General features: G+C 42.5%; 1 protein-coding gene and 1 long non-coding RNA gene across 4 annotated transcripts; both read right to left on the bottom strand.

Annotated features, from left to right (window-relative positions):
- Positions 1-9,367: 9,367 nt before the first annotated feature.
- Positions 9,368-47,221, bottom strand: ABHD10 (abhydrolase domain containing 10, depalmitoylase). 3 transcript variants are annotated; one of them, XM_075853473.1, is made up of 7 exons: positions 46,986-47,191; positions 45,873-46,017; positions 42,803-42,919; positions 12,021-12,204; positions 11,448-11,559; positions 10,588-10,725; positions 9,368-10,001 (listed from the first exon to the last, which is right to left on the bottom strand). In XM_075853473.1, the coding sequence occupies exons 1-7, from the start codon at positions 47,073-47,075 to the stop codon at positions 9,660-9,662; spliced, it is 1,128 nt and encodes a 375-aa protein (XP_075709588.1). In that variant the 5' UTR covers positions 47,076-47,191; the 3' UTR covers positions 9,368-9,659. The 3 variants fall into 3 exon arrangements, with proteins under 3 accessions (XP_075709588.1, XP_075709587.1, XP_075709586.1); XM_075853472.1 differs by lacking the exons at positions 42,803-42,919; positions 45,873-46,017; positions 46,986-47,191 and adding an exon at positions 21,184-21,386; XM_075853471.1 differs by lacking the exons at positions 9,368-10,001; positions 10,588-10,725; positions 11,448-11,559; positions 12,021-12,204 and adding an exon at positions 38,661-40,188 and having other exon boundaries at positions 46,986-47,221.
- Positions 47,222-57,203: 9,982 nt separating this feature from the next.
- On the bottom strand, positions 57,204-64,369 carry LOC142741200 (uncharacterized). The gene is made up of 3 exons (XR_012881030.1): positions 64,198-64,369; positions 59,414-59,458; positions 57,204-57,384 (listed from the first exon to the last, which is right to left on the bottom strand). It is a non-coding gene; the product is annotated as an uncharacterized LOC142741200 (long non-coding RNA).
- Between the last annotated feature and the right edge of the window lie 5,252 nt (positions 64,370-69,621).

The following is a 69,621-nucleotide window of genomic DNA, read 5'->3' as shown; positions in this document are numbered from 1 at the left end:
CGCGATCCCGCTTGTTTAACCCGTTAAAAGCCGCTTTCAATAGAGATCGCGGCATTTAAATGACTAAAAACAGGGGGGCGACCCCCTGTAATGTCCCAACGGCCCCCCCACGGCGAGATTGGGGGGAGCCGTTGGTTGGCACGGCTGCCTGGGGGCCTGACTAAGTCCCCCAGGTCCGCCATCTTTGTACTCCTATGAAGTTCTGGCTCCAGCAGGGCTTCATAGGAGACTGTCAGAATCACGATATACTGCAATACATTAGTATTGCAGTATATCATGCAAGCTATCTAACGATCGCTGGTTGAAGTCCCCTAGGGGCACTAATAAAAAAAAGTTAAAATGAGTTAAAGTTTTTTTTTTGTAAAAAAAATAAATTTTAAATTAAAAGTTCAAAAAAACACCCTTTTCCCATTTTCCCCCTAGAGCATAGTAAAAAATTAAATAAATAAACATAATTGGTATCGCCGCATCCGTAAAAGACTGAACTATCACAATATATCATTATTTAACCCGTACGGTGAACGCAGTTAAAAAAATAAATAATTGTAAACGCCAGAATCTCTATTTTTTGTTCACCTAATCTCCCACAAAAAATGAAATAAAAAGTGATCAAACCGTCGCGTGTACACCAATATGGTATTATTAAAAACTACAGCTTATCCCGCAAAAAATAAGCTCTTATACCACTTAATTGATGGAAAAATAAAAAACGTATGGCTCTCGGAATTTGGCGAAACAAAATAAATTTTCTTTTTTACACTTAGGTTTTTACTTGTAAAAGTAGTAAAATATAGAAAAAACTACATATATTTGGTATTGGCGTAATCGTATTGACCCATAGAATAAAATTAACATGTTTTAATTGCACAGGGAATTCCGTAAAAATGGCGAGCAAAAAACCATGGAGGAATCAGTGTTTTTTTTCATTTTCTACCCCACAAATAATTTTTTTCCCGTTTCCTAGTACATTATATGGCAAAGTAAATGGTGCTACGAAAAACTACAACTCGTCCCGCAAAAATGAAGCCCTCATAGCACTATATCGACGGAAAAATAAAGGCGTTATGGCTTTTGGAAGGTGGAGAGGAAAAAACGAAAATGAAAATCTGAAAAAGGGCTGCCGCGTGAAAGGGCTAATATTTTTGGTCTTTCCTATTTAGCCATACTTATATATGTGGTATGTTTATTAATATTGTATTATATCAGTGTTTTGACCTGTCCCCCTCCTTTTCCTGTTCCCTTCTCCTCCCCGCCCATTCCTTTCCCTGCCTCTCCTCGCTTTTCTTCCCTGTCCCCGTTTCTCTTCACTATGTATGAAATTTATGTTCACATCTTTTATATACAGAGCACATACGTGCTTTTTTGCCACGTTAATTTAATACTATATATATATATATATATATATATATATATATATATATATATAAAAAATGTTATACTGAATAGATATACACACTATCCATCATTATTTTCTCCTATGCGGTTCTACATATGTGCACATCTTATACACATTGATTACTACTCCATCTACGGAGCTTCCTTCAGTATATCTGTTGTTCATTTATATGTATCCGGCAAAAAAAAAACAAAACCCTTTTTTTCGCCAGATGTTTTCCTCACAATTTTCACCCCTCCTCTCTTGATTTTGTTTCCCTATTTTGCCACATATCGGTCCCTTAACCCCTTAATGACCAGGTCATTTTGCACGTTAATGACGAAGGATTATTTTTTCACGGTCGCATTCCAAGAGTCGTAACTTTTTTTTTATTCCGTGGACATAGCCGTATAAGGGCTTGTTTTTTGCGGGACGAGTTGTATTTTGTAATTGTACCATTTTTAGATGCTTATAATATATTGATTAACTTTTATTAACTTTATTTTAGGAGAGAATTGAAAATAAGCAGCTATTCCAGCACTAATTTTCACATTATTAATTTACGCCATTTATTATGCAGCGTAAATAACATGTTAACTTTATTCTATGGGTTGGCACGATTACGGGGATACCAAATATGTAAAGGTTTTATATGTTTTTTCTAAGTTTGCACAATAAAAACCCTTTTAGAAAAAAATTACTTGTTTTTGCATTGCCGCATTCCAAGAGACGTAATTTTTTTATTTTTCCATCGATGTGGCCGTACGTGGGCTTGATTTTTGCGGGCCAATGTGTAGTTTTCATTAGTACTATTTTGGGGTACATAGGACTTATAGATTAACTTTTATTTCATTTTTTCTGGGGGGGAATGGGAGAAAAGAGAGAATTTTGCCGTTGTTTTTTGCGGTTTTTTTGGACGCCGTTCATCCGGCGGTTTAATTAATGTGTTCATTTTATTGGTCAAGTTGTTACGATCGCGGGGATACCATATATGTGCATGTGTTATTTGTTTTGACACTTTTATTAAATAAAACCACTTTTTGGGCAAAAAAAGTAGTTTTATTTGATTTTGACTGTAATTTATTTTTATTTTTTTTTCACAAACTTTATTTAACTGATTTACATTTTTTTTTTTAGTCCCACCAGGGGACTTCACTATGCGATCTGCCGATCGCATATATAATGCTTTGGTATACTTAGTATACCAGAGCATTATTGCCTGTCAGTGTGAAACTGACAGGCAATCTAATAGGTCATGCCTCCGGCATCACCTAACAGGCAGATGCTGAAGGCAGACCTGGGGGTCTTTGTTAGACACCAGGCTGCCATGGCAACCCGTTGGCAGCCTGAGATCGCATTCGCGGGCCGCCGATGAGTGACAGAGGGAGCTCCCTCCCTCTGTCAATAGATTTAAATGCCGCGGTCGCTATTGACTGCGGCATTTAACGGGTTAAACGGCTGAGATTGAAGATTTCTTCAGTCTTGGCAGTTGCAGCGGGAGCCCAGCTGTCAGTCACAGCCGGGCTCCCGCGGCGATCGCGCGGCCACAGCTTCTGTGCCCGCGCGATCTCCATCACGTACATGCACGTGGGAATGCGCGAACAGGCTGCATTCCCCGACGTGCATGTACGTGAAAATGCGGGAAGGGGTTAATCACTGATTTAACCTTGGACCGTCGTCTTATTCTTTTACATGTTTTTTTCACTTTGATACACATCTTACATTATGCACACTTTCACCATTTTCTGTCTCATTACACACTGTACCATTATTATTTATTTTCATTTCTTTATTTTCTTATATTTTCCACCTTTTTTCCAATCCATTATATGCATACACATATAAATGTTTCTAATACAATTAGACAGCATAATACGTATGGTTCACTCAGGTCTTGTTCCCTGGTTACGCATTACATCCTTTTTATGATTCCATTTGATGTGCTTTAACTATTCTATATGCGGCTTCCATTGTCCCAGGTCTGACTCGCCGGATCACAGCGGTGGGCGGGTGCGCTGATATGGGGGGGGGGGGGGGGAGTGGCCTACGCACCTTTCGTCCACTGTCTCTGTTCAGGGTTGTATGTTGGAGGCGCTGTCAGACATCGCTGTCCCACATCCTCCCTGATGACGCGGTATTCCGGAAGTGGCCATCTTTGTACCCCCTGTCTGACGCCGTCTTTCTCCTTCCGCTTGTGTCCGGTGATTCCTGAGCTGGAACATATGGGCCAGGCAGTATATAGGAGGGGCTCCCGCTAGGATGATGCCACCCACAGACCAGACGAAGGCATTTGCCGAAACGCGCGTCGGGTGTTTGCGTCCTTCCTATACGAGACCATGACCTCGGGTATGTTGCCTACTTCTGATACTGGTCTGCATTTCATGCTGGTGGTCTGATGCCATTTTGTTCTCTAGATCCAGCAGTATATAACTCCCAGCCTTACCATTGATGTGTATACAGAATATTAGCATGTGGCCATAGCAGTGGCGGACACAGACTGCAAAAGGCCCCTGTGCAGATAATGTGCCAGGGCCCCCCCGCCCCCCCCCCCCAATACCGACAAAGTTACCTAAACATATATATGCATATAAAAATAAACCTTACTAATAAAAATTATGAAGGAAGATTTATATTGTACATTTTATTACCAGTTTAGAACACAAGTAACACATTTTTTTCCGGGTTAAATTCTTATCTAAACTAAGTCCCTAAATGTGGGCAAAGAAAATGAAAAACCTATACTCACCTCCTCCGGCGCCTCCGTTCCCCCTCCGCAGCCCCTATCCCTTTCTGTGTTTACAAAGCTGCTGTGGTGACGCGCGGTCGATGGCACATGACCGCTGCAGCCAATCAATGCCCTCAACAGCGATTTGCTGTGGAACTACTATCCTCAGCAGCACACCAATGAGGAGTTATTGGCAGCAGCGGTCACGTGCCATCGGCAGCGCGTCACCAGTGCAGCCTTGTACACTTGTAACACAGACCGAGACAGGAGGATGGGGGCTGCGGCGGGTGAACGGAGGCGAGGGAGGAGGTGAGTATAGTTTTTTTATTTTCTTTGCCCACATTTAGAGACTTAGGTTAAATTGAATCATTGAATATAACACAAAGCACTCATGCAACTGAGATGCAATAATTTAGATGATCTTATCATGCTTAGCTTACTGCACTGTTACCTATCAAGCAGGACTGAATCTCAAGATATCTACAGAGGGGGCTGTATGGCGTTATCTACAGGGGGGACTGTATGGCGCTATCAACAGAGGGGGCTGTATGGCGTTATCTACAGGGGGGACTGTATGGCGCTATCTACAGAGGGGTCTGTATGGCGCTATCTACAGGGGGGTCTGTATGGCGCTATCTACAGGGGGGACTGTATGGCGCTATCTACAGGGGGGACTGTATGGCGCTATCTACAGGGGGGACTGTATGGCGCTATCTACAGGGGGGACTGTATGGCGCTATCTACAGGGGGGACTGTATGGCGCTATCTACAGAGGGGGCTGTATGGCGTTATCTACAGGGGGGCTGTATGGCGTTATCTACAGGGGGCTGTATGGTGTTATCTACAGGGGGGACTTTATGGCGTTATCTACAGTGGGGTCTGTATGGCGTTATCTACAGGGGTTCTGTATGGCGTTCCCTACAGGGGGGGTCTGTAGGGAAAGTCATACAGCCCCCCCCTGTAGGGAACGCCATACAGACCCCCCTTTAGGGAACGCCATACAGACCCCCCTTTAGGGAACGCCATACAGACCCCCCTGTAGGGAACGCTCTACAGCCCCCCCTGTAGGGAACGCCTTACAGCCCCCCCCTGTAGGGAACGCTATACAGCCCCCCCCCTGTAGGGAACGCCATACACCCCCAATCACTCAAAAAAATGCGACCTACAGTGTGAAAAGACAAAAGACATGTATCCCCTATCCACAGGATAGGGGATACATGTGTGATCGCTGGCATTGATAGGGAGAGCGGGGGACCGAAAGTCCCCCGAAGTTCTCCATCACTCACCTCTGACTTCCGGTGTCTGCGCAGCTCAAGTGTGACCGGCGCTCCATTCATTTCTACGGAGCTGCCGACACAGACCCCGGAAGTCCGAGGTTTGTGATGGAGAACTTCAGGGGACTTTCGGTCCCCCGTTCTCCCTATCAATGCCAGCGATCACACACGTATCCCCTATCCTGTGGATAGGGGATACATGTCTTATGTTTAATGGCAGAGCGGGGAGATACTCCCTGCTCTGCCGTAGTGTTCCGTGGCATCGCACTGTAGCAGCCATAGCGGCAGCTAGCGGAGATTCCGGCCAAGGTGGGGGCCCGTGCCGGCAGGTGACGCGGGCCCCCTCATGCCGCGGCCCCGTAGCAGCCGCTACGGCTGCTATAGCAGTAGTTACGCCCCTGTGTTAGGGGGAGTTCACACTGAGGTTTTTTTTCGCGAAAAACGTCAGAAAGTGCCTCCCATTGAAATCCATGAAATTTTTCCTGCGAGCAGTAAAAACCGCATGCGGGAAAAAGAAGCGCAATGCCCTTTCTTCGGGCGTTTCTGTCTCTGACTTCCCATTGACAACAATGGCAGGCAGAAAATGCGTTTTTTGCTGCGTTTCCCTGCCCACGGCCCGATGGCCGAAAAACGCCACAAAAAAACGCAATGAAAAACGCGGGAAGTGTTCTACCGGCAGGTCAAAATATGCCTCAAAATTCCGGAAGGAATTATGAGGCAGATTTTTCTACATAAAAACTTCTCCCTTCTGACATGAACTTTTTAACTTCATCTACCTGTCCTCTGCAGTCTGCACGTCCTCCACTCGTCCTGTGTCTGTCCTCCGCTCATCCTATGAGTTCTCCGGCAGTCCTGACTGTACTGTCCAGCCGCCCGAAGTCTTACGTCGCACCGCCCCCTGTCCTCTCCCCTGCCTGAGCGCTCCTCCTACCACCAGCATCGCCGTCCTGTCCTATTCATCTGTGCCAGATTGGCAGTGCAGTGTAGCGGCTATCACCGGGCCCGGGCACCCGCCCCCTCCCTTCCGATTGGTAGTGCAGTGTGGCGGCTATCACCGGGCCCCCGCCCCCTCCCTCCCCTCATGCCTAGTGTTGTGATGCTACTAGGCATGAGGGGGCCCGTGCCGCCAGGCCTGGTACATAAAATGTAATGTGCCTGTCAGGGCGACACGGGCCCCCCCATGCCGCGGGCCCCGTAGCAGCTGCTACGGCTGCTACTGTGGTAGTTACGCCACTGAACGGGCCCCCTTCCCACGCGGGGCCCTTGTGCAGCTGCACCGGCTGCACATGCGGTATGTCCGCCCCTGGGCCATAGGCTTCATTACCTGCACTTTCTAGCACTTTATATTTGACCACCATTTTATATATAGCAACTACCTGATACATTTCTCATGCGGTTTGGTTGTCCCTTCTGGACTCCAATACACGTGTTTGTATCTTGTTAATATGCATAAACATGCCCATTGTATTCACTCTTTTTTTGGTCTTGCATAGGCTGACGCCTTATCATTGTGTGACTCATCTTTTTATTCCCATCACTGTCGCTTTCCGCTGAGGGGTTCCATCTGAGGTTCCCGTTGGGTTAACCCCTCAGTGGAAAGGCAAACGGAAACCTCAGCTTCCGTTTCCCTCACCATTGAACTCAATGGTGACGGAAACCTAGCTAATTGTTGCCATTTGTCACCGTTGTGACAGGGTTGTTTTGGACGGAATCAATAGCGCAGTCCACTGCGCTATTGACTCAGTCAAAATGACAGAACCCCTAAGCGGAAAGCGAAGGTGATGTGAACACAGCCTTAGGCCTCGTTTACACGAGTGTGATATACGTGCGTGCTTTTCACACGTGTCATACGCACCTATATTAGTCTATGGGAGCATGCAGACAGTCCGTGAGTTTTGCTCAGCGTGAGTGCGCTGAAAAAAAACTCACGACATGTCCTATCTTTATGCGCTGTTCGCGCATCATGCACCCATTGAAGCCAATGGGTGCGTGAAAACCACGCATGCCGCACGGAAGCACTTCCGTGCGAACTGCGTGATTCGCGCAACAGCTGTCAAACTCTGAATGTAAACAGAAAAGCACCACGTGCTTTTCTGTTTACAAACATCCAAAAGGAGTGTCATAATGATGGCGGCTGCGTGAAAAGCACGCAGCCGCGCATCATATGCTGATGACACACGCAGCTGTTAGGTGCCTTTTGCGCACTCAGGCCTTAGGCATCTTTATTCCAAGCTTAACAAGCCCAATTTCTCTAATCTTTCATTGTGAGCGAATCCTCCCATCCCATTTAACCCCTTCCCAACATTTGACGTATCCATACACCAAAGTCGGGTAGGGAAAGTATGGAATGGGCTCACGGAGTGAACCCGCTCCATACGATGCGGGTGTCGGCTGTATGTTACAGCCGACACTTCAGAGTAACGTGCTCGAGCGAGATATCCCTCTCATTTAACTCTTTAAATGCCGTGGTCAATTAGCAACCGCAGCGTTTAAAGAGTTAGGAAGAGGGAGCGACCCCCCTCTAACAGCTCATCGCGGGGTGGCGATGGTTGCTATGGCTAATGAAGGCCCCCAGGTCCGCCATCTTTGTGCTCCTATTAAGTACTGCTTAATGGAAGCCTGTCAGAATTACGATATACTGCAATACATTAGTATTGCAGTATATAGTGCAAGCGATCTAACAATCGCTGGTTGAAGTCCCCTAGGGGAACAAATAAAAAAATAAAGTAAAAATTTGTAAAATAGTTTGTTTTTTTATGTAAAAAAAATATTTAAAAAATATTAAAAGTTCAAAAAACCCCCCTATTCCCATTTTCCCCCTAGAGCATAGTAAAAAAAAAAAATAATTAAAACATAATTGGCGCATAAGTAAAAGTCTGAACTATTACAATATTTCATTATTTAACCCGCACGGTCTACGCCGTAAAAAAAAAAATATATATATTGTAAAGCGCTCTGTTTGGTCACCTCATCTCCCACAAAAAAATGAAATAAAAAGGGATCAAAACGTTGCATGTACCCCAAAATAGTATCATTAAAAACTACAGCTTATCCCGCAAAAAATAAGCCCTCATACCACTTAAAATCGACGGAAAAAGAATAAAAAGTTATGGCTCTCGGAATTTGGCGACACAAAATTAATTTTAATTTTTTACACTTAGGTTTTTACTTGTAAAATATAGAAAAAAAACATATATATATTTGGTATCGCCGTAATCGTATTGACCCACAGAATAAAGTTAACATGTTGTTTTAATTGCACAGTGAATTCCGTAAAAACGAAGGGCAAAACACAATGGAGGAACCGCTGTTTTTTTTTTATTTTCTACCCCACAAATAATTTTTTTCCCGTTTCCTAGTACATTATATGGCACAATAAATGGTGCTACGAAAAACTACAACTCGTGCCGCTAAAATTAAGCCCTTATATGGCTATATCGACGGAAAAATAAAAAAGATATGGCTTTTCATTCACTACTTTGGAGTGCTGTCTGGATAGATGGCTATGAGATGGATAGATGGCTATGAGATGGATAGATGGCTATGAGATGGATAGATGGCTATGAGATGGATAGATGGCTATGAGATGGATAGATGGCTATGAGATGGATAGATGGCTATGAGATGGATAGATGGCTATGAGATGGATAGATGGCTATGAGATGGATAGATGGCTATGAGATGGATAGATGGCTATGAGATGGATAGATGGCTATGAGATGGATAGATGGCTATGAGATGGATAGATGGCTATGAGATGGATAGATGGCTATGAGATGGATAGATGGCTATGAGATGGATAGATGGCTATGAGATGGATAGATGGCTATGAGATGGATAGATGGCTATGAGATGGATAGATGGCTATGAGATGGATAGATGGCCATGAGATGGATAGATGGCTATGAGATGGATGGATGGATGGATAGTTATATCACTATTCCACACGGAAGACAAGATGGCATGAATACACATAATTTAAGAGGCGGAAGGTAAGGTTTATACATATAGTTTATTTCTCTGTAAACATTACATGCCATAGTGTTTTCATTCAATTCTGTACAGTTTTAGAAAGCTATTCACATTTACTGTGGGAAGTAGAAAAAGGAATATTTTGGCAGTATAAAAACATAGGAAATACTGAAGTGAAATAGTAAAAAAGGAGGTTTCTCTTTTACATAAACATAACTATTTGCCGTTATTTGTGCAAACATCTAGTGTGCAATGTTCAAAAGAAGCATCACATGTAAGTAAAGCTGTTTGTTACTGTGCAGATTCTTGTCAGTTACCCTAAAGTGGTCAGTTTATCAATTAAATCATCAATTGTGTACACAAGAAGTTTGATGTCCTCTTTTTCACTCATGCGATGTCGGCCATGTTTGCGGAGAATGACATCTACATCAGTACTCAGTACCCGGTCAGCAATCTGCAAGGACACATGCCATGGCACATCCTCATCTTTCATGCCATGAATGAGTCGTACAGGATAAGTTATGGGTATAGGGCTATTTAACAAACAGTGGTTTTCGGCTTCTTTAATAAAAGAATAAGGTACAGTATAAAAGCCCTCCTCGCTGTATTTCGAGGCAATTTTCCATTCACCTTCCTCCTCTGCTGCTTTCTTTTCCTGGAAATAGAAAGAATAATTGATTATTTGTCTTTCTTTGAGTACACAATGCAAAGCGATATTCAGACTTTGCTCTTTGCTGGTAACCGGTTGTCTGATTTTGGGTTCAAAGTTCCTGATATTGAAGTATGCTTTCTATTATGCAAATTATTTACTTTAAGGAGATACAGCTGCTTTGTATCCTGTATAGACAGCAGCTGTATCTAGTGCTAAAACCTGTATCGGTCAGGTCAGAGATCGAGCTGTTACCGAACACATCTAAGTTCATAACTTAGATGTGATCGATAACAGGTGGATCCTGCGTGGACCCGCTGACACTGAATCAGTCATTGCCGCTGACCTGACCGATACAGGTTTCAGCGCTTGTTAGAGCTGCTCTGTATACAGAATACAAAGCAGCTGCATCTCAAAAAGTTAAAATAATTTTTAATAAAAAGTATTTAGAAAGTTGCACCAAACACACTGATAGACATTTTTATTTAAAAAACCAAAAATTATTTCAAAGCCTTAAAAGGTCCCAACATTTTTTTTTCTTTTTAGAAACATGTACCAATTGTCAAAACTATATGGAAATCTGTTCATGTACCTCTAATGGAAGTTGATTAAATACTGTAACAAAATGGTCAGCAGCAGGGGCCACACCAACGAGAGCTGCAATCTTCTCCGGCCGGGCAAGCGCAGCAAGTAGCATAAGCCATCCTCCCATGCTTGATCCAACTAATATCTGATAAAATACAGAAGCAAGTTAAAAAGAGGGCCACCGAAAAACAAAGTGCAAATAGAATAAGGCCTTATTCACAGTGCAGAATTGGTCCAGAAGGGCAGACCTATAAGACCTTCCTTTATATATTTCTCCAGTTTAGGTTCTGTTCCTGGTTTTGGCTTAAAAAAAATACATGCAAAATCTGCAGCGAATCAGCAGTTTGTGAACAAGGCCTTACTGAACAGACATACATAGAGGTGATTCATGTCCCAACCACATCGGATTTTATTCATTTACTTTTAATGGTCTATGTTCCTATGCAGGAGAGATATGTTCTTTGTCTACCCTGCCTTTAACGTTTGAAAAATTGTTTGTGGTGTCTAGGAATACAGTCAAAATAATGGCAGGATATTGCAATATCAAATTCCACGCTGATTAAAAAAATAGATGAAATGTTATATTGGTTAATATTTCTTGCTTATCTAAAATATTTTATTCTCCATAAGACCACCTCTATAAGAAGACCACCTCAGATCTAGACCTGATTGTACTGGGACTTCTATCCTATGTATATTGGTGTTGTTCTTTGAGAGGACCCCCCCCCCCTTCTAGAAGATAATTTTCACTGCAATTTTTGGGACACCTCAAGAAGGTTTTACCATATACACGCATAAAATGTATTATAAAAATTGTAATCGTAAAATAACGTCTTAACAGGAAAGCCTAAGCCATGGCAAACTAACTTGTGGTCCTTCAGACAAGTCATCCAGAATTGAAAGTACATCTTTCTTCCATTTTCCAACAGTGCACTCTTTCATATTCCCCTCAGAGTTTCCACATCCAGTGTAGTCAAACCTGAAAAGAGGAACTCTTGTCACGACCATTTCCTATAAAGTGCTATTCCTGTTCCAGTATTTTCTTCCCAAATAAACTTTGTGCATCAATTCCTCCGTTTTTTTATTTTTGCATTGAATGGGAATCTTCATTGTTTCCAATGGCAGGAGATCTGTCCTGGTCATGTGATTGTCACAGAGGTGCATGGCTCGTTACAGTACAGTTCTTAAAACGGTCTTGTAATAAGCCTTATATCGGTGTGATAGCTTCAGTCAGGCATCTTCTGTTATGAACCACCAAGTATAGATAAATTAGATCTAACAGGATTATTTGGAAAGTGAAATAATTTCTTATTCTTAAAGTATACACAACTTAGAAGATATAAATGTCCTAGTTATACCAGTAAAACCGCTCTCCTACCCTTGTATGAGGTTTTTATTGGGATGTAATTTCCTGCAAATACTTGCAGACCTGGTATTTACCGTATAAATGAGTGTCCAAGAGATTTGCAGAAGTCTTCAAGGGCCACAGCTTTCTGACCATTCATATCGGATGCAAAACCTGGCAAGAAAATGACTCCTGGACTTTTGCCTTTTAGTCTCTGGTAAGCCAACTTCGGTAAATCTTTACGTGCTAGGTACTGTAGAGACGACTTGAGCCTGCATACTTGGAAGAAACAAAAAAGAAATGCATAAGTAGATCTAGTTAAAAAGACAAACAGTCTTTTCCTCCACCGCAGTGCTCCTGTCCACCAGTTGTTCAGGGACTGAGACATAGCCTCATTCTCTTGAATGGAGCAAATGGACCTCAGTCCCTTAATTCTCTGGAGTCCATAATCAGACCCTTACCGATCAGAACATTCTAAGATGGGACTACAAATATAACTTAAATTATGTTGGCATTCTGTGTTCCTTCAAAGGGTCAGATACCAGATGGGATAAGTCCTTTAAAGGTTTTCATGGATTGTACATTGAACTGCAGTGAAATGCACTGCTGCCCCTTCATTTTGCTGATTGGTGGGGATCCTAGGGGCCGTACCACCACCGATCATACATCGATCGTCTATCCTAAGAATAGACCATTATGTAAAATCTCAGAAATTCCCTTTTAAGTTTGTAGCAGATATTTTGATCATACAGCAAGGCAGGAATGAGAAAATTCTTGGCCATTTACCTGCAACCACTGACCGCAGAATAATGGCATTGTTTAGGGCAGCTTGTATTCTGTGAATGCCTTCTCTCAGGCAAAGGATCAACAACATTGCGATTTCCGCCAAGTACATGGTTATCAGCAGGGATGTAATTTCCCTTTATATATTGTAATACTATGATAACGCTCTATATATTGGATCTTTGGTTTTCTTTTACCATGCAGTGGATTTGTTGATAAAATGTTTTACTATGTTAACATACCCAAACAATATATTTCCTGTACGATCATGATACCAATGAGTCTCAGCGTCCCTGCTGTATTCCTTTAGCCTGGGAATGTTTAAATTATTCATTATATAACGCTATGTTTTCTTTGCTGTTTGACAGAGGAATATAGCAGCTAAACGTATCAACTGCACAAATCTGGGACACAGCGTTGCCAGGGGCACAGTAGCGGCATTGTCACAAATTGGTAGCTGATAATACTGCTGCTTTGTTAGGTAATCACAATATTCAGCTTTGCATTAAACATTTGATAAACTTTCATGATGATGACAGGGCTGACAGTGACCTGTGAGGTTTGCAATGACAAATTATTGTAATACTCCAGCCTAAGGAAGAACGTGAGTCATTGAATCATCACATCTCTATCCTAAAGCGGTCACAAGTAAGCAGGCATAACACTTTATCATCATAAGACGTGCCAGCAGCAAGGAGGGGTGTCTGAACATAGGAAGGTGTTGTTGTTGAGACACATCATTTAATGCCAGGGCTTCAATGTGACTTCAGTTGATTGAAGTATAACCACCAAGGCGCATTGCGGGTGCACTGAAGCGGCATAAAATGTGGTCATGTGGCCTTTAAATGCCATGACTGATTGACATCACCATCTAGTCTGGGCTTTACAGTGCCAGTCATGAAACACTTGGGTCCACCTTTGGACACCATTTTACATATAGAATTATTTCGACAAATAGGTGGTAAGGTTTGTAGATACTTTACATTACCTATTACACTGATCCAGAGTTACAACCTGTATTAGCCTCCTGTTGAATTAAACACAATGATAACTGAACCAAAAATAAGCCACATACATCACGCAGAATGCTGCAGTTTGTTACAATTAACGTCTACGGTGGAAACTTCCTTAAAAAACCCAACCCTCAGAGAATTTTGTTTCCATTCCTTTTGTGACCGGTTTGGCATAATTTTTCATTTGTCAATTTTTTTTGGTCCTAACCCACTAAAAACCCCCACATGAAGGTCAAATGATCGGCCAGTCGCCATATTCTCTTGCTTTCATAGTATAGAGAACTTTGTCTGCTCCCTCAGCTTCTTTGCATTAGGCCTCGTGCACACTTACGTCACCGTTTTCACGGCCGCTTTTGACGGGTCCGTGAACCCGTTTTAGTGGCCGTGTGGTGTCCATGTGCACTCCCGTGTGCACTCCGTGTTTCCGTTTCCGTGCGCCGAGCATGGTACTGTCCAGGGTGACAGTACCATGCTCGGCGCACGGAAAATAAAATTTGAATGCAATAAAAAAAATAAGTTCATACTTACATTCCTCCTGTCCGGCCTCCAGCGATGACGTTCAATCCATGTCGCCGCTGCAGCCAATCACAGGCTGCCGCGGCCGCCAATCACAAACTGCCGCGGCCTCGGCAGCCAATCACAGGCTGCCGCGTCAAAAAAGAAGGTCGGACTGGAGGAAGAAAAGGGACTTGTCACCAAGACAATGACCGGGTACGTATGAAATGCTTTTTATTTTATTTTTAATCAGCAGCCTCTTTTCTCTATCAGTGATTGATAGAGACAAGTGGCTGCCGATTAGTGTAATGTTTTTCTAATGTTTCTCTGCCCGCCCGGCGGTTGCTAGGCAACGGCTCCGTCACACACGGATGGCACACGGATGCCTTCCGTGTGCCTTCAGTTTTTTGACGGCCCTATTGACTTGCATGGGCCTCACGGTCACGGATTCTCGGACCAAAGTAGGACATGCTCTACTTTGGAACGGAACGGAGTAACGGACCGTCAAAAAAACTGAAGTGTGCATGGCCCCATTGAAATTAATGGGTTCAGGGTGCTATCAGTGACAAAAACGGATAGCACCCTGAAGGAAAAAACTGAAGTGTGCATGAGGCCTTCGTTTCTGGCTTTTTCTCTGCTATTTTGACTTGCTATCATGTGGGTTCTTTGTGGGGTCAGAATGTGCCCGGTGCCCTATGAGGGTGTTGGAACAGAGAATACAAAAGATGGCAGGGTGGGGCACAGAAAGTGGTAGGGATACTATGGGGAACAGAAAGTGGCAGGGGGGGGGGTCTCATGGGGTGCAGGGGACACTGAAGAGAATTTTGAATTTTATTTGTGGTGGGGGCCCGGATGGTGGCAGAGGCTCTGTGGGAGGAGGGGGAGAAGGGCATAGGAGGCAGGGGTTAATTGGGGTTCAGGGAGGAGAGTGTAGGTGAAAGCTGGGCCATATTTAGAGTTGATGCTGCCCCAGGCACTTTAAGTGGCAACGCCCCCTATAACTCCGGAAGTTACGGAAACAGCATAGCTCGCTGACATTGCGGCTCCAGTGCTGAACTCAGGAAAGGCAATTGCTTTGCTTTCTTTGTGTTACTAATTGTGTTATTTTTTGGTGTTTTTTTTTACAGATTAGGTTGTTGGCCAACTTCGGATTCAAGGACTACTTTGATGACGGCAGTTTTTTAATTTTCAATAAAATGGTTAATGAGGGTTGTGTAAGTTTTTTTATTTCAATAAAAAAAAAAATTTAATGTCTCTGTTTTTTTAAGTATGTTACTACAGCCTTAGTAATGGCGGCTGTCTGATTGACAGCATCCATTACTAAGGAGGGCTTAGTGTTAGCTGGTGAAAAGGCTAAGACTATCCCCCCATTATTACCCCGGTACCCTCCGGCACCAGGGGTACCGGGAAGAGCCGGGTACGATCCAGTATCCGACAATCTGCAGTGATGGTCGGGCACTGGGGCGGCCACAGGCTATTATTAGGCTGGGAAACCCCCCCAAAAAAACGTGGCCCTTTCCATCCTGGTAATGCTAGTCTGCTGCTGCTATGTTGTATACGGCTAGTTATGAAAAAAAACAAACAACGACGTGGGGTCCCTCCTATTTTTCATAACTACACAGCTCTTCCCGGTAACCAGAGATATAAAAAAAAAAAATTTAATTGAAGTAGAAAAAACAAAAAACACAACCCTCGTTGACTAGTTTATTGAAAGTAAAAAAAAAATGACGTCATCGAAGTAGTCCTCGAATCCATATATGGACAGTGACTTCAGGGTAGAGCGCTAGCTGATGCTCTGCTCGGGGACTCCAGGACTAGGAAACTCCTGACGTCACTGTTCATATATGGACAGCATCATCAGGAGCAGTGCTGGAGTCCCAGGCAGAACGCTAGTGGATGCTCTGCTCTGGGATTCCAGTGATAGGAAACTCCTGAAGTCACTGCCCGGGGACTCTAGTACTTCTCCTGACGTCACTGTCCATATATGGATAGAGCTCTAGCTGATGCTCTGCTCGGGGATATTTTAACGGCCGTCACTCGAATGGCATCCAAGTGACAGACGCTTTTTACACGGCTACATTGAATTGTATGGGAGCCGTGTGGCCATGAGAATGGCCTGAAATATGGCACGTTCTATCTTTTGACGGCCCAGCAAAACAGGCCATCAAAAAAAAAAAAAAAAAAATCGGTCATGTGAACAGCCCCATTGGGGTTAACAAATTTTAATGCAGCCGTGTGATGGCCATTGAAAAAAACGGGTGTCACATGGCCGTTAAAAATGGTCGTGTAAATAGGGCTGATTTCCTTTTCCCCCACCTGCTGCAAGAAGTATACAATATCTACGGGCCTGCTCCAAGATTGACTGGAATGGAAGTCAAGCTAAATGTTCAGTCTAATTCTGTATAGAAACCCCTTATTTAGCTGACCAGGAGCGCGCCATTTACGCTACATGCTAATGATATAATACATGTCACTGAACTGTAACCATTTGCTTGAGCAATAAATAAAGAACAATACATAAGGCCCCATTCACATGACGTTTTTGCTCTAAGTTTAGCGTGTAAGTCGGGAAAGCTCTCGACATACACGCTAACCACGTACGTAGGGCTCTGTTAGCTAACAGAGGTCTAAAGAGTGTCCTTTTGGCCTCTTTCAGGCTGGTATATGTCCGTATAACTCTTTTTAAATTATGTATGAAATAGCTTTGTAGACTGCGCTATACCATACACCAGGATCCCGTGAAAAAACATACACCACGAAGGATATGTTTTTTTGACATAGGTGCAGGGGCCTAGCGAAAGGCTCATGGGCCTCAGAGCAAAGGTTCTTCTTGGGCTGCCCCCAACTTCTTTACACGGTTAGGGTATGTTCACACGGCTTATATACGGACATAATTCTGGCGTTTTCCGCCTCGATTTACATCCGAAAATGCGGCTCGATAGCGTCGGCAAACATCTGCCCATTCATTTAAACGGTTAAATGGAACCGTTTTCCATTGACTCCATGGAAAAACAGCTCCATTTACGTCCGTAATTGACGCAGCGAAAAAGCGCCTCGACATGCCATGACGGCTGAAATTACGGAGCTGTTTTCTCCTAAAAACAGCTCCGTAATTTCAGCTGTAACGGACGCTGCCGTGTGAACATACCCTTAATTTATCACACATGATGGGATTAGATACAGGGCCTAAGCAGACCGTATCACACATAATAGGATTAGGCCTCCTTCACATCATGTTTTTGCCTTCCATCGGTGGTATACGTCGGGAAAACTCCAGACGTATAAGGGTATGTTCACAGGGCAGCGTCCGTAACGGCTGAAATTACGGGGCTGTTTTCAGGAGAAAACAGCTCCGTAATTTCAGCCTTAATGGCATGTTGAGGCGCTTTTTGCTGCGTCCATTACGGACGTTAAATGGAGCTGGTTTTCCATGGAGTCCATGGAAAACGGCTCCATTTACGTCTTAAGAATTTACAGGCACTTCTTTGACGTGGGCGTCTTTTATACGCCCCGCCTTTTGACAGCGGGGCGTAAAAAAAATGACCGTGTGCACAGAACATCGTAAGACCCATTCTAATGAATGGGCAGATGTTTGCCAACGCTATCGAGGCGCATTTTCGGACGTAAATCGAGGCGTAAAACGCCCGAATTACGTCCGTAAATAAGCCGTGTGGACATACCCTAACTCCGATGGAAGGCTGCAACGTATCTCACAAACAGTGGCATCTGTCAACCAAACCCCCGGGGAAGCCCCTGACGTCACTGTCCATATATGGATAGTGAAGTTAGGAGATACAATGTCTGCATCCCCGGCCAGATTGTTGAAAAGTATATCTGATAGATGCCATACAATGGCATCCATCACTGATCGGCTGCCATGTTAAAGACAAAAGTCTACCTCGTAGTGTCCCTAAGGATGGAATAGTATAGTCTACTACGCTATTCCATTCTTTACAAAAAAATGTATATGGACATATACCAGCCTGACACAGCGGCTCAACAGACAGTATTACCCATGACAGGCATAGATACATGGCCACAGCAGACAGTATCCAAATACTTACCCTCCTCACTTCTGAGTCAGGTCCTCTTTTTGTGAAGAGCTAGATTCTGACGGCGTTCAGCGTCACAACGTCGCGTGCGCCGTGCTTACAAAGTCCTAATGCTGAATGGTGTCTGTACTCAGCGCTGTGCCCGAAGAGGACCCAACTCAGGAGAGAGGAGGGTAAGTACGCTGTTACTGTAGTAACAGGGGACCGTGTAGTTTACTACATAGGCCCCAGTTATTACAGTAACTGTTGACAGACACTCTACGGGGTGGCCATGTGCCCCACTGGCGTCAGGTCCGAGTCGAAACTGCGACCCCTACAGCTACACCACAGCACGAGTGACGTGTGCCACACTTCACAGGCATCCGTTTAATGCGTATGTCATGGACTTTTAAAAAAGCCTTTTATGACGTATACATTGAATGGATACTGTAATAGTATATGGGTGACAGATGGCTAATAGTGGCATCCGTCACCCATAGACCATTATGAGATCCATTTAATGTATATGTCATGTTATAACATTCCTCGATAGCTATATGACTTCTAAGTCGTCAGGATGATTTGCATTCTTGGGTGTGTAGTCTTTAGACCAGGTAGTGGAAAGTAATCTCATGAAGAGAACTAAAGGGGGTTTTACACTGGGTGATTATCGGGCAGAAAAACATTCATAGAACGCTCGTTCCTGATAATTCCCCTGTGTAAACAGGACAGTGATCAGCAGATGAATGAGCAATCGGAGTAACGACTGCTCGTCCCCATACATAGCTCCGTGTGACCGGAGCAAACGAGCGCCGATCAACGAGCTGTCTCGTTTTATCGGCGCTCGCTGCACCGGCCAAAATCGACCGATGTAATAGGGGCTTAACTGTCCCAATGCATTATAGGAGCTTAGCAACTATTGTGAATGTAGATCTGGGCTCTAAAATACAGACTGTAACAACCAATCATGTAATGTATTTACAGAGTTAGGCCTTATTCACACGAACGTTGTATGCGTCCGTGTGCGGTCTGTTAAAAAAAAAATTGGCAGCACTCGGACCTATGCAATTCAACGGGACTATTTAGTCATCAGTGATTTTTCACAAAGCGGGTTTCCGTCGCGTGAAATGACTGCAGGTCCTATCCTGGTCAGTTTTTGCGGACAAAGTCACCCATTGAAGTCTACAGGTGCGTGAAAACCACGAACAGCATACGAACGTCAACCGTGTTTCACTCAATAGTTGCTAAAGAAATGTTGAGAAAAAAAAATTGACACCAACACTGGCATTAAGAACTGATGCCACACAAGAAAACAAAACACTGATGGCACACGGAACTCAAATGCTGAACTTTTTTTCAAATTATATTAAAATTGTGTTCAAAGGTGGATAAACCCTTTACAATCTATATGTGCCCACTGAAAAGGATATGCTGGCAGAGCTTAAAGAGGCTCTGTCACCAGATTATAAGTGCCCTATCTTCCACATAATCTGATCGGCGCCATAACGTAGATAACAGCAGTGGTTATTATTTCGAAAAACGATCATTTTTGACGGAGTTATGACCTATATAAGCTTTATGCTAATGAGTTTCTTAATGCCCAAATGGGTGTGTTTTACTTTTTGGCCAAGTGGGCGTTGTGGTGAGAAGTGTATGACACTGACCAATCAGCGACATTCACTTCTCTCCATTCATTTACACAGCACATAGCGATATAGCTATATCACTAAATGCTGTCACATAAACACACTATAATGTTACTCAAGTGTCCTGACAGTGAATAGACATCACTACCAGCCAGGACGTGATGTGTATTCAGAATCCTGACACTTCGCTAAGGTTTTTGGTTGATTTACAGCACAGCACAGCGAGATCTCTCTGTAAATGACAGTTTACAGCGTAATCTCGCGAGACTACGCCTGTTATGCTGTAAATCAATTCAGGATTCTGAATACATATCCCATCCTGGCTGGACACTGCAGTAATGTTAGTGTTTGTGGCTGCATATAGTGATCTAGCTATATCGCTATGTGCTGTGTAAATGAATGGGGAGAAGAGCATGACGCTGATTGGTCACTGATTGGTCAGCGACATACACTTCTCTCCACAACGCCCACTTGGCCAAAAAGTAAAACATGCCCAGTTGGGCATTAAGAAACTCATTAGGATAAATCTAATATAGGTCATAACGCCATCAAAAATGATAGCTTTCAAAATAATAACCACTGCTGTAATCTACATTACAACGCAGATCACATTCTGTAGAAGATAGGGCACTTATAATGTGGTGTCAGAGCCTCTTTAAGAGGAGAGGCACCAGACAGCACCTCTTTTTCAATCAGCCTTGCCAGAATAGGATTTTTAACCCTACATAGACATCCACCCATACTCAAAACACCAGTGTGTATATATATATATATATATATATATATATATATATATATAAAATCAACTGATGCAAGTGAAAAGATAGGGCGGCAGTAAACGCTATTCAGAAATATGTAGAATTGTGAATGCAGCTCTGGAGTATAATTACTGGATCATTTTTAAATAGAGTATTTATATATAGAAACTTTTAATTGCTGTTACAAAGTTACAGAGCTGTCAGACAAACAATCTTCTATTTTTCAGCGATCAGTCCTAAGGCTCTGGGATAAGGAAAACCCCTCCTGTGCGACCACCGGTGAATAAAGTAAAGCCACATACATGGAGATATATACGGTATGTAGAGCGTTGGCTTACTATAACCCTAAAGTCAATAAGAATCACAGGACTCCTGGCTGTTTATAAAGATTCCAGCGTTTCCTGCATAGAACAACTTCTCCCGTATTCTCTGCATGTACGTACACCCGGCACCATACTAATACATGGCATGTCAGTGACAGATTACCGCAAGCTGCGCTCCTCCTAGCGGCCAGTGGCGGGCGCACTCTCACCTGGAGGGTGTACAGTGACATTGGGCCGCAGCATGGCCGCTCCGTGCCTGCACAGTCGCAGCACCCAGGTGTGATGTCTGCCGAGCGCTCTAGACGCCATATTTTCTCTTTCCAATTACACCGCCAGGCCAGTTAGCTCCGCCCACATTGACGGACCCGGAAGCTCGACCCCAGACTTCTCTGGCGGGTCAGGGAGACTGGAGCAGCACGTGACATGACGTGGTGGGACACACGACCTCCGGATCAGTCGCCGGTATCACGTGACTGACCGATAAAACGACGGCGGCAAGTGTGCTGTATTGTGTAAATTAACGTCTATGAATGCATTTCACTATATCCTATGGTTTCTGAGTCTACAGATCTGATCCTCATTCAATGTGATCACTTTTACGGAAAGCTGGAGCAGTTGCCCATTGCAACCAATTACATTTGTCAATCACACATTTATTTTGCAACTGTTTAATAAAAATATACAGATTCTCGTTATTTACTATATGGGCAACTGTTCCATAGTTCGTTTTATTACTTTTTTTAATCACTTCAGGAACACATTTTTCTTTTTTTCATGAAAAAACTGCCTCTCAAATTCAGCCTATAGGTGGCAGTAAAGAGCCCGCTGTCCTCTTTCTGAAGAGCTACGTTGTATAGTATTTCCCACAACTGATTTCTGCAGGACGAGTGGCACTTTATTGTCTACATATTTGTTAACATTTCAGATTTACAAATGTCATTTGCCCATTGTTCACTGAAGTACTCCAAGTATATGCACATCGAGGCACATTATTATGACCACCTCCTACTTTCGACATCGCGTAGCTCATGAAGGAAGTGATGCGTCGTGGGATGTCTTGGTGGGTGTATATAAGGTGTGCGATAGGCCGTCTGAACATATATCACTCGTTGTTGCCATGGGTAAATGGGGCGATTTATCAGAATTGCAAAAATGGATGATTATTGGCTTTCGGGCCAAGGGTAGCAATATTTCTCAAACAGCGCAGTTTGTGAACTGTTTGCATGCTGCTGTGGTGAACGCGTTTACACAGAGGACTTTCAAAAAGAATGGAATGAAATTTTGTCCATATGTTCAATAAACCTAATGAAGCTTATTACTAAACATGAGGAACTCAAATTAAAAGAATTAGACACCAATATTTTGGAGATAAAGAAATCACTAGAGGTTTTTTCGGACTCACCTTCGTATACTCTTCTCCATACTAGGACGTCATCTGCCATTGACAAACTGGATCATGTTATTGCAGACACAAAGAAAAATAAATTTCAAAGAGATACCAAAGATTATTCTTGTAATGAAGTCTACAACTGGAGCCAAAAAACTAGAAATTACAACAGACCAAGACCTATCCTGAAAAGAAGAAACCAGACCTACAAACAGTTTAGGGACCTACCGAATAGGGTTAGCTTTAGTTCTACCGAACCAGATTCCGCTGATGGCATTTCAGAGGATGATAATGCCCGAACACGACCCAACATCAACTTTAGATCGGACAACACTTGCTTCCAGTCAAAAAACGGGGAAGGAGGGGCGGCAGAAAGCATAAGTCGACTAAATACAGAACAAAACCGCCGCCTCCGGTCAAGGAAATTCCAACAACATTAACGACAAATGTCACCAACCTTTCATCCATACCCCTTACTACTGAACAAAACGAAGTCTTGTCCCTAGGCCTTAATTATGCCCCCAAAAAAAATTTTAATATCTTTAATACCATTCTTGATATTAACAAATTTATTAGAAACCTGACAGTCAAAAAGCACTTCTTTCTCCAACAAGAGGAGACAACAGCTAAAAATTCCAGGATGGTCTCATCATCACTAACTACAGATATTGAAAAACAGACAGAACAGCCACGTGACATGATGTCTCAACTGTCCAAGTTGTCATTTGAAGAACTCACCACGATAGTAAGCCTAGATCATTTGCGAAATGAAACACCAAATCAAACAGTTACCACAGCTCTCAACTTCAAAACATCGAACCCTAAATTCTACCCTACCGGTTCACGCACAGATTCTATGGATCGGTTTCAAATGGTCATTGAAAAAGAACTTCATCACCTTGCTGACAACCTCAAAGGCCAGCGCCCTACAAATAACTTGTCAACCAAACTCAAAGAAGCAGCGAAATCTCTGCAGGAAAACAAACAATTAATCATAAAAATGTCAGATAAAGGGGGCAATGTTACAGTACTAAATAAAGAAGATTATCAACATTCCATCTTAAATATGCTAGCAGATGTAACCACCTACAAAAAATTAGACAAAAATCCAACAGAAATAATCAAAATGTCAATGAAAAAACTACTTAATGATGGCCTCCAAGGTGGTTTCATTAACCAAAAACAATTAGATTTCATGTACATAGATCAACCCATTACCCCAATTATTCACGCACTTCCAAAAATTCACAAACAGATTTTTCCTCCACCGATGAGACCGATTGTCTCAGGCATTGGCTCGATTCTAGAGAGACTCTCAGAATGGTTAGACACGCTGTTACAACCACTGGCACAAATAACACCCGGCTTTCTAAGAGATACCAAACATGTCCTGAATTTACTGGATAAGAAATGTTGGAATAAAAATTACAGCTGGCTGACATGTGACGTCGTGTCACTTTACACATCAATTCCACATCGAATTGCCCATATTGCCCTTGCGTACCACCTCACAAAACACAGTACATATGATACAAATTTTCAACTGTATATATTGGAGGTACTCAATTTTCTGTTAACTCATAACTATTTTCAATTTGATTCAAAATACTATTTACAATTGAAAGGAGTATCCATGGGGGCAAAATTCTCCCCATCGGTAGCAAACTTGGTCATGGCATGGTGGGAACAATTCCACATTTTTTCGACGGAAAATATTTACAGACACTGCATAGAATGGTATGGCAGATATATTGATGATATATTGATTATCTGGAAAGAAGACACTAACATCATCCCCGAGTTCGCACAATTCATCAACAACAATGATTACAACCTCAAATTTACATACCATTATGATATCACCAATATCATCTTTCTGGATCTGGAGCTTAAAGGAGTCATTGGCCAAAAAATTTCAAGTAAAACACACCGTAAACCCACGGCCACCAATAACTTACTACATGCAAACAGCAGTCACACCAAGCATACCATCAAAGCCATACCGGTGGGTGAGATGCACCGTGCTAAGAGGAACTGTACATCTCAAAGTCAATTTGAATCAGAACAAGTTGCCATCAAAACAAGACTCAAAGAAAGAGGCTATCCAGAATGGTCACTCAATCGGGCTAGCAACATTATGACTAAAAAAACTAGATCTCAACTCTTAAGTCATCATAACGAAACAACCAACCCTACATATAATACTCAACTCATAGACAATCAACCAACACTGATTCTACAACAGAGTAATCAGTTCATACAAATTAAAAAAATAGTTACTGATAACTTACCTATTCTTATGGAGGATGACACGCTGCGCACGGTGTTGTCTGGAGGATGCAGGATTGTAGCAAGAAAAGCCTCCACACTAGGTAGTGCTTTGTCACCATCTTTATTTACTGCCAATGAAAAAACGAAAACAACATGGTTAGAAACCACGGGCTTCTACAAATGTGGACAACATCCATGCAAAGTGTGCTCCCATGTCCAGGTAACCAAAACTTTCAGCGATTCCTCACAAACCGACAAATTTAACATCCTAAACTATATCAACTGTAACTCTGAGTCGGTCATTTACATCATAGAATGTACGGAATGTAAATTGAAGTACGTGGGTTGTACGAATAGAAAATTTAAAATAAGAATTCTAGAACATCTTAGTTATATCAGAAACGAGAATATTGTAAATACATCCAATGCTTCCAAACATTTTATCTCTCAACACCACAGATCCACCAAATTTTTTCGTTGTTATGCCTTTGAAAAAATTCACCCCTGCAAACGGGGAGGAGATATCAAACATAAAACCCATCTCAGGGAAGCATATTGGATATACAGACTCAACACAAGGTATCCAAATGGCTTAAACCTAAAAAAAGAATTAATGTATTTATACTAGACTACTCAACAGTCACTACACACATAAGCATTATTAGTCATTCAAAATTCTACAATACGCATGAGTAACATTAGTCGTTTAAGAATACAATTTACAACCAAGTAAAAGCCCACAGAACGTAAATTTTAATCACATAATTGTTACCCAAGGTATCAGATATACCCTAGTGATGCATGCATAACATGTGCTTTTTGTCATGCACACTTTTTACTGACGCACTACCTAGTTTTGTTGTTCCAATTTATGTATTTGAATCCCCACCAATTCCAGTTGTGTCCTTCCTGCACTTCCCCACACGTTCCTCATCTTATACAGAGCGCGCTGTAGTACAGTAACAAAATAGCAGTACTCAAACATTATATTCACTATTCAGCAGACAACATCAGTCATAAATTATTGTTTATGCCCATTACCATACGTCATATTCTTCCATCATGACTAATTTGTAAAGGCCCCCGGCTTTTGTTTCAACAGACTATAATTAATAAGCACAGTAACACATACTTGCTTCGATACCTGAGTAATATCTTTAATATTACATATGGTTAATATGAATAACGTTGATCGTCTTTGGAAGTCGTGATAAACCGGAATATATATCTTGAGCCAAATATAACGAGTGCCAGAAGCCAACTTAGACGTTGAATAGGTACAATCAAACCATAATACAAAACCCCACTAATATATTACACTTATCTTGAGTAAGATTAAATACACTACATTTATCAATTTCTCTAAGTTGTCCAAACACGAGAACAACACTATTACTCACAAACGAGTTCCGATAGAACATAACCACAGGACGAATTAACCATTTCCGGCTTGCGTCTCAACACAAACATCAATGTCTGACACGCATAAACAACCAGCTGACTGAATACATGACAGGTCATATCCGGTTTGCGGTCCAACGCAACCCAGATGATGATAGGCTTAGCAAACCAGCTGACTGAGTACATAAGTGACAGCGCGCCAGATTCAAAATTACCACAGCCAAGTTTAAGGACGCGGATTGCCGTCCGAAACGCGTAGGCCCCCGAGGACACGCACCTCCACATTTCCACACACCCAGGACTAAAATGCAACTGGACTTCTTCCTTTTAACTTCGTTCCAATAAACTTGGAAAAGAAAATCCATTTTAATTGCACCCAGCGCTGGATCCTACCTTCTCCCTTGCTTGTCAAACTACCGTTGTGCCGACACGAGGATCCGAGCGCTACCTACAAATCCACATCACACTGGAGTGTTAAGGTGAGCTGGAGGTTCCCTCCCCAGTTTCTATCTTTTGCAAGTTCGGTCATTCAACCTCTCGAGCTCCCTCAACACAAGTTGTTCAAAGAGGAACAACAACAAGTCTGGATATTTCGTCCTAACACAGGTCCCAATTCATGCGGGTGATGTGAAAAGTGGAAGTGGAAAATAGCAGCTACTTGGATGTAGTGGCCACAACTATTCAACAAGTAATATATTTTTCCATCATCATATACGAACATCAGTCTACAACAAACTGGTTTTTTCATAAAGTATAAATTCTTGACTATAAAATTCGATCTTGATTTTAACTCACTTGCACATTGACAATACACCTTGATTAACAACAGCTGTATTTGACCTACTCTCAAGAAACATGACTCATGATACTCAAACTTCTCGTGTAGAATTGGCGGAAAAAGTGTTTGGTAACCAGGACTATCATACGGAACAAAACCCAGACATGGAAGACTTATTCCACAAATTAGAAAAGAACCTTGCCCAACAAGCAAAAATTTGGTGGGACCTCACCACGCTTAAAAACTACATTGGAAAGGATATGATACCGCGAGGACTACGGTTACGCAAAACACCAAGTTTCATTTACACAGAGGACTTTCAAAAAGAATGGAATGAAATTTTGTCCATATGTTCAATAAACCTAATGAAGCTTATTACTAAACATGAGGAACTCAAATTAAAAGAATTAGACACCAATATTTTGGAGATAAAGAAATCACTAGAGGTTTTTTCGGACTCACCTTCGTATACTCTTCTCCATACTAGGACGTCATCTGCCATTGACAAACTGGATCATGTTATTGCAGACACAAAGAAAAATAAATTTCAAAGAGATACCAAAGATTATTCTTGTAATGAAGTCTACAACTGGAGCCAAAAAACTAGAAATTACAACAGACCAAGACCTATCCTGAAAAGAAGAAACCAGACCTACAAACAGTTTAGGGACCTACCGAATAGGGTTAGCTTTAGTTCTACCGAACCAGATTCCGCTGATGGCATTTCAGAGGATGATAATGCCCGAACACGACCCAACATCAACTTTAGATCGGACAACACTTGCTTCCAGTCAAAAAACGGGGAAGGAGGGGCGGCAGAAAGCATAAGTCGACTAAATACAGAACAAAACCGCCGCCTCCGGTCAAGGAAATTCCAACAACATTAACGACAAATGTCACCAACCTTTCATCCATACCCCTTACTACTGAACAAAACGAAGTCTTGTCCCTAGGCCTTAATTATGCCCCCAAAAAAAATTTTAATATCTTTAATACCATTCTTGATATTAACAAATTTATTAGAAACCTGACAGTCAAAAAGCACTTCTTTCTCCAACAAGAGGAGACAACAGCTAAAAATTCCAGGATGGTCTCATCATCACTAACTACAGATATTGAAAAACAGACAGAACAGCCACGTGACATGATGTCTCAACTGTCCAAGTTGTCATTTGAAGAACTCACCACGATAGTAAGCCTAGATCATTTGCGAAATGAAACACCAAATCAAACAGTTACCACAGCTCTCAACTTCAAAACATCGAACCCTAAATTCTACCCTACCGGTTCACGCACAGATTCTATGGATCGGTTTCAAATGGTCATTGAAAAAGAACTTCATCACCTTGCTGACAACCTCAAAGGCCAGCGCCCTACAAATAACTTGTCAACCAAACTCAAAGAAGCAGCGAAATCTCTGCAGGAAAACAAACAATTAATCATAAAAATGTCAGATAAAGGGGGCAATGTTACAGTACTAAATAAAGAAGATTATCAACATTCCATCTTAAATATGCTAGCAGATGTAACCACCTACAAAAAATTAGACAAAAATCCAACAGAAATAATCAAAATGTCAATGAAAAAACTACTTAATGATGGCCTCCAAGGTGGTTTCATTAACCAAAAACAATTAGATTTCATGTACATAGATCAACCCATTACCCCAATTATTCACGCACTTCCAAAAATTCACAAACAGATTTTTCCTCCACCGATGAGACCGATTGTCTCAGGCATTGGCTCGATTCTAGAGAGACTCTCAGAATGGTTAGACACGCTGTTACAACCACTGGCACAAATAACACCCGGCTTTCTAAGAGATACCAAACATGTCCTGAATTTACTGGATAAGAAATGTTGGAATAAAAATTACAGCTGGCTGACATGTGACGTCGTGTCACTTTACACATCAATTCCACATCGAATTGCCCATATTGCCCTTGCGTACCACCTCACAAAACACAGTACATATGATACAAATTTTCAACTGTATATATTGGAGGTACTCAATTTTCTGTTAACTCATAACTATTTTCAATTTGATTCAAAATACTATTTACAATTGAAAGGAGTATCCATGGGGGCAAAATTCTCCCCATCGGTAGCAAACTTGGTCATGGCATGGTGGGAACAATTCCACATTTTTTCGACGGAAAATATTTACAGACACTGCATAGAATGGTATGGCAGATATATTGATGATATATTGATTATCTGGAAAGAAGACACTAACATCATCCCCGAGTTCGCACAATTCATCAACAACAATGATTACAACCTCAAATTTACATACCATTATGATATCACCAATATCATCTTTCTGGATCTGGAGCTTAAAGGAGTCATTGGCCAAAAAATTTCAAGTAAAACACACCGTAAACCCACGGCCACCAATAACTTACTACATGCAAACAGCAGTCACACCAAGCATACCATCAAAGCCATACCGGTGGGTGAGATGCACCGTGCTAAGAGGAACTGTACATCTCAAAGTCAATTTGAATCAGAACAAGTTGCCATCAAAACAAGACTCAAAGAAAGAGGCTATCCAGAATGGTCACTCAATCGGGCTAGCAACATTATGACTAAAAAAACTAGATCTCAACTCTTAAGTCATCATAACGAAACAACCAACCCTACATATAATACTCAACTCATAGACAATCAACCAACACTGATTCTACAACAGAGTAATCAGTTCATACAAATTAAAAAAATAGTTACTGATAACTTACCTATTCTTATGGAGGATGACACGCTGCGCACGGTGTTGTCTGGAGGATGCAGGATTGTAGCAAGAAAAGCCTCCACACTAGGTAGTGCTTTGTCACCATCTTTATTTACTGCCAATGAAAAAACGAAAACAACATGGTTAGAAACCACGGGCTTCTACAAATGTGGACAACATCCATGCAAAGTGTGCTCCCATGTCCAGGTAACCAAAACTTTCAGCGATTCCTCACAAACCGACAAATTTAACATCCTAAACTATATCAACTGTAACTCTGAGTCGGTCATTTACATCATAGAATGTACGGAATGTAAATTGAAGTACGTGGGTTGTACGAATAGAAAATTTAAAATAAGAATTCTAGAACATCTTAGTTATATCAGAAACGAGAATATTGTAAATACATCCAATGCTTCCAAACATTTTATCTCTCAACACCACAGATCCACCAAATTTTTTCGTTGTTATGCCTTTGAAAAAATTCACCCCTGCAAACGGGGAGGAGATATCAAACATAAAACCCATCTCAGGGAAGCATATTGGATATACAGACTCAACACAAGGTATCCAAATGGCTTAAACCTAAAAAAAGAATTAATGTATTTATACTAGACTACTCAACAGTCACTACACACATAAGCATTATTAGTCATTCAAAATTCTACAATACGCATGAGTAACATTAGTCGTTTAAGAATACAATTTACAACCAAGTAAAAGCCCACAGAACGTAAATTTTAATCACATAATTGTTACCCAAGGTATCAGATATACCCTAGTGATGCATGCATAACATGTGCTTTTTGTCATGCACACTTTTTACTGACGCACTACCTAGTTTTGTTGTTCCAATTTATGTATTTGAATCCCCACCAATTCCAGTTGTGTCCTTCCTGCACTTCCCCACACGTTCCTCATCTTATACAGAGCGCGCTGTAGTACAGTAACAAAATAGCAGTACTCAAACATTATATTCACTATTCAGCAGACAACATCAGTCATAAATTATTGTTTATGCCCATTACCATACGTCATATTCTTCCATCATGACTAATTTGTAAAGGCCCCCGGCTTTTGTTTCAACAGACTATAATTAATAAGCACAGTAACACATACTTGCTTCGATACCTGAGTAATATCTTTAATATTACATATGGTTAATATGAATAACGTTGATCGTCTTTGGAAGTCGTGATAAACCGGAATATATATCTTGAGCCAAATATAACGAGTGCCAGAAGCCAACTTAGACGTTGAATAGGTACAATCAAACCATAATACAAAACCCCACTAATATATTACACTTATCTTGAGTAAGATTAAATACACTACATTTATCAATTTCTCTAAGTTGTCCAAACACGAGAACAACACTATTACTCACAAACGAGTTCCGATAGAACATAACCACAGGACGAATTAACCATTTCCGGCTTGCGTCTCAACACAAACATCAATGTCTGACACGCATAAACAACCAGCTGACTGAATACATGACAGGTCATATCCGGTTTGCGGTCCAACGCAACCCAGATGATGATAGGCTTAGCAAACCAGCTGACTGAGTACATAAGTGACAGCGCGCCAGATTCAAAATTACCACAGCCAAGTTTAAGGACGCGGATTGCCGTCCGAAACGCGTAGGCCCCCGAGGACACGCACCTCCACATTTCCACACACCCAGGACTAAAATGCAACTGGACTTCTTCCTTTTAACTTCGTTCCAATAAACTTGGAAAAGAAAATCCATTTTAATTGCACCCAGCGCTGGATCCTACCTTCTCCCTTGCTTGAACATATATCACTCGTTGTTGCCATGGGTAAATGGGGCGATTTATCAGAATTGCAAAAATGGATGATTATTGGCTTTCGGGCCAAGGGTAGCAATATTTCTCAAACAGCGCAGTTTGTGAACTGTTTGCATGCTGCTGTGGTGAACGCGTATCGTGAGTGGACAAATGGCACCATTAGGAATAACCGAGGTGAAAACTGCAGAGCACCATGTGAGAGATGAACATCGGCAGCGAAGGTGCATGAGGGCCGAGCGACACACTACAATGGAGCAGCTCACCGTAAAAATCAACCAGGGGGTTACCAGACGTGTGTCTAAGACAACAATTCGGCAAACCCTATGGGGCTCCAAAGCAGACGTATATGGTCACTGCCTCTATGCTAAAAAAGGTGCATCGTAAAAAAAGGCTTCAATTTGCATGACAGTATCGGAATTGGACCTCCGATGATTGGCAAAGGGTTGCCTTCTCCATTGAGTCGTGCTTTCTGCTTCATCGAACGGATGGACGTTGGCGTGTCAGGCGAGAAACATCAGAGAACAAACACCCTGCAATCATTGCTGGAATAACACAAGCTGGTGGCGACAGCATTATGGTCTGGGGAATTTTTTCATGGAATTCTCTTGGCCCGCTCATCCATGTGGAAGGCACTCTGAACAGATTTGGATATGAATCCATCGTTGCAGATCACGTCCACCCATACATGCTGTTTGTCTTCCCTGGGGCAGATGGAATCTCCCAGCAAGACAATGCGATATGTCACACGGCTAGAAATGTCCGACAGTGGTTGGAAGAGCACGACCAAGACTTCCAAGTGCTTCCCTGGCCCCCTAATTCGCCAGACTTGAACCCAATTGAGCATCTGTGGGACCAGCTCGATCGTCTTGTTCGCTCTATGGATCCTCCTCCACGCACTCTCCAGCAAATGTGGGACGCACTGCAGTAAACATGGCTCCAGAAATCTGAGACAACCTACCAGCACCTTATTGAGTCACTCCCAGCCGTCTAGCTGCTGTCCGTGCTGCACACGGCGGTTACTCTGGATGTAATAATGTGACTCGACTGTGTATATTTAGAATACATATGGGAATACCAAATATGTATATTTTATATGAAGGTCTATTAACAAAAACCTTAGTGTATTTTATTTAATATGTATATATATATTTATTAGTTGTTTTAGTCCCATAGGCCATTCAACGTTAACCCCTTTCCGACATCCGCTGTATACATATGGCACTGTAAGGCAGGGGTTCCCGCAAAGCGCAGTACCATTACGTCGCGGTAATAGTGCGGGCTCAGGAGCTGAGCCCGCACCACACCTCCGGCTGTCAGCTGTATGTTACATCTGAGGGGTTTTTAGCCACCGGCACCCAAGAAAAGTGATCACTGGGTTGCCGGTGGATGCAATGGCAACCGGAGGCCTAATACTGGCCTCCCCATCTGCCAGCTACAGAAGCCTCCTATGCCCTGCTCGGACTTAGGGCCTAAAAGACTTTCGGTACCGACGACAAGATAGCTTCCAGCTCAGAAGCTGCGCCGGGGTAATCAGCGGTGGGTGTCAGTTGTATCTTACAGCGGACACCCTGCTGTAACTGCAGGGACCACAGATTGGTCTGCTCCCTGCCATTAACCCCTTAGATGCAGCAATCGCTGCATCTTAGTGGTTTGTAGCAAGTTAGCAGCCCTGCCATGTGATAGCCACTGCTACTATGGCAACAGGAGGCCTGACGATGGCCTCCTGGTCTGCCATTACGGATGCCGATTAGTTTAATCGGCTTGCTGTCAGTGAACGACTGACAGTTTTAATACATTGCACTACATAGGTAGTGCAATGTATTAGAACAGCAATAAAACAGTTGGATCTTCTGGGACTAAAAAAAAAAAAAAGTGTAAAAAAAGTTAAAATAAAATAAGTTTCAAGTAATAAAATAAAACAGAATCACCATTTTTCCCATATCAGGTAATTCATTATTGAAAAAATATATAAACTATGTATATTTGGTATAACTGCGTCCGTAACGGCCTAAACTATAACAATATTGTTATTTATCCCGCACAGTAAACACTGTGTCACCTTGCCTTCCAAAAATTTAAATAAAGTGATCAAAAAGTCGCATGTATTCAAAAATGGTACCTATAAAAATCGTAGTTCGTCTCGCAAAAAACAAGCCCTCATACAGCTCAGTCAACAAAAAAATGAAAAAGTTATGGATCTTACAGCATGGCGACAGAAAAAATACATTATTTTTACAAAAGTAATTTCATTGTGCATAAAGTTGTAAAACATAAAAAAGTTCTATAAATTAGGTATCGCCGGAATCGTACTGACCCACAGAATAGTTAAACACTAGATTAAAAAACAAAATAAATATGCCAGAATTGCTGTCTTTTGGTCACCTTGCCCCCCCCCCCCCTGACGGCCACCCCACCCGACGGGGCCCCCTATAGTCGTGCAGGACTCTGTATAAAGGACACATGATGTAACTGTCCTGTGAATGCTGGGTGATAAACAATATGCCCGCTGTTAGTGTGGTACCCAGCTTTCCCAGACCCCTGAACGATAAATCTCTCTAGTTGTGCGGAGACTGAGAGGTTCATTAGTCACATCCCCAAACAGTCTCAGCACAACTAGAGAGATTTACCGTTCAGGGGTCTGGGAAAGCTGGGTGACCACCATTACCCCTCCTACTGGAGTGTGAGAGGTTCATTAGTCACATCCCTAAACACTCCAGTAGGAGGGGTAATGGTGGTCACCCAGCTTTCCCAGAAGCAGATATAACCAGGAAAGAGCTGGATGGACGGGCTGAGGGTGCACAGGGTTTTTGGTGATCCCCCTAGGTCATGTGATCGGACCTAGGTTAGCGGTTCTGATGCAGACGGGGTTCATGTGACTATAAATCTGTCCATAACAAGAGACAGTGCACTCAGGACAAGCCCTGCCCTCATGCCGTAGTTGTGTGGTTCTGTCTGCAGTGATGGCGGTGGGTTGCTCCGACACCCGCCGGGTCATCTCAGGACAGAAGGGGTGTCCGGATTGGAGACACAGCGCCGCACCTGTCCTCAGCTTGTGTCTAGTATTGCAGTTCACCTCCATTGAAGTGAATAGGACAGAGCTGTAATACCACACACGACCTGAGGACAGGTGCGGCGCTGTTTTCCTGGATGACCCCTTTAAGACTTTTTGCGTGTGTGTGTAGCAGAGTGGAGTGTGCACGGGCGCCGCTGATACTTCATAGCCGCTTATCAGCTGTTTTGAAGAATCAGCGGGGCGCACACACACACACAAACCCCCCCCCCCCAGTGTAATCAGGCATTTTTTTTTCATCATTCTAAGGGTATGTTCACACGCAGTGTTTTCAGCTGAAAAATCGGAAGCAGAACACCTACAAGCATCTGCCCATTGGTTTCAATGGGAAATACGGCGTTCTGTTCCAACAGGGCGTTTTTTTACATGGTCGTTTTCCAAAAACGGCACGTAAAAAGACGCCCGCCAAAACGAAGTGCACATCACTTCTTGGGACGTTTTTGGAGCCTTTTTTCATTGACTTTATAGAAAAACCGCTCCAAAAACAGCCGTAAAAAACGCGAGTTTGATTAAAAAATGGCTGAAAATCAGGAGCTGGTTTCCCTTTGTTTAGTAAGCGTGTGAACATACCCTTAGGCCTCATTCACACGACAGGGTCCGAGTGTCGGCCGGGAAAATCGGCCGTTTTTGGCCGATTTTCCCGGCCGGTTTGCATCCGTTCCGATTCCGTTCCGGGCCGAGTTGCCGTTTTTACCGGCCGATTTGCATCTGTTTTTTTCCCTGTCCGTTTTAAAATCGGATGAATTTCATTTAAATTTGTTGCCACACACAGCCCTTTGTAGATAATGCCACAGCCCCCCTGGTAGGTAATGCCACCCAGCCCCCTGGTAGGTGATGCCACCCAGCCCCCTGTAGGCGATGCCACACAGCCCCCTGCAGGCGATGCCACACAGCCCCCTGCAGGCGATGCCACCCACCCTGCCCCCTGTAGGTGATGCCACACAGCCCCCTGTAGGTTGCACCCATCCCCCCCCCCTTCCAGAAGTCACTGACTTCAATGTCCATATATGGACAGTGTAGTCACTGACTTCTCCTGAAGAGGAATTCCCTGCCACAGGTCGGGAATTCCGCTTCAGAAGTGAGTGACGTCACTGTGTCCATATATGGACAGTGTAGTCACTCACTTCTCCTGTAGCGGAATCCCCGGCCATAGAGTCAGGGATTTCGCTGCAGAAGTGAGTCACTTCGCTGTGTCCATATATGGACAGTGTAGTCACTTCTCCTGTAGCGGAATCCCCGGCCATAGTCGGGGATTCTGCTGCAGAAGTGCGTGACTTCGCTGTGTCCATATATGGACAGTGTAGTCACTCACTTCTCCTGTAGCGGCATCCCCGGCCATAGAGTCTGGGATTCCGCTGCAGAAGTGCGTGACTTCGCTGTGTCCATATATGGACAGTGTAGTCACGCACCTCTCCTGTAGCGGCATCCCCAGCCATAGAGTCGGGGATTCCGCTGCAGAAGTCAGTGACTTCGCTGTGTCCATATATGGACAGTGTAGTCACTTCTCCTGTAGCGGAATCCCCGGCCATAGAGTCGGGGATTCCGCTGCAGAAGTGAGTGACGTCGCTGTGTCCATATATTGACAGTATAGTCACGCACTTCTCCTGTAGCGGAATCCCCAATCCCCGGCCTGGGATTGGGGATTCCGACTCCTACAGCGAGCAATAAAAGACCCTCCTTCTCCTCCTCACATGCACTCTGCACTGTGAGGAGGAGGAGAGAGAGTGCGCGAGCGACGGTAGACCCGGCCATCACTCGGGACACATTCCGGTGATGGCCGTGTATTACCCGGCCCCATAGAGTTCTATGGGCACCCGGCCGAAAATAGAGCATGTCCTATTTTTTGACGGCTGGTTTTCCCGGTCGTCAAAAAATCGGTCGTGTGAATAGCCCCATTAGGGGTCTATTATTCCTAATGCAGCCGGGTGCCGGCCGATTTATGAACGGCGGGCACCCGGCCGGGAAACCCTGTCGTGTGAATCCCGCCTTAGCCTTTTGGTGTGTCCTATAACTTCTGCCAGCTGCAGAATCACACCCAAAATGGCAGCCGGACACTGCTTAGCAATTTGAAGACACCTTTTCCTGGCTTGTAGGAGGGGGGCAGTGAGATTCCCTTCCACATTTACAGCAGCTGTGAGTCGGGTTGCTTTGCCTTATTCACCTTGCTGCAATTCTGGGAAGTGCCCCCCCCCCTGGTGGCCAACATAGGAAAACATGTCAAATTATTATTTAATTTTTAATACTTTCCACCATGTGGAAGAAAATAAATAAATAAATACAGCAAAAAACGTAAAAAAATATAATAGAAATAAGTAACGACACTTAAAAAAAAAAAAAGGTTTAATTCGCGACACATTCCCTTTAAGAAACTAATTAGCATAAATCTAAAATTGCTCATAACTTGCTAAAAAATGATAGTTTTTCAAAATAAAAACCAGTTATCTACATTACAGCGCCAATCAGACTATGTAGGAGATAGGGCACTTACAATCTGGTGACAGAGCCTCTTTAAAGTCTCATGTTTAGGCCTTATTCACACGCACGTTGCAGTTTCGTGTGTCATCAGTGAATGGTGCGTGGCTGTGTGATTTTCACGCATATGCCATGCTTATGCGGTTTAGAAAAAGAAATTAAGGAAGTGCTTTTATTTTTCCCTTCATTTCTTTATGTACCGTAGCGCGAATCACACGGAAGTGCTTCCGTGTGCCGTGCACGATTTTCACTCACCCATTGACTTCAATGACATGTCGTGAGTTTTACGCAGCGGCGATACGCTGCGTGAAAATCACGGACTGTGTGAACGGCCACGTTGACTAACATAGGTCCGTGCGTCACGCGTGATTTTCACGCTGGTATCACGGACGTTAAACACGTTCGTGTGAATAAGGCCTTACTCTGTATGCCAGTATATTGTGCACCTGTTCGGACATACTACTGGTTTTACAAGAGAAAGTCCTTTGACAAGTCCCAGGATATATCCATACTAAGGGCAGCCCTAGCGATCACCAGTACAAGGTATGTCCCACAGCTCTTCATATTGCTGCACTGAAGGTCTTAGCCATTGGGATTGGAGGGATCAAGTAAGCGCTCGCTCTGTTACATTGACGTAACAGTATGTGCTTAGGTGCCCAAACATTTGTACCTATGTGACATTTTACCATAACGTCCAGAGAAAATGAGCATTTGGGAGCATCAAGTAACAAACAGAAGGAAGACCCATGTGGGTCCATTTTACTGTAGTATAGACGGGATTCCCACTTCTGTGTGTCCAGCGTTATGCTGCATTTGCACACACAGATTTGTGACCAATTTCTGAAGCTGGTCACAGAAAGATTTGACCATGTTACAGTCCACATTTTCTTTTTATATTGTGCGTTAACATTTAAAAAAAATGTAAGTCAGCGTGATTTGGGGTCACACCTTAGCCACTATGTGACCTTATTAACAAACCGTTCAGATAGTGAACAATGGACTGTTACGCGATGTTCACGTGCCATTTATGTAGCGGTTTTTGTTAAAGTGTGTGAAATATCTTCCTACATATCTACAAAAAAAATAATTAAAAACTAAAACCTTTTAAAGGACAACTTTTGCAGAATAATATATATCTAAATCGGCGTGTAAATGGTCACTGACCATCACCGTTTCTCCAACAATTGTAGCACGTACGCAGCATCTGAGAACAAAATATCAGTGTAAATGGCCAACTCGGAGGAGCTATTCGTCTTAAGTCTTTTTCTGCATGAGTCCAGTAGAAGAACATGACAGTAGGAGTAGTAGTAGTATTTCAGCTGGTTATGCACTAGCTTCAGGTGAAACAGCCACAAATGACAGATACTCGGTCAAAATGACGTGCAGTGTTGAGTAATGGTATAGTTGCTAATGTAAACCAAAAATTACAATTTTATTTCATCTAAGAGAAAAAAAAAAACAGGAACAGGAAAAGACAAAAAAACAAAAGATTACATCTCTCAGATACCAGAGCACAAATAACCTACTCTGTAGATTTCAATTTTTTCTTTTTACTGAGCAGAAAGAAGTTAGGCCCCATGCACACGACAGCAAAAACAGCCATTCACTTTCATTGAACACGGACACCTTTCCGTAGCACTACGGAAGGGTGTCAGTGCCGTGGAAATGTTCCGGGAATTATGGAACATGTCCGTTCTTTCGCATTTTGCGGGCCGTGCTCCCATACTTTGTATGGGAGCACGGCCCGAAAATGCGGCTGTCAGTCAGTGGCCGGCCGTGCCCGCAATCGCGGGCCGTGATTGCGGGCACGGTCGTGTGCATGGGGCCTAAATGTTACAGTACCTATAAGAATGTTTAAGGGGTTGTCCGGGATCTTTTAATTGATGGCCTATCACTTGAATGGGATGAGCCGCACAAGTCCGAGCCATACCCACATGCACAGCGTCTGGATAAACAATGAAGGGGCTGATCATGGGGGTCCTGGGATCACAACTCCTCTTAGGATAATCCATCAATTAAAAGCCTCAGTCAAGCCCTTTAAATTTATGTCTGACTGTAGATTCAGGACATGTACATATGCAGGTTTACAGTGTTAGGGCCTGTTCACATCAGCGTTGGCTTTCCGTTCCGGGGTTCCGTCGGGTGAAAGTCAAACTGAACCCACAGCTTCCGTTTCCATCACCATTGATATCAATGGTGACGGAAACATCGCTAATGATTTCCGTTCGTCACCATTCCGGCAGGTTTCCGTTTTAACAACGGAATCAAAAGCGGAGTCAACTGAGCTATTTATTCCGTCGTAAAGACGGAAACCTGCCGGAATGGTGACGAACGGAAACCATTACCAAAATGTTTCAGTCACCATTGATACCAATAGTGACGGAAACGGAATCTGTGGGTTCAGTTTGACTTTCCGTTGCGAGGTTCACCCGACGGAAACCCGGAACGGAAAGCGAACGGTAATGTGAACAGGCTCTTATTTTACAAGCATGCACTATCCTGCTGATGCAATTTTCAATACAATGAATTACAGGAACATTTCATACAACTGGTCCTTTTTTTTTGGGGGGGGGGGGGGGGGGGGATCTGATCACAGAAAAAAAAAAAAAAAATCATACATATAAACAAGCTGTATTTGCGGTAGAGGAGCAGTCCTGCTTTGTGGTTAGAGAAATCTGTAGTGTGTCCGATCTATTTCATCTTTTACCAATACTGTGCTGTAGTAGAGGATTCCGTTTAATGTTTTATGACCAGATTTCCTTCAGAATCTTGGGAGAACATTTTGTGGAAGGACTCTTCATCACACAAAGTCTGTGGAGTCCCTTTCATGGGACTTGTAGTGTAAGTGACATTAGTTCTGTCCTGAAGTGGAGTAGCCGAGTAAGCATTCATCCGTCGATCACGTGTAGACCGGTGACAGATCACTCGATTTCCTTGTGTATCCTGAGTGAAAAGTGGACTGTCACACTGACTTGGAGATCTGGCTTCTTTATTATAATCCTCCAGAGGACATTTAGAAACTGAAGAGTCAAACAAATTATTCTGGTACTTCCAACCAAAACTAGTGGCCCAATAGTTCGTAGGAGGGCTCAGAATCTTCTCTTGTGATCCGAGCATCGAGGCATTGGATAAGCCACCAGGTTTCTCCAGCACACAGCTCCGCTCATCGTTTTCATAGTGTCCTGAACTTACTGGCTTTTCTGTATTTCTACATATTTTATAAAAGTAGGGACGCTCCAGGTTTTCAGCAGGTTCACAGTCACTATAGGTTTCCTCTAAACAGGTAAACGCTCCTGGTGAGAATAAAAATACATACATTACCATCCAATGTTTGCCAACAAAGGGTATGTATATGCAACAACATTTTCAGGTTTAGGGCAGGTATAGACAAAATCAGTCATCATGGCAACTTGCGACTACATTCTGCCTCCTGCCCTGTATACATTCAGCGACCTGATACAGAAACAACTGAGCTGGATGCAATCACTGTCAAAGATCACTGTTGCCAGCCAGAGGACATCGCAATAGACATGTTTGCTTCTCCTGTATCTGTCTCTGACAGTAGGCCTGCTTGTATGTAGCTTATTGGTAGCAGATAGCGCATCGCAGGATTGGTGTGTCTGGGGGTTAGTCTGCTGTGTACGGTATGAGGGGAGGGGGTGAGTCATGCTATGACTATAAGGGGCTGGGAAAAGGGAATACAGTGAACCTGCTGTGATCAGAGATTTATACATACTACTGGTGAGGAACAAAACCCCAAGTGACGTTTAAAGAGGCTCTGTCACCAGATTTTGCAGCCCCTATCTGCTATTGCAGCAGATCGGCGCTGCAATGTAGATTACAGTAACGTTTTTATTTTTAAAAAACGAGCATTTTTGGCCAAGTTATGACCATTTTCGTATTTATGCAAATGAGGCTTGCAAAAGTACAACTGGGCGTGTTGAAAAGTAAAAGTACAACTGGGCGTGTATTATGTGCTTACATCGGGGCGTGTTTACTACTATTACTAGCTGGGCGTTGTGTATAGAAGTGTCATCCACTTCTCTTCACAACGCCCAGCTTCTGGCAGTGCAGCACTGTGACGTCACTCACAGGTCCTGCATCGTGTCGACACCAGAGGCTACAGTTGATTCTGCAGCAGCATCAGCGTTTGCAGGTAAGTAGCTACATCGACTTACCTGCAAACGCCGATGCTGCTGCAGAATCATCTGTAGCCTCTGGTGCCGACACGATGCAGGACCTGTGAGTGACGTCACAGTGCTGCACTGCCAGAAGCTGGGCGTTGTGAAGAGAAGTGGATGACACTTCTATACACAACGCCCAGCTAGTAAAAGTAGTAAACACGCCCCGATGTACGCACATAATACACGCCCAGTTGTACTTTTACTTTTCAACACGCCCAGTTGTACTTTTGCAAGCCTCATTTGCATAAATACGAAAATGGTCATAACTTGGCCAAAAATGCTCGTTTTTTAAAAATAAAAACGTTACTGTAATCTACATTGCAGCGCCGATCTGCTGCAATAGCAGATAGGGGTTGCAAAATCTGGTGACAGAGCCTCTTTAAGGCCAAACTCACACAACACCTGCTGTGCTGCATTTGGGTCCATAAAATCTGGTTGAGGAGCAATGGCTGCATTAAAAAAAAAAAAAAAGTTCAGCATTGTGTTGTTGCTGGCTCCTAGGCCAGACTAAAGATTCTCCAGTCCAGGTTTAGAGAATGAAAATCTACTCACCCACATGCTGTTTTTCTCCATAGAGCTAATACGAGGATAATGCCCATTTTAGGGTATACCATGGCTTTTAATACCTGTAGCAGGTCCTAAATAGTGCACAGTACACTACTCTACATGAACGCGAATCTGTTCATTCCTAGTCGCTCACATGTAAAATAAAACACCATACACGTTACTTGTATAAATAATAGACTGGTGTTATGCAGGGGCCAATCCTGAAGAAGCAAACTAGTCTTGCAATTATTGGTAATATTTGCATCTTTATTGAACTTTTTATTAGATTTAAAGGGATTATCCAACAATTAAATAATAAATTCCTCTTAGATCACGGAGAACAAAACAATTTTTCAATTGGAATAATTTAAAAAAATAGAATGAATTCACACTGCAATTGCAGGGTACAATTCTGGCGCATATGCCAAACATTTTCATAGGTCGCCATTCACCCTACTAAGGCTAGAAGAGTTGTATAGAATAGCGTAGTCTGCTGTGCTATTCCCTACAAAGGCATCCCACAAAATATTTTTTTTTAAATTACAGCGCAGTATACTTTATTTTTATCATGGGGGGGCTATGGACGCAGATGCGCTGGATGTAGTGGAATCCATCAGAGGCATCAGTGAGGAAATCCTCCCGAAATACATGTTTAACATAGACTGCCAACAAAGTGTGAATTGACCCTTACTGGGGGCATGTGTGCCCACCACAACTGGACATACTTGTTGGACAAGCTGGTGTTCTATTGATTCCCTCAGTGAGCGCCATAAGTTTGCAACAGCAATATCTAGATACAGGAGCATTATTATTATTTTTCTAATAATAATGTTTTCCATAATCTAACTGAGAAATAATATTTAATTGTAGGGCAACCCCTCTAGGCCCCAGCACACAAGACAGAAAAGCTGCGAAATTTCTGTGTGGAAATTTAGCAGAGCTTGCGCAAAATAGGTTGATATACATGAAGAATTTGCACGGCGGTCAATTTCCGCACTTGTTTTCTGCAGCGTGTAGGTGTGATTTCTTCAAATCTCATTCACTTTACTGGTACTGTACGGTGTCCGCAGCATTTCAATCCCATGCAGGAGGCCTTAAGAAGTATTCCCCTTTTGCGGCACATTTTTGTGGGTAGAGAAGATTAGTTCTCTATTGGAGGAGAACACTGACCACATACCAATAGGTGAAGGTTTCATCACATTGGGAGCTTTTTGTGCACTTTTCTCACACTCAGGGGAGGTTTTATGAGCGAAGGGATCAATTTCAGCAATTGAATGCTGTTTGCTCCTATTGCCTGAAAAAAAAAAATTATGATGAGAACATTCTGTAGAGTGGCGATTCCAAAAGCCATTACCGTGGGTGAACCCCTGAAAATTTTTTACTACCAGGGAATCTGTAGTCTTATTACTGCCTCAAAGAAGCTTGATGTAGGGGCAGGTTAAGCATTCTATAATTCTTGCCCAGTACTTTAAGGGTCAGTTCACACAGTTTCTTGGTGCTGATTTTGAAGTGGAAACCTTAGAATCCACACCAAAAAGCGGCCCGAATTGCCCCCCATTGATTTCATTTAGAGGGAAGGGTATTTTTCCCCAGGCGACTTATGGACACCCACTGGAATAAAAAAGAGCGGCATGTTCTTTCTTCGAGCGGTTTCTGCCTCTCACTTCCCATTGAAATCAATGTGGGGCAGAATAAACCTCAGTACTCGTTTGAGCATTTTTTTGCCCACAGTCCTTGCATAAGATTTGCCCCCCAAAAAAAAATTATGAAAGTTAATCAATAAGTCCCATCTACTCCAAAATTGTACCAATGAAGACTGCTTGCCCCGCAAAAAACAGCCCTCATATGGTTACATATTGACGGAAAATACAAAGACGTTATGGCTCTTGGAATGCCACGATGCAAAAACTAGTCATTTTTGTTTAAAAGTGTTTTTATTGTGCTAAAGTAATAAAACCAATACCTATTTAGTAATGCCGTAGTCGTACCGGCTCAGAATAAAAGGGAACGTGTTATTTACGCCTCATAGTGAACGGCGTAAATTTAAAACGTAAAAAATAATGGTGGTACAGCTACTTTTTTTTAATGACCTCCCAAAAAAAATATATTTATAACAAAAAAATCAATACATTATATTTACCCCAAAGTGGCATTGGAAAATTAAACTCATTCAGCAAAAAAAATAAAAATAAAGCCCTCACACAGCTATGTTGACGGAAAAGTAAAAAAAAAAAAAACAAGTTATGACTCTTGGAAAGAGACAATGAAAAAAACAAAAGAATGCCTGGTTATTAACCCCATTCACAACTGCCATAAGTCTATATACGTTCCAACTGCCGATGCCCCATGCAGTTGTCAAGTATATAAACGTTGGCAGCCTGGAACGGGGTTTAATGAGTGCAGTGCTGCTTCAGTGGGAGCAGCGCTGCACTCACATGTCTACCGGGGCTTTAAGAGCCCCGGAATACACCCCCCCACTGTAGATAGCACCACACAAACCCCCTGTAGATAGCGCCACCTCCGCTCCCTCTAGTGCTCTGGCCACGGATTCCCCTCCTAGACATCTCAACATCCCTTCTGTAAATACTGCAACCTCCCCTTTAGCTAGCAACCCACCCTCCCCCGCTGTAGATAGCATTGAATCCCCCCTTGCTCCTTTAGATAGTGCCACCTAAACTCCCAGTAGGCGCTGAATCCCCGGTGTCCGATCGCTCTGTGCCGAGGATTCCACTTCTAGAGACGTCACTGCCCACCGTAAGGGGCTCTCTCTATGAGCAGAATCCCCGGCCGACATTCTGACCGGGGATTCCACTACTGTAGAAGCCCACGGCTTCACTATCCATATTAGGACAGTGACGTCAGGGGCTCCCTCTAGGAGCGGAGGCCCCAGCCAGAGGGATTCCGCTCCTACAGGGAGCTACAGTGGTGCTATCTACAGGATGGGGGTGCCATTTACGGGGTGATGGTGCCATCTACAGGGGGGTGATGGTGCTATCTACAGGGGCAATGTGGAATTATATAGGCACTAACTACAGGGGACACTGTGGAGCCATCTACATGGGCACTATCTACATGGGCACTGTGGTGTTTTCAGGTGGCTGGGCCAAAAAAAAAAAACCCTAACGAATAAAATTCATCCATTTTTTTAACGTCCATGAAAAATGGATGGCAAATGGCGGTGAAAAACGGTCAGGAAATTGATTCAGATTTTGACACACATTGATGCAAAACAGCCATGAAAATCTGGCAGTTGATCCATTAACTGGCCTTTTTTTCACGCCGTGTGAATATAGCCTTAGGCTATGTTCACACGGGGTATTTTGCAGAGTTTTTTGACGCGGAAACCGCGTCGCAAAACTCGGCAAAAACGGCCCGAGAACGCCTCCCATTGATTTCAATGGGAGGCGTCGGCGTCTTTTTCCCGCGAGCAGTAAAACTGCCTCGCGGGAAAAAGAAGCGACATGCCCTATCTTCGGGCGCTTCCGCCTCTGACCTCCCATTGACTTCAATGGGAGGCAGGAGAAAGCGTATTTCTCGCTGTTTTATGCCCGCGGCGCTCAATGGCCGCGGGCGAAAAACGGCGCGATAATTGCCGCGAAAATCGGCGTGCAGGGAGAGGAATATCTGCCTCAAAGTTCCAAACGGAATTTTGAGGCAGATATTCCTCCCCCAAAATACTCCGTGTGAACATAGCCTTATAGCGCTCTTCGCTCACAGCGATCCAGGCTGACAGAAGGAGACTAATTGTTCGAGCTGTAGAGAGAGGGTGTGCGTGTGTGTGTGTCTGTCTGTCTGTGTCTAATTAAACGAGTCTAGAAAATGAAAGCCTCATAAGACTTCTAAAAAAAACAAAGTAAAAATAGTTGTGATATTCAAAGCGATTCCAAAGATATTATCGTTTAAAGAAGTGCATATCAGAAATGGAAAATTTGATCTGGACACAGGGGCATCAATGACCATTGGTCATGAAAGGGTTAAAGGGGTTTTCCCATCAGGATATCATTTGTCAGAGAGATGAGAAAGATGCGGGTCACACCTCTCTTTAGAACGGGGCCCCCTGGACCCCGTTCTACTGCTCTGTGTTGTGGCTGAAGCGTGTGATTTCAGACCATGAGTTACGGAAACAGCGTTCTAAAGATAGGTGATGGTCCCGGCGGTGGGACCCGCATCTATAGGACATATCCTGTGGATATGTCATAAATGTCTCTGATGGGCAAACCCCTTTAAAGGGGTGAAGTGATTATTACCTGCTGGGGAGTAGAAGGAATACATTGAGGTCTGCTTGGAGAAAAATGGAGGCGGTTTTGTCTGAGTAAACTCAACCAGCACAGAATCGGTAGATTGTCTTCTTGAAAGTGGATTAAATCTTGAGGATGTGCAAGGGATCACCGCCTAAAATAGAAAAAGTTTGACTAAATTACACAGGTTGTCATTGTGAATCCCCCATAAGGCTGCCTGTGCACATTGTGGTAGAGTGCCACACAGGCAGAAGAACACCTCACATTGTTTTACAGAAAATTGCGGTCAATTGTTTAGTGATGTGGTCTTTGGCCAGGCTTCCAAAGAGTGTGTCTATTTGTGGCATCACTGTGCGACGCACCACGGCTACGTTTACAGGGAGTCTTATGATACATGCAAATGTTGCGGAATTTGGTGCAGAAAAAACGCAGGTAATTCTGCGGGCAAAATCCACACCTAATAGTGCGTGTTTTTACATTTTGATGCATAAATAGGTGCAGTTTTACGTTGCAGACTTTTTTTTTTTTTTTTTATCAACCAGTCAGATACAACTCACAGGCAGAAACGCCAGATAAATTGTCATGCTGCAGATTAATATAGAGAAAAAAAAAAAAAAAGGTGCCACGGGTCAGTTTACACGCTGGAAATTCTGCAACATGTAGAGGAGTACCTGAAATCTCATTTACCTTGCTGGAACTGTATACAAATCCACATCATATAATATACATCCGGCCTTAGATTAAACTTTGCAAGTGGGAACTACATTGGCCAGAAGCTGATAAATGATATCCTTACTCTACACAGTCCGGTGGGTATCCAGGGATGCCACTCACTGCAGCGGGCAGCATGCTTGTGCCACCAGCACTTCGGTCTACATGTTGAATGATGGCTGCTGGATAGGTGGAAGGCTCTGGCAGGATAGACACTGGCCATCATTTATTAAAACGGACCTAAAAATACGGGCAGCCCATAGTAACCAGCACTGACCTGATGCTACAGGCGACACATTCTAGCACAGCTAACCCCCAGATCAGACATTTATTGCTGCGGTACATTACAATGTGATATAAACTGGCATATAGCCATAATACAAACGGCACAGTTCACATTATCCGGTTCACCTGGTGAGATTTATTTTTAAGCTGTGACGCGTCTAACCAGACCCCGCACTCTTCTGGCTGCGGCCGGGCACGTTTATATCTGCTCTTCATCTCCGGACACAACGCAGAAGCGGTGGGAGGACTGGTCGGCTAATAGACCGGCTCTGCGCTGCAGTACTTCAACTTCCAATTTCCCGCGCAGGGTCCTTGCAGTGAGGTGTCCGAACTACTGCCTGAATTCTGGGAACTACAATCGTAGCTGTCTATGTAGCTGCCTGCTGAAAGTCTGACGAGATTTCTTCAGGGTATGTTCACACGGCCAAATTTCAGACGTATACGAGGCGTATTATGCCTCGTTTTACGTCTGAAAATATGGCTACAATACGTCGGCAAACATCTGCCCATTCATTTGAATGGGTTTGCCGACGTACTGTGCAGACGACCTGTTATTTACGCGTCGTCGTTTGACAGCTGTCAAACGACGACTCGTAAAAATACAGCCTCGTCAAAAGAAGTGCAGGACACTTCTTTCAGACGTTTTTGGAGCTGTTTTCTCATAGACTCCAATGAAAACAGCTCCAAAAACGAGTTGGTAAAAAAATGAGTTGGTAAAAATGCGAGTTGGTAAAAAACGTCTGAAAAGCAGGGTCTGTTTTCCCTTGAAAACAGCTCTGGATTTTCAGACGTTTTGGTTGACTACGTGTGAACATACCCTCAAGGTGAAAAATAATTGGGTTCGGTGCCCGCACACAGCTACATGAAAAGGGAAACAGGACACAGTGAAGTGCAGCTAGTGGCTGACATTGAGGACAAATACAGCACGCGCACGCGCACACACTCTGTAGTGTGTATAAATTATATAAACCTATGCAACTTTTTGGCAATCAGATCGCTAGTTTTAACCCCTTAAAGAGGCTCTGTCACAAGATTCTGAAATCCCTATCTACTATTGCATGGGATCGGCGCTGCAATGTAGATAACAGTAACGTTTTTTTTTTTAAAAAAAACGTTCATTTTTGGCCAAGTTATGAGCTATTTTATATATATGCAAATGAGGGTTGAAATGGACAACTGGGCGGTTTTTTTTCGTTATGTCCAACTGGGTGTGTATTGTGTTTTTAACTGGGCGTGTTTACGTGTATGACGCTAACCAATCCGTGACCAGTCCGTCATACACTCCTCTACATTCATTTACAAGCAGCACAGCGTTCTTACTAGAACGATGTGCAGCCACACACACAAGTGTCCTGATAATGAATACACATGAAATCCAGCCTGGACGTCATGTGTACTCACAATCCTGACACTTCTGACTCTTTTCTGTGAGATTGCAGCAAGCCACGCATAATCTCGCGAGATTACGAGGTAAACGAGATTTTGTTTCTCTTGCGAGTCAGAAGTGTCAGGATTCTCAATACACACGACGTCCAGGCTGGATGGTCATGTGTATTAATTATCAGGACACTAGATTAACGTTAATCAAGTGTCCTGATAATGAATACACATGACCATCCAGCCTGGACGTCGTGTATTGAGAATCCTGACACTTCTGACTCTTTTCTCTGAGATTTCCAGCAAGAGAAACGAAATCTCGTTTACCTCGTAATCTCGCGAGATTATGCGTGGCTTGCTGCAATCTCACAGAAAAGAGTCAGAAGTGTCAGGATTGTGAGTACACATGACGTCCAGGCTGGATTTCATGTGTATTCATTATCAGGACACTTGTGTATGTGGCTGCACATAGTTCTAGTAAGAACGCTGTGCTGCTTGTAAATGAATGGAGAGGAGTGCATGATGCTGACTGGTCACGGATTGGTCAGCGTCATACACGTAAACACGCCCAGTTAAAAACACAATACACACCCAGTTGGACATAACGAAAAAAAAACGCCCAATTGTCCATTTCAAAGCTCATTTGCTTATATATAAAAATAGCTCATAACGTGGCCAAAAATGAACGTTTAAAAAAACAAAACAAAACGTTACTCTTATCTCCATTGCAGCGCCGATCACATGCAATAGGAGATAGGGATTTCAGAATCTGGTGACAGAGCCTCTTTAAAGAGGCTCTGTCACCAGATTTTGCAGCCCCTATCTCCTATTGCATGTGATCGGCGCTGCAATGGAGATAAGAGTAACGTTTTGTTTTGTTTTTTTAAAACGTTCATTTTTGGCCAAGTTATGAGCATTTTTATATTTATGCAAATTAGCCTTTCTTAAGTACAACTGGGCGTGTTTAAAGTAAAAGTACAACTGGGCGTGTTTAAAGTAAAAGTACAACTGGGCGTGTATTATGTGTGTTACATCTGGGCGTGTATTGTGTGTGTACATCTGGGCGTGTTTACTTGTTTTACTAGCTGGGCGTTGTGAATAGAAGTGTATGATGCTGACGAATCAGCATCATCCACTTCTCTTCACAACGCCCAGCTTCTGGCAATGCACAGACACACAGCGTGTTCTCGAGAGATCACGCTGTGACGTCACTCACTTCCTGCCCCATGTCCTGCATCGTGTCGGACGAGCGAGGACACATCGGCACCAGAGGCTACAGTTGATTCTGCAGCAGCATCAGCGTTTGCAGGTAAGTAGCTACATCGACTTACCTGCAAACGCCGATGCTGCTGCAGAATCAAATGTAGCCTCTGTCGCCTGGTGCCGGTGTCCTCGCTCGTCCGACACGATGCAGGACCTGGGGCAGGAAGTGACGTCACAACGTGATCTCTCGAGAACACGCTGTGTGTCTGTGCATTGCCAGAAGCTGGGCGTTGTGAAGAGAAGTGGATGATGCCGATTCGTCAGCATCATACACTTCTATTCACAACACCCAGCTAGTAAAAGTAGTAAAAACGCCCAGTTGTACACACATAATACACGCCCAGTTGTACTTTAACTTTAAACACGCCCAGTTGTACTTTAGAAAGCCTCATTTACATAAATATAAAAATGGTCATAACTTGGCCAAAAATGCTCGTTTTAAAAAAACAAAAAACGTTACTCTTATCTACATTGCAGCGCCGATCTGCTGCAATAGGAGATAGGGGTTGCAAAATCTGGTGACAGAGCCTCTTTAAGGACACGGACAATTTTGGCCTTGAGGACAGAGCAATTTTTTTACATTTCCCTCTTTGCATTCCGACGCTCATATCTGTCTTATTTTTTGTACGACGTAGTTGTATGAGACTTTGTTTTTTGCGGGACGAGTTGTACTTTATGTTGGTACAATTTTTGGTACAAATACATTATCGTTTAATTTCTATACATTTTTATTTTGCCGAAATTGCAGAAAAAAAGCAGTTCCGCAGCAGTTTTAATTTTTTTTTTTTTTACACCATACACCGATCATCATAAATAATGTTATACATTTGTTGTACAGGTTGTTACGGTCGTGGCGATACCAAATATGTCTATATTATTTCATGTTTTGGGACTTATATTTTAAAAAGTTTATTTATTATCAAAAAAAAAGTGTTTCTGTGTATTTTTTTACTTTTTATTTATTTATCATTATTTTTTTTTTTACAGTCATTTAGCTTTTTTTTTTAATCCCATAAAGGGATTTATCATTTTGATTTTTATTTTGTAACTGTAATGTACTGGCATAGATCTATATGCCAGTACATTAGCCTGTTACTGATTGTACACAGGCAGTTGTTAGGGCAGACCTCAGTATGCCCTAACAACAGGAAATATGTTCAGACAGCCCTGGGGTCCTTCAATGGACCCTGGGCTGTCTGGCCATATGAGTTCTGGGCTTTGATCGCGTCACAGTTATATTCTGTGACGCGATCAATCTGCAGTCCCCCCTCCTTGAACGCCACAATCAGCTTTCATCGCGGCGTTCAAACGGTTAACGGCAGAGAGAAGATGTTTCTCTTCTCTCCGCTGTCAGAGCGGGGCCGTGGCTGTGTATTACAGCCGTTGCCCCGCTCTCGATCGCACGCAAAGATGGCAGTCACACAGGACGGGAATGCTCGTCCTAATGCGCGAAGTGCTCGCCGCTCAGGACGAGCATACTCGTCCTGTGTCGGCAACCAGTTAAAGCAGTTTTTAACTGGCAAGATCGGGGGGTCCGTGCACTCCCCCTTCTCTTCCCCCTAAAGCCCAGGCTAACACCCCTCATACGACGGGTCCCTTAGATCCCTCCCTAAGACACCTACCGGAGGAATCCTAGGCAGGGTTCTGGTAGTGTGTGGGGGCTGGGTTTCCCAAGCAGGCTTCGGCCGGACCGCGGACCAGGCGGGGACCGGCAGCTCCATAGGCATGGACGCACCGGCAGGGATCCTCGCTGCACCGCATAGCAAGCCTTAGCGCCGGCTATGGCGGCTGCACTCCAGGTGCACGCTGGACGAATAGCCGACCGGAAATGACGTCGGGCTACTTCCGGTCCGCGGCCATCTTGGAAGGCGGGAAATTCAAAACGCTCGCATTTAAAGGGACACGCACAGGTATGTAGTTAGAGCTGATAACTCTAACTTGGATTTATTTTTTGTGGATTGCATATTGCATTGCCTGTTACCTGTCGCGATATGGAACTTCCTCGTCCTGATGGAACTCCAGATATGTCCCAGGGTCACGTGAGTCTCACCCTTGGGGGAAGGGTATGACCCCTTATGTATGTACGCCATACTTTACCTACCTTCTGTTTTCTCTAGGAAAAAGATTTCTCTGAGACAAACTGATAAAAAGAAGGTTAAAAAATGTGCGACTTGTGCAAAAAAACTGCCAGAGTCCCATAAAAAACAATTGTGTCAGGATTGTATTGCCAAAATACTAAAGGAGGAACAACCAACGTTCATGTCCGAACTTAGGACTATGATTCGTGAGGAAGTGGGTCAGTCAGTAGCCTCCCTCGCCCCTCCGCAAGAAACTCCCTCACACTCCCGGGCAAAAAGACCACGGATTGAAGTGGATCAAAAATATTGGCCTCCTTCTCAGGGGTCGGACTCTGAACAGGAATGCTATTACCTATCGGAAGATGAGTTAGAAGAAAGAGACGAACTCTTACCTTCAACTTCTTCCACTCAAGAGAAAAAAAATTTCTTCTCTTCCGAGATGTCGGATACCTTAATTCAAGCAATACGGGAAACTATGGATATTCCCGAAGAAGACCAACCACATACCATCCAGGATGAGATGTTTGGAGGTCTAACGGAAAAGAAAACAAGGGTTTTTCCGGTAAACGAAAATCTTAAAAGAATGGTGACAACTGAATGGGAAGATTCAGAAAAAAGGCTCTTCATTTCAAGAGATTTTAAGAACAGACTTCTCTTTGATCCAGAGGACACTAAGCCTTGGGATGAAATCCCAAAAGTAGATGTCCCAGTCGCCAGGGTTGCTAAAAAAAACGCAATCCCATTTGAAGATTCCTCTCAGTTGAGGGACGCCATGGACCGAAAGACAGACGGATTACTGAAAAGAGCGTGGGAATCTTCCTCTGCCTTGATCTCAACTAATATCGCGGCCACATCAGTAGCAAGAGCAATGTTCATATGGCTAAACCACTAGAAACCCATTTGATGATGAAGACATCACGACAAGAGCTACTAGAATCTCTACCTTTACTAAAAATGGCAACCGGATTCTTAGTAGACGCTTCAGCGGAATCTATTAGATTTGCTGCCAGGAATGGGGCTCTCTCAAATTCTGCTAGAAGAGCATTATGGCTCAAAATGTGGTCAGGAGATACGAAGTCCAAAAACAAGTTGTGTTCTATCCCATTTACAGGGTCTCTGATGTTCGGTCCTCTCCTTGATAACATACTGGAGAGTGCAACAGATAGAAAAAAGGGGTTTCCTGAAGAGAAACCAAAAAAACCCCCTCAATTTGGAAGATTTCGCCAACAGAGGGATCCTACTTCACAGAACTACAGCGGTAAAGGGAAGTCCGGACGCTGGAGTTACCCCAAAGGAAAAAGGGGTCGAGGATATCTCCTTAACCCAAATAATTCATTCCAGCCCTCAAAGCAATGACGCCAAGAGCGTAGGGGGAAGACTCCTACAATTTTATCCCGAATGGTCGAGAATAACCCAGAACCCCTGGGTTCTAAAGATAATAGAAGAAGGATACAAAATAGAATTTTCCTCCATTCCTCCAGAGAAATTCCTAATAACCCGGTACCAAGCGAAAGATCTTCATCAGATACTTATCCAGGACGTCCAGAAACTACTCAGATTGAGAGCCATTTCCCCAGTTCCCCACAACGAGATATGCAAGGGCCACTATTCGAAAATCTTCTTGGTCAAAAAACCAAATGGTTTATACAGGACAATAATCAACCTGAAGGTCCTAAACAAATGGGTGAATTATCGGAAATTCAAGATGGAGTCTATCAGATCGACTATTCCTCTAATAAGGGAAGAGGCATCAATGTGTACGATCGATTTAAAGGATGCGTATTATCACGTTCCTATCCACCCCGCGTACCAGAGATTCCTCAGATTCGCAATCCAGGACGGTCCTTCCATTCTCCACTTCCAGTTTGCCTGCCTCCCCTTCGGCCTTTCCTCCGCCCCCAGAATTTTTACAAAAATTATGGCAGAGATCATGGCATTCATAAGAAGTCAAGGTATAGTAATTATCCCATATCTAGACGACTTCTTGTTGACAGCAGATACTCCGGCTATCTTAGTCAGTCATCGGTCACAGGTTCTTTCCCTACTACAAGAATTGGGATGGATAATCAACTTTCAGAAGTCGAGTCTTCCTCCCCAGAAACAGAAGGTCTTCTTAGGAGTACTGCTGGACTCCTCCCTTCAGCATTCCTTCCTCCCAAGAGAGAAACAAATACTCCTACTGGCAGAAGTAAGAAAATTTTGGGGGAAAGACACCTGTTCCATAAGGGAATGTATGCGGATGTTGGGAATGATGACGTCTTGCATCCAATCTATTCCATGGAGCCAATTTCACTCCAGACCCTTACAGAATCTGATCTTGTCCCGGTGGGATCGAAAACAAAACTCCCTGAATTTAAAAATTCAAATTTCCGAGACGGTGAAATCATCCCTCCTGTGGTGGCTCGGCACAAACAACATAGACAAGGGAGTCCCCTGGAGAACTTCTCCTTATGTAGTGATTACCACAGATGCCAGCAAACACGGCTGGGGGTCAGTAATCCAAGACCAACACTTTCAGGGCACATGGACTGGTCAAATGAAGATGATGTCCTCAAACTTCAAAGAACTAAGAGCTGTATGGGAGACACTTATAAGAGCTTCACCCACCATAAAAGGGAAGCATATAAGAATTTTATCGGACAACACGACAGCAGTGTCCTTTCTTCGCCATCAAGGGGGAACAAGACACACTCTTCTTCAGGCCCTCTCTGCACAAATTTTCAGTTGGGCAGAAGAAAACGTCCTATCAGTCACGGCAGTCCACCTAAAAGGCTCAGAGAACCTATCAGCAGATTTCCTGAGTCGGGAAAAAGTAGACCCAGGAGAATGGTCCCTAAACAAGGAAGTCTTTCGGTCCCTAACCCGAAATTGGGGTTATCCACAAATAGACCTGTTTGCCACGAGGAAAAACACTCAAGTAGAGACATTCTTCTCCCTAAATCTCAGAGACAACCCATTGGGAGTAGATGCATTGTCCCAACACTGGGACATGGATCTGGCCTATGCCTTTCCTCCGTTTCCTCTAATACCAATGGTGTTAAGAAAAATCCAGGAAGATTTGACAAAGCTCTTCATTATTCTTCCCTATTGGCCGAAAAGAAGTTGGTTTCCAATCGTACAATACCTAGCGTTGGAAGATCCTATCATGCTCCCAGTCAAGGAGAATCTTCTCTCCCAGGGTCCCTTATTCTTCCAGGGAATAGAGACTCTGAAATTGTCAGCCTGGATCCTGAAAGGCAGATCTTGAGGAACCACGGTCTGTCAGACGAGGTAATTTCAACTATCTTATCAAGTCATAAAGAAGTTACCTCAAAAATCTATCAAAAGATTTGGAAGAAATTCTGTTCCTGGCATGGAATCCCAGGACCAGATCCCTTTTCTCCCAACATTGCAAAAATCCTAGATTTTTTACAATCGGGATTCAAAAAAGGACTTAGCCCTAGTACCTTAAAAGTACAGATTTCAGCCTTAGGTAATTTTTTTAACACTCCTCTGGCTGAACATCGGTGGATCAGAAGATTCACCCAAGCGGTCTCTAAACTGAAACCTTCCCTAAAGAAATCAGTTCCTACCTGGGATTTGAATGTGGTGTTAACGACTCTTTGTGAGCCCCCCTTTGAGCCACTCGACGAAATTAGTATGCATTTTTTAACTCTAAAAGCTGCATTCTTAGTCGCTATTACTTCAGCAAGAAGGATTGGAGAAATCCAATCTCTGTCAATCATAGAACCGTACCTAAAAGTACAAGAGGATAAGATCATCCTAAAGCTGGATCCCTCATTTATTCCAAAGGTATCTACCGCTTTCCATAGAGAACAAGAAATAATTCTACCTTCCTTTTATCCAGATCCAAAAGACCAACAAGAAGAAAAATTCCATTGCCTGGATGTCAGGCGAACAATTCTTCAGTATCTGGATAGAACCTCCTCCTGGAGACGAGATAAAAATCTATTTGTCCTATTCGGGGGAAAGAATAGAGGAAAGAAAGCCTCAAAAGGCTCTCTAGCGAGATGGGTAAAAACCACCATACAAGAAGCCTACAAGTCCCAAGGACTATGTGCCCCACAAGGCATCAGAGCCCATTCAAAAAGGGCAGTCTCGGCATCCTGGGCAGAAAGAAGAGAAGCCTCTATGGACCAAATCTGCAGAGCTGCCACTTGGTCAAGCCATCATACGTTTTACAAACATTATAGACTCGATGTGCTGTCCGATACGGATTTAAGTTTTGGACGGAAAGTCCTTCAATCCATAGTCCCGCCCTGAGCATTATAATCTGGTATTGCTCCTGTAGTGCTGTCATGAGGGATGTGCTGGAAAATAGCAATTAGACCTACCGGTAATTGTATTTCCAGGAATCCATCATGACAGCACCATTACATCCCTCCCTTATTGAATTCTGATTTGTGCATTTAACATGTCAGTTATTATCCCTAGAAATAAAATAGGGTTGCATCCATCCTGGTGTAGTAATTGAAAAACACTGGCAAGTGGGTGGTGGGAGGGGCTTTTAACCTCTCTGTCTTCCTGTCCCTACAGAGGTCAAGAGGGCAACCTCCTGTAGTGCTGTCATGATGGATTCCTGGAAATACAATTACCGGTAGGTCTAATTGCTATTTTCGTTTTTTCCTCCCCGCTTTCAAAAAGCCATAACTTTTTCATCGACATTGCCGTATGAGGGCTTGGTTTTTGCAGGACGAGTTGTAGATTTCCACAGCACCATTTATTGTACCACATGATGTAAAAAAAACTGTGATGCCTCCATTGTATTCTGGGTTTTGTTGTTACGGCGTTAAAAAACATGTTAACTTTATTCTGTGGGTCAATTTGATTACGGTGAAATTTATATAGTTTTTATCATGTACTACTTTTACAAAGAAAAAACTGTTAAAAAAAAAAATAATTGTGTCACCATAGTCCCATAACCCATAACTTTTTCTGGCGATGGAGTGGTGTGAGGTGCTTGCTTTTTGCGCGCAAAGCTATGTTTTTTATTTGTCCCATTTTGGGGTGCATACTTCTTTATTATTTTTTTTGGGGGGAAGTAAGGTGTCCAAGACTAGCAATTCTGGAGGCAGGTTAAATAATATAATGTTTTAAAGGGGTTCTCCAGGCATTTTATATTAATGGTCTATCCGTAGGATATGTAATCCATGTTAGATCGTGGGGGTCCAACTCCCGGTAACCCCGCCAATCAGCTGACTGAAGAGGACGTGACGAATGCAGCGGCCTCTTGCATAGCATATCATATATTAAGATTTCACATTTTACAACTTTGCTCAAAAGCTGGGAAGAGTTCACTTGGTAAGATACTGATGAGACACAGTTGTAGTAGAGATATACACCGTGTCTCCTCCAAATGTCCAACAGGCCAGCACTGCTCTATTTTCTAGTCACACGGACATGAAAGCGAGGGCACAGAAAAGTAGTATTATTGTTTTGTGGTGATCAGGCAGCTGGCACATCTTGCACAACGGTACGGAGGATTGAGGAACCCAGTAGATGAGTAGAAGGTCACACAATAGCAGACAACCGATATTTACTGTTTCTCTTTATAATCATCTTCATCCAAAAATATATATACTTGTGATGGAGTTCCCAATTACATATAATTGAATATCTGGGCAAATTCAGGTGTGGTTAAAGACAGTACTTTTACTCTAAATAAACAGCACATTTCCTTCAGTTTGATATCCATCCAGTCTTCTGCGAATTTTATTACAGAACGCATATTAATTGCCACCATGGGTTGTACTATTCTTCAGCCATACACCATAGTAAGTTCCAAATCACAAAGAGGATGAATAATCCTGCGTGAAAAAAAATATGTATGTGTTATTTAATTATAATACATATATAATTATAACATGTACCAGCGGTAAATGCAGGATTCTGAAAGGGGGGTTTCCAAACGGACATACTTTTTAAACAAAGCTATCTTTGCCATACTCCCACTACCCTCTGGTTTTTACGAGTATTGGTCTGCATGTATCCACCGGACTAGCCTTTTATATTACAAGCTCTAATATAAAGGGCTAGACTAGTGGATATGGGCATACCAATACTCGTAGCGTAAGAACCAGCATAGATAGTGCCACACGCGGTGCCACCTATAGATAGTGTCCCCTGTAGATAGTGCCCTCTGTAGATAGTGCCACAGTGCCCCTGTTGATAGATACAAATCAGCAGCACAGGATCAGGAAGAAATTTTCCTTATAAAACGGGTGCACGCCTCCTAGGTCACAGTCCAAAGGTGACCCTCTTCTCCCACTCTTCACACACTGATAGCAACACCGCAGAAGAAATCCCTCCTGATCTGACCCCTTTAGACTTTTATCTTTGGGGTCATCTGAAGGCAATTGTCTATGCTGTGAAGATACAAGATGTGCAGCAACTGAAACTACGGATACTGGAAGCCTGTGCTAGCATTTCTTCTGCGGTGTTGCTATCAGTGTGTGAAGAGTGGGAGAAGAGGGTTGCGTTGACAATCCAACACAATGGGCAGCACTTTGAACACATTTTATAAGTGGTCAGAAACTTGTAAATAACTCAAAAAAGAATAAAGTAAGGTTAAAACCAAGCACACCATTGTTTTTCTTGTGAAATTCTCGATAAGTTTGATGTGTCACATGACCCTCTTCCCATTGAAAAAACTAAAGTTGGATACAAAATAGCCGACTTCAAAATGGCCGCCATGGTCAACACCCAGATTGAAAAGTTTCCCCCTTCCCATATACTAATGTGCCACAAACAGGAAGTTAATATCACCAACCATTCCCATTTTATTTAGGTGTATCCATATAAATGGCCCACCCTGTAGTATTTGGGTATAGACATGTGTGCTAGTGAAGTGTAGTTATAGTTGTATTGTACGATGTGTTGCACAATGTGTATTTAATGAGACCGGAGCACGCTTTAGCCATTCCCCAGAAGAAGCTGGACAAGGCAAAACCCAGGGTCGGGCAGGAGAGGCTTGACGTGCAACATGGGGATTTTAAATATTTATGAGCGCTTTGTCACTCTGAGTATATGGAATAAAGCGCCAAAAATATTTTATCCAACGCTGCAGTCTGCGCTATGTTTGCTTTTATCCTTTGCAGAACCACTTTATGTGAAGGTTGGGAGACCATGCAGTAGAAAAATCAAGTGTGTTCTGATACTTCACCTACTAAATGTAACCTCCTTGATATTGGGGATGGTGAAGAACTTTCCCTGGAGACAGCGTGTTGAATTTTTATCTGGACTATACTGTGCATAACTCCATTGAGTATAATCTTTATATAAACATTGGGATAGAGTTTCCTCAACTGTAATGAAAAGCGCATGCTTTTCAATTCAACTGTATGCGAAAAAATGTATAACGTGCCGTATACTTTTTCTTATAAAATGGATGTCAATGATAGATGTATACAACTGTTTAGGCATATGTCTTGGGCATATATTTAGCGCACTATTTAAAACGGTCCTGCTAAATGGAATCCACAGACGTGGTGTGACCATGCCTAAAATGGGTCAGGAGTTGCCTGTAACATTTTATTAACTTTTAAGCGCACGGAGCCTCCCAGAGCCATCTTTTTTTTCCCTACTTCCTCCTGCCCATCTAATTGGGGTAGCGGCGCAAAAGAGGAGTACTGCTTTACATAATAGCAGGGTCAGCCTTGCACCGTCGTTTTCATAAGGGGTGCGATATGTTCACTATGTAGATAATATACACAGTATATAGTATTGATGTATAGTGTATGGGTATAAATATAAATAATGGGTATAAATTTGTATAGTTGATAAGAGTATTGATAAGTATAGTTTTAAGTTTTGTAGCTTCATTATATAACCTGTTACCTGTGTTAGCTAAGAAGATTCTTGGAGAGTGGCTGGTCACAGGGGCTGAAAAAAAATTGAATATATATTAAAGGGGTTTCTGGTTTTTGCAAATAAAGTATATTTATTGTATAATAAAAATGCCCTAAAATTTTAAACCGTTAATTTTCTTATATACTTTCTGTATCATTTCCTCATGGTTTTTCAAGATCTCTGTTGAAGTCATTCCATAGGAGCCTTCATTGCTTATTCAGAGGATTACGTGATAATCACACGGGCACGGCTCGATCTATCAAATCTAGTGTACAGGAAAAGTGGAAGAAGTCGAACATTTCAACTTCTTAGCTCCAAAAACCCTTAAATGAGAGCTGAAGTCTGACTGATTGCTGTAGACAGCGCCACCTCATTTCCTTTACAGTAGTTTTCATAAATGTCACTCGATATATGAATCTGAATTACCTTTCCCATGTGTACAGTTAAACTAACATTCCAGGAAAAACTGATACACCGGTGGGATTTATGAGGCAAAATGTGCCAAAATTCTGGCTCAAATTCCACCAAAAAGCTGACATCCGTTTACTGTTGTAAGAAAAATTAAGTGAACCCTTTGTAATTACCTTGATTTCTGCATTGATTCCTAATAAAACGTGGTCTGCCTGTTATCTAAGTCTCGAACCTACTGTTCCTTCTCACTGTACCCCTCACAGTAAGAAGGAGCTGGAATGTAGAGCATGTTACATAGTTACATAGTTCATATGGTTGAAAAAAGACACATGTCCATCAAGTTCAACCAAGGGATGGGAAAAGGGAAGTAAAAAATTTCTACACATAAGAGCTTATATTTTTTTTGTTCTACGAAATTATCTAACCCTTTTTTTTAAAGCCATCTACTGTCCCTGCTGTGACCAGCTCCTGCGGTAGGCTATTCCATAGATTCACAGTTCTCACAGTAAAGAAGGCTTGTCACCTCTGCAGGTTGAAGCTTTTTTTTTTCCAGACGGAGGGAGTGCCCCCTTGTTTTTTGAAGGGGTTTTACATTGAACAGGATGTCACCATATTTTTTGTATGTGCCATTAATATATTTATATAAGTTAATCATGTCCCTCCTTAGTCGTCTTTTTTCAAGGCTAAATAGGTTTAGTTCTTTTAATCTTTCCTCATAACTTAGATTCTCCATGCCCCTTATTAGCTTCGTTGCCCTTCTTTCTATTTTTTCTAACTCCAGGGCATCCTTTCTATGAACTGGAACCCAGAACTGAACTGCATATTCTAGATGAGGCCTCACTAATGCTTTGTAAAGTGGTAATATTATATCCCTGTCCTGCGAGTCCATGCCTCTTTTAATACACGACAATATCTTGCTGGCCTTTGAAGCAGCTGATTGACATTGCATGCTGTTATTTAGTTTGTGATTTACAAGTACACCCAGATCCTTCTCAACAAGTGACTCCCCCAGTGTAGCTCCCACTAGGACATATGATGCATGCAGGTTGTTCATACCCAGGTGCATAACTTTACATTTATCTACATTAAACCTCATTTGCCAAGTGGACGCCCAAACACTTAGTTTGTTTAAATCCGCTTGAAATTCATGAAATTCATAGACTGAACATTACTACAAAGCTTGGTGTCATCTGCAAAAATAGAAATAGTGCTATTAATCCCATCCTCTATATCATTAATAAATAGGTTGAATAATATTGGTCCCCGCACGGAACCCTGGGGTACACCACTTATAACCGGGGACCATTCAGAGTAGGAATCATTGACCACAACTCTCTGGATACGGTCTTTGAGCCAATTCCCAATCCAATTACAAACTATACTTTCTAAACCTGTAGTCCTTAATTTGCCCATTAGACGTCTATGAGGGACAGTGTCAAATGCCTTTGCAAAGTCCAAAAACACTATATCCACTGCGGCCCCTCTGTCTAGGCTTCTGCTCACCTCGTCATAAAAACAAATCAGGTTGGTTTGACAGCTTCTGTCCTTAGTAAGCTTACTGGTCTATAATTACCCGGGGAAGACCTAGAGCCTTTTTTGAAAATAGGCACCACATTTGCCCTGTGCCGCCCCTTGGTACTATACCCTAGAGAATCTCTAAAAATTATGAAGAGGGGGACAGAAATAACTGAACTAAGCTCTTTAAGTACTCTAGGGTGTAACCCATCTGGTCCCGGGGCCTTCTTAAAATTTAAGTGTTTTTGCCCTCCCAGCCTGTGTTTGTTTTTTACAGTGTATGTAAAATATAACTATATTATGATCACTGTTACCGAGGTTACCGAGGTTTTCACGAACATTGACATTCCCAACAAGCTCTGCATTATTAGAAATGACCAGATCCAACAGAGCTTCACCTCTAGCCGGGTCTTCCACAAACTGGCCCATAAAATTTTCCTGCAACAGATTCAGGAAATGTCTCCCCTCCGCAAATGCTACTGAAGACAGTCAGGAATGAGTGTGCAAATAAATCGGCAACCCCAAATCCGTCCCAACTCTGATCAACAGAATCTAAGGCTACTCTATGGTTTTTGCCAGAGCCCACCACATGGCAGGTTGGACTTTGCAGCATATAACCCAGGTTGTTTTAACAGAGTTCAGTGTTGGGTAAGAGGTGCAATGCAGGCAATACTAGAGCAGATAACAAGACAGCCCAAGGGTGAACAGAAAGTCCAAATCACAAAGCTAGTGGATATCAGGGATTGCAAAGGTCAAAACCAGCCAGGAGCAGAAAGTCCAAATCAGTAAGCAAAGCGTAATCCAGAGACAAGCCAAGGTCCGGTTCCAAAAAGGGCAAATAGTCAAAGGTACAGGGTATAGTCAGTAGCTTGATCAAACACATGGAGACAAGGAAAATCACAAGCAAAAAAGACAAAACCAAATTAAATTTCTCCACCTTCCAATCTGATAGGAAGAAAGAGAGAAGTGGAATAGGCTCAACAACTAAAACCAGAAGCACCCAGAAGCTAGACTAGTAGTCATGGTATTCTTAAAGGGATGGACGTTTCTTAACAGTGTGCTTGCCACCCCATTCAATAGCTATGAGAATGCCAGAAACAGATGAGTGCTGTACTCGACTGTTTCTGTCATACCCATAGAATATGAGTGGAGTAGCAGCGAACATGCATGACCGCAACTCCAATTAATGTACATGAGGTTCATGATCCCCGTTATCGGGCCGTTGCAACTTTATAGGGGCCGCCCTCCTGTTTCAAACCTCTTAGATGCCGCATCTAAGGGATTAAACAAGTGGTATCCTGTTCATTACACTGAAGTATCAGCTGTAAGATACAGCCGACATGCTCGTTCTATGGAGTGGACTCAGCCCGTGGGCCCGCCCAATACTCCCCCACCTGACATGCGCCGTTTATATACGGCAGATGTTGGGAAGAGGTTAAGGGAACAATGAATTCAAAGGTGTATCAAACATTTTACAGTAGAATGTAAAGGCAGCCGCCCATGACTTCTAAAGAGATCAGCTGAAGAGACGTTGGGTTTAAACAAGACAGTGACCCAAAGCACACAAGAATACCAACTAAAGAATGGATGAAAAAGAAGAATATTTGTATTTTGGAATGGCCAAGTCATTCCTAACCATAACGCAATCGATATACTATGGTATGACTTGAAGGGGCCTGTGCATGCAAGGCATCCCAAAAATATTGATGAACTGAAAAACATTTGCATAATACAAAATTCCTCCTCAACGTTGTGCAAATCTGTTGTTGTGCAAAAAGGTGATTGCTGCTAAAAAGGGATCTGTGGGATATTAAATTAAGTGCTCAATAAAAGACATGAACAGTACAACTGTCTGTGTGTTTTTAGTTTAGGTAGTTTGTGTTTGTTATCTAAGTCCCAATTATAGACAATCAGACCACGTTTTATTAATAATCAATGCAGTAATCCAGGTAATTCCATAGGGTTTACTTACTTTTTCTTGCAACTGTATATGTGTTTTTACACCTTACTCGACCGTTTACACCTCAATTGACAGTTTTGAAAAGTGTCTAGAAAAAGGGACTTGGCTAAGAGGAGTTGTAAATTGTGCATTATTCCTTTGGTACAAAATATTGGGGTAAAGTACGCCAGCCAAAATGTGGCATAAGGAAAAGTGTACATGTCTAGTGTGCATGATTAATTTGGCACTGTTTCTTCTTGTCTGGTCTAGTTTTATCTAGAATTAATAAATCTCCCACACTGCGTTATACCTAGTGCAGGTCCTGAAATGAAGGTGTATGACTTCTATCTTTACTGTTCAATACATCTTTAAGTCATGCACCGGCCACTCACTAGGCATAACACCAGAACATTCTGTAGTTTAAAAATTGCTGAGATTCTGATTTCCATTATTACAATTCTCGCTGCTGGTGGGAAGAAGTTTCTTATAATACGCCTACTATAGTCTACAAGAAGTAATTATCAATGCATAAACGTAGTGATTGTTTAGTTATTTTAGTATTTATTTTTCTCAGCAGATTTACTATTGACGTTGTGCCAGAATTTTAGCCTAAGTTCAACCTTCTTTTTGGTGCAAATCATGTAAGACAATTGTATCAAAGAAATGCACCAAAAAAACAACAGATGACTGCAACTGGGGATGGGGCTTAGTGGAAAAGGGGTGGGACTTAGAATGGGCCGAATTGCGCCAACATTTTGGCACATAAAGTGTACTGAAGTAACCCAACCAAGAAGTTGTTAAAGTTATAAAGACTATATTAGTAAATCTTCCCCTTTGTGTGATATGAATTGATCTCAAATGAAGTGGTTCATGTGTGATTTTGCTTCCCAGGACAAAGTGTTCTTACCGTAACAGCACTTAGTAACATTGTTGAACCTTAGATCTTTAGGGCAACAAGTTGACTCAGGAAGAAGACAGTTGTCATCAATAACACAAGGTTCTGATCCACTCCCATTGTCATCCGCATTACATAAGCAGCTGTCACCATTGCACTGCTTGTCAAGACAACTGGAGCACAAAATATCTATGGAAACAAACGCAACAATACCAAAGCTGCTCCTGGTGTGTGTGTGTATGTGTGTGTGTGTGTGTGTGTATATATATATATATATATGTATATACACACTCTATGAAGCACAATTTGCGTTAAAATTATTAATTTACATTTCCCCTTTCACATTTCAAAGTCTGATGTATTTTTATTAAAGGGGTTGTCCGGGATTATTATTTAAGTTTACCTTTGCCATAAATAGTCATTTTACTAGAAATGAAGTACGTTGATAATGAATCTTTATTAACAATGATGCCCCTTTGCCTCAACGCGTGCCTGGCTTGATTTCCTTTTCGCAGTACAATAGTACGCAGCAGTGTAATTGCTTTATGCAATATCACCATATCTGTTAGGTGATAAGGTAACATGGCTGTTGTATGAAGAGAGGAGAGAAGCAATACCCCAGCATGAGCTGCTGTCTCAATATTTACCATCGTTGGCAGCTGGGGAAATGTAAGACCAATAAAGGCGGCATAATTTATAAAGATCAATTACATACATCTTTCATGTTTAGTAAAATAGTCACGCACAGTAAAAACAATAATAACATAGCTGCCAATAGTATTGAATTTGCCGGGACCGCTGTCCCGAATTTAAAAAGCCAGTTCCGGAAAATTACTGTCCCGGGTCGTGTCCCGCAACTGCCACATGCAATTGTATCTGCATCCTCAGGATGCAGATACAATTAAATACTATGCCAGTCTATATGGCATACTATACCATTCACTCCTCCTGGAGCGGAATCCCTGGACAGTGCCGTCTGTGGCTCCTGCTGTAGTAGAATCCCTGGCCAGAGCATTGCCGGCGGTCTGGCTGGGGATTCCGCTCATTCAGGGAAGCCCTTATGATGTCACTGTCCATACATGGACAGTGAAGTAAGGGGCTCATCATGGAGACCCGGAACCCCCGGACAGAGCATTGCCGACGCTTTGGCCGGGGATTCTGCTGCTGGAGGAGCCCTTGGCATCACTGTACAGTGTACATATATGGACAGGGACGTCAGGGGCTACTCCAAGAGAAGAATCCCCGACCAGCGCGCCGGCAACGCTTTGGCTGGTGATTTCCCTCCTAGAGGGAGCCGCAATAGCTCTATCTACAGGGGAGGAGAGTGTGTGGCACCAGCTACAGAGGAGGGGAGTGTGTGGCACCAGCTACAGGGGAGGGGAGTGTGTGGCACCAGCTACAGGGGTACAGGGGAGGGGAGTGTGTGGCACCAGCTACAGGAGAGGGGGGTGTGTGGCACCAGCTACAGTGGAGGGGACTGTGTGGCACCAGCTACAGGAGAGGGGAGTGTGTGGCACCAGCTACAGGGGAGGAGGAGTGTGTGGCACCAGCTATAAGGGATGGGACCTGGGTGGCACCAGCTACAGGGGAGGGGCTGTGTGGCCCCAGCTACAGGGGAGGGGGCTGCGTGGCACCAGCTTTGGGGGAGGGGACTGTGTGGCACCAGCTACAGGGGAGCGGGCTGTGTGGCACCAGCTACAGGGGAGCGGGCTTTGTGGCACCAGCTACATTGAATCAGGTTGTGTGGGACAAGCTACATGGGAGGTGGCTGTGTGGCACTATCTACAGAGGGGGCCCTGTGGCACTATCTACAGGGGGCCATATGGCATTATCTACAGGAAGCAGTGTGTGGCACTATCTACTGGGGGCACTGTGGAGCACCATATACAAGGGGCACTGAGTTTGGCACTATCTATGCTGGTTTCTATACTACCAGTAGTGGTCAGCACATATTACCTAGCCCTAGTGATAAAGTGAGACATCACCTGCCTGTAAACAACCAGATAACCGAGAGACACTGGCCACGATAATACTTGTCAGCCAAACTAGTGCAGACATTTTTGTTTATTTATTTGTATGCAGAAATTCTGGAAAGAAAGCCACGCCCTACTAGCCACACCGACCAGATACGACCCCCCCCCCCCCATAAGACACACACACACCAAAGATGCCACACCCTAAGTGTACCAGGATACAATTTCAAATGTTGCCAACTATGTAGTAGCAGACACAAAATGACAGTATGGTCCCTAGCAACTTATCAGATTACAATTTTCATCTTTCCATAGTAAATTTGAAAATAGAAACTGTGATCTCATTGGTTGCTATGAGCAAATATGTATAATTGTATGACAAACACAAGAATCAAGTCATTGTTTTTTTTTATTAATAGCTGCCATAGTTTTGGTGTGTATGTAAAAATATAGTCTCAAGATTAAAGGCTTCATGCGTGAGCTCTCTTCTTTGCTGTTTGGAATTTATAAAGAAAAAAAATATATGTTATATATTTATATGGGTGTACAGTGTTGTAGTGTAGACATCTATAGTGTATGGGTAAAGATATGCATAGTAGTATAGTGAAGTGTAGATATATGTAGTATATGGGTATGAATATTTAATGCAGTGTAGATATATGTAGTGTAACAGTATAGTAGTGTAGTGTATATAAGTGTAGCATATGGGTATAGATATGTAAGGAAATGTAGTGTAGATATGTGTAATATATTGGTATAGATATGTAAAGTAGTGTAGATATGTAGTATGTGAGTATAAACATGTATAGTAATGTAGTGTAGAAATGTGTAGTATGTATAGTAGGTATAGATATGTATAGTAGAGTAGTATAGATATGTGTAGTATATGGTTACAGATATGCATATTAATGTAGTGCAGATATGTGCTGTAGTATATGAATATATATGTATAGTAGTGTAGTGTAGATATGTGTAGTATATGAGTAAAGATATGTAAATAAATGTAGTGTAGATATGTGTAATATATGGGTATAGATATGTAAAGTAGTGTAGATATGTAGCATGTGAGTATAATTGTGTATATACGTGTAGTATGTACTTTAGCTATAGATATGTATACTAGTGTAGTGTAGATGTGTGTAGTATATGGGTTTAGCTATGTGAAGTAGTGTAGATATGTGTAGTGTATGGGTATAGATATGTATAGTTGTGTAGATATGTGTAGTATATGGGTATGGATAGGTATAGTTGTGTAGATATGTGTAGTATATGGGTATGGATAGGTATAGTTGTGTAGATATGTGTAGCATATGGGTATAGATATGTATAGTAGTGTAGATATGTGTAGTATATGGGTATAGTAGTGTAGATATGTGTAATATATAAGTATACATATGTAATGTAGTGTAGATATGTGTAGTATATAGTAGTGTAGATATGTGTAGTATATGGGTATAGATATGTATAGTAGTTTAGATATGTGTAGTATATAAGTATAGATATGTAAGGTAGTGTAGATATGTGTAGTATATGGGTGTAGATATGTGTAGTATATGAGTATAGATATGTAAAGTAATGTAGTGTAGATATGTTTATTCTATAAGTATAGATATGTAAAGTAGTGTCGATATTTGTAGTATATGGGTATAGATATGTAAAGTAGTGTAGATATGTAGTATGTTGGTATAAATATGTATAGTAATGTAGTGTAGTATATGGGTATAGATATGTATAGTAGTGTAGATATGTGTATAGATATGTAAAGTAGTATAGATATGTGTAGTATGTACTGTAGGTAAAGATATGTATAGTAGTGTAGTGTAAATATGTCTAGTATAGGGGTTTAGCTATTTGAAGTAGTGTAGATATGTGTAGTGTATGGGTATAGATATGTATAGTAGTGTAGATATGTGTAGTATATGGGTATAGATAGTAGATAGGTGTAGTTGTGTAGATGTGTGTATTATTTGGGTATAGATAGGTGTAGTTGTGTAGTATATGGGTATATATGTATAGCAGTGTAGTATATGGGTATAGATAGGTGTAGTTGTGTAGATATGTATGGTATATGGGTATAGATATGTATAGTTTTGTAGATATGTGTAGTATATGGGTATAGATAGGTATAGTTGTGTAGATATGTGTGGTATATGGGTGTAGATAGGTGTAGATGTGTGTGGTATATGGGTATAGATAGGTATCGTTGTGTAAATATGTGTAGTATATAGGTATAGATATGTATAGTATTGTAGATATGTGTACTATATGGGTATAGATATGTATCGTTTTGTAGATATGTGAAGTATATGGGTATAGTTGTGTAGATATGTGTAGTATATGGGTATATATAGGTATAGTTGTGTAGTTATGTGTAGTATATGGGTATAGATAGGTATAGTTGTGTAGATGTGTGTGGTATATGGGTATATATAGGTAAAGTTGTGTAGATATGTGTAGTATATGGGTATAGATAGTTATAGTTGTGTAGATATGTGGTATATGGGTATAGATAGTTATAGTTCTGTAGTATATGGGTATGGATAGGTATGGATGTGTAGATATGTGTAGTAAATGGGTATAGATAGGCATAGTTGTGTACATGTGTGGTATATGGGTATAGATATGTATAGTTGTGTAGATATGTGTAGTATATAGGTATAGATATGTATAGCTGTGTAGATATGTGTAGTATATGGGCATAGTTGTGTAGATATGTGTAGTATATGGGTGTAGATAGGTATAGTTGTGTACATGTGTGTGGTATATGGGTATAGATATGTATTGTTGTGTAGATATGTGTAGTATACGGGTGTAGTTGGGTAGATATGAGTAGTATATGTGTATAGATAGGTATAGTTGTGTAGTATATGGGTATAGATATGTGTAGTAGTGTAGATATGTCTAGTATATGGGTTTAGCTATGTAAAGTAGTGTAGATATGTGTAGTATACGGGTGTAGTTGTGTAGATATGAGTAGTATATGTGTATAGATATGTATAGTAGTGTAGTATATGGGTATAGATATGTATAGTAGTATAGTAATGTATAGTACATTGGTATAGATATGTGTAGTAGTGTAGATATGTGCAGTATATGGGTATAGAGCGGTATAGTTGTGTAGATATGTATAGTATATGGGTGTAGATATGTATAGTAGTGTAGTGTTGATATGTGTAGTATATGGGTATAGATATGTATAGTAGTGTAGTATATGGGTATAAATATGTATAGTAGTGTAGATATGTGTGGTATATTGGTATGGATATGTATAGTTGTGTAGACGTGTAGTATATGCGTATAGATAGGTATAGTGGTGTCGATATTTGTGGTACATGGGTATAGATAGGTGTAGTTGTGTAGATATGTGTAGTATATGGGTATAGATAGGTATAGTTGTGTAGATATGTGTAGTATATGGGTATAGATAGGTATAGTTCTGTAAATATGTGGGGTATATGGGTAT

This window comes from Rhinoderma darwinii, chromosome 2, assembly GCF_050947455.1.
Source record: "Rhinoderma darwinii isolate aRhiDar2 chromosome 2, aRhiDar2.hap1, whole genome shotgun sequence".
NCBI lineage: Eukaryota > Metazoa > Chordata > Amphibia > Anura > Rhinodermatidae > Rhinoderma > Rhinoderma darwinii.
The sequence above is the reverse complement of the archived record's forward strand: the minus strand, read 5'-3'. Positions and strand labels throughout refer to the sequence as shown.

Coding starts and splice junctions, on each gene's coding strand:
- ABHD10 (XM_075853473.1), bottom strand. CDS start 47,075: ATGAAGAGCAGATATAAACGTGCCCGGCCGCAGCCAGAAGAGTGCGGG. Junction 46,018..46,985: donor TTAAAAATAAATCTCACCAG/GTGAACCGGATA, acceptor TTTCTATTTTAG/GCGGTGATCCCTTGCACATC. Junction 10,002..10,587: donor TTAATCAACTTCCATTAGAG/GTACATGAACAG, acceptor TTCTATTTCCAG/GAAAAGAAAGCAGCAGAGGA.